General features: G+C 39.8%; 4 protein-coding genes across 14 annotated transcripts; 2 read left to right on the forward strand and 2 right to left on the reverse strand.

Moving 5' to 3' along the window:
* The first annotated feature begins 451 nt into the window (after positions 1-451).
* CDKL1 (cyclin dependent kinase like 1) lies at positions 452-21,587 on the forward strand. 3 transcript variants are annotated; one of them, XM_087952446.1, is made up of 10 exons: positions 452-689; positions 4,339-4,625; positions 11,557-11,678; positions 15,407-15,479; positions 16,364-16,454; positions 17,645-17,845; positions 18,410-18,492; positions 19,135-19,191; positions 19,947-20,102; positions 20,877-21,587. In XM_087952446.1, exons 2-10 carry the CDS (start codon positions 4,458-4,460, stop codon positions 20,982-20,984), a joined length of 1,059 nt encoding a protein of 352 aa, XP_087808572.1. In that variant the 5' UTR covers positions 452-689; positions 4,339-4,457; the 3' UTR covers positions 20,985-21,587. The 3 variants fall into 3 exon arrangements, with proteins under 3 accessions (XP_087808572.1, XP_026526645.2, XP_026526646.2); XM_026670860.2 differs by lacking the exon at positions 452-689 and adding an exon at positions 745-977; XM_026670861.2 differs by lacking the exon at positions 452-689 and adding an exon at positions 788-1,176.
* Positions 21,588-22,238: 651 nt separating this feature from the next.
* Positions 22,239-30,933, reverse strand: DMAC2L (distal membrane arm assembly component 2 like). 2 transcript variants are annotated; one of them, XM_087952455.1, is made up of 5 exons: positions 30,746-30,933; positions 29,931-30,044; positions 25,617-25,825; positions 24,160-24,331; positions 22,239-22,406 (listed from the first exon to the last, which is right to left on the reverse strand). In XM_087952455.1, exons 2-5 carry the CDS (start codon positions 30,032-30,034, stop codon positions 22,292-22,294), a joined length of 600 nt encoding a protein of 199 aa, XP_087808581.1. In that variant the 5' UTR covers positions 30,035-30,044; positions 30,746-30,933; the 3' UTR covers positions 22,239-22,291. The 2 variants fall into 2 exon arrangements, with proteins under 2 accessions (XP_087808581.1, XP_087808580.1); XM_087952454.1 differs by having other exon boundaries at positions 30,614-30,780.
* Positions 30,783-46,864, forward strand: L2HGDH (L-2-hydroxyglutarate dehydrogenase). 8 transcript variants are annotated; one of them, XM_026670858.2, is made up of 10 exons: positions 30,783-30,943; positions 31,986-32,101; positions 33,303-33,454; positions 35,118-35,249; positions 37,375-37,537; positions 40,012-40,046; positions 41,163-41,330; positions 41,845-42,002; positions 42,770-42,901; positions 45,694-46,864. In XM_026670858.2, exons 1-10 carry the CDS (start codon positions 30,834-30,836, stop codon positions 45,887-45,889), a joined length of 1,362 nt encoding a protein of 453 aa, XP_026526643.2. In that variant the 5' UTR covers positions 30,783-30,833; the 3' UTR covers positions 45,890-46,864. The 8 variants fall into 8 exon arrangements, with proteins under 8 accessions (XP_026526643.2, XP_087808573.1, XP_087808577.1 ...); XM_087952447.1 differs by having other exon boundaries at positions 30,804-30,943; positions 33,303-33,459; XM_087952451.1 differs by having other exon boundaries at positions 30,833-30,943; positions 37,346-37,537.
* A 6,999-nt stretch (positions 46,865-53,863) lies between these two features.
* LOC148133501 (uncharacterized) lies at positions 53,864-57,271 on the reverse strand. Its single transcript, XM_087954328.1, has one exon. It carries the CDS (start codon positions 57,269-57,271, stop codon positions 53,864-53,866), a length of 3,408 nt encoding a protein of 1,135 aa, XP_087810454.1.
* Between the last annotated feature and the right edge of the window lie 3,483 nt (positions 57,272-60,754).

The raw sequence follows: 60,754 nt of genomic DNA on the forward strand, positions 1-60,754 counted from the left end.
TTTGTGGTTTACTCAACCTAATTTTCTGGGTTCACATGGCACTGGCTGATAAATTACATGGGCTGGATTCACACTGGAAGCTATGTAAAATCATTGTTGGCTTGTTTCTTGGTAAGTGGGTGGTAAAAGTCAATTTTACTCATGTCTTCCATAGCAAAGCTCTTTATTAATAGGTTTGAAGCTAATCTCACTTTGTTTTCCATTAGGTTTTCAAGACACCTGAAACCACAGACTACCTGATCCTAGTTTAGTCAACTATATTGTGTGATTTCATCCCTGTGGTTAGTTGATGGATGTGTGCGAAAGCGGACAGAGAAAATACATTAACCGCGGGGAGGCTTGTGAACTCACTGCGATCGTGTTTGCGCAGTGGAGTATCTTTTAAGTTTGAGACCAAGTAGTTTTGCAGTGGAAGGAACGCAAATGAATGCATTTTTTTTTAACCACACAGTATTTTGGCCTTCTCTGGATAACAAAGAGAAAAAGTTCAGCACGTTTTACTAGAAATGGGAGAAAATGCGTCACTCCGCAGCAAAATGTTATCCGACGTTACAGGCTTCGAAATGGAGCAAATCCCTGTTTCTGCGTGGACCTGTAAGCGCCTCTACGAAGCAATGCCGCCCTTCTGCGTTGTCCTCTCTCCTGACAGACGGACCCATGACAGACCGTCCAGCTTGCTGTTCGGATAGGTGGGTTGTAGCCTTCGGCCTCCTCCTGCCCATGGCCCACCTCCAGGAGGCGGGCAGTGGCGAGAGACCGTCGCCTCCCCTCACCGCCTTGCCCCCCCGCCCCCCTCTCGCCCGACTGGCAGGCAGTTCAGCGTCTGCGGCCGACGGCCCAGAGTGGCGCATGAAGGTGTTGCGTCTGCGGCCACATTTGCCCGCCCGCGCAGCAGGCGAGAGAAGCAGGCAGCAGGTGCCGGGAGCCATCGCCAGTCGGTTGGCCGGCCGGAATGAAAGCGAAGTTTCGCAACGAGGGTGAGAACTGCTGGAGTGGGAGTCCTATCGCTCCCGGCCGGCGCAGGGCAAAGGTCTCTGAGCACAGACAAAGTGCGCCTTGGTCGAGCAGAGCTGCGCGACGGCGGAGTTCCTTCTGGCTGCGAATTGAGGGGAACGCGCGCTTTTCTGTGAAGAATTAAATAAGTCCTGCAGGCTTGCATGGCTAATGGAAGGGAAGGTTCGTCTGAGGATGTGAGGAGGGCACTTTAAGGAGGGTGGGGGAAGGAGGGGACGTACTTGGTCTCTCAAGTGGGCTTCTTCCTGCTGTGAAAAGAAAAACGTATGAATTGCCTCTGAGACAGCAACATTCGCCTCTGCAGCTGCCCCCCTCACAATTCCTGTCAGTAGGTCCTGAGTGTGCTGGAACCTGTCGTTTCTCCTTTTATCCCAAAGGGGCTGCTTGCAGGCCCGAGGGAAACACTGCCACGAGGCTATTGGGCTGGTGAGGGTGGAGGGGACATCCCCAAGTCCTCTTTAGGACCCTCTCTGGGATCATCCCTGCTGTGCCCTTCTCACACACCTGCTGGCACCATTATTCTCGGGAGTTTTCTTTTGCAGGCAGGTGTGTGTTTCGCTGCTGATGGGCTTGCCCAGTTGGCTGCACCTCACTGGCAACCTGCCTTTGCTTAAAGGTGCTGAATTAAAATTTAATTTACAGATGGGCCTTTTGCATGGGGAAAGTGGTCTGAAGACGCAGAGGCCACTGGAGCCTTCCAGCAACCGGGTTTCAGATTGCACTAGAGGCGCTAGTATCCATCACTTTGGTGCAGAGAGCGCCTTACAATCCTTGCCCTCCTTTTTTCTCCGTGTTTCTAAATCCACAGAGTAATGCTACCACTGTGCAGATACTACACTGTGTAGATTTTGCTCCTTTTTTTTTTTTTTAGACAAGGGGGCCCTTTCAGTATAGGGCATTCATACAACTTGTTGTTAGGGTTGCATGCTGGCAGTACCACAGTGGTGTCCAAATCATCACAAAATGTCAATTTGCCATGGAGGAAGCTAAGGAACTTGGTCCCACTCAACCCCCTCTTATCCTTCAGAATGATCCCCCTTCAGCCTATCTTTGTCCTGGGGATGGGGTGGGGGATAGTCATGCAAATAGTAGCCTGCAGCCCCCAACCGTTTTCATTTTTTAAAAGTGTCTCTGTGCGGCCCAGAGATATATTAGTGAAGGAAGAAATCACTGGGCTTGTGCTTTACTTTGCAACATGCTCACCTGTCTGCTTGAGTTAAAAGTCTTCATAATAAAAATTGTTTGGTAGGGCAGGGAGCCTGGCAGGCATCCAGGAGCACCTGAGAGCCTCGGGCATCATGTTGGAGACCCAGAAGCCTTAAAGAACATAAACTTGAAAATAACCTTTTTTTTGTTCTAAGGCGCTTAAAGTTTAAATTCGACTGAATGCAGAGATGATCAGATCTGAATAGAGGAGTGGAGGTAAAGAGAACATGGGGAAGTAGGAAGTAGGATGGGGAGAGTATGCATAAATACAATCAGATAGCCTTATGTGGCTGCTGTGATAGAAATCCAAAAGGCTAAGCAATAGATTTAAAAAAAAAAAAAAGCTGAAAAACCCTGGCTTTTGAGGTGAAATGTGATTAAGAGGAAAGAAAAGGGCTGAGCAGAAGTTCCAGGAGTTCTGACAGTGTGAAAGAACAAATTGAGCCAAAGATTGCAGGAATTACAAACAGAAAAGTATGGTGTTAAGAAAGATAGTCTTGACTTTCCCATGGCTACGGCTACTTCTTGACTTATGACCGCAGCTGAAATTTCTGCAGCTAAGTGGGGCAGCTGTTAAGTGAGTCAGGCTCAATTTTATAACCTTGTTGCTGTAGTCATTAAGTGAATGGCCACAGTTGTTAAATGAATACACAGTTAAGTGAATCTGGCTTCCTTATTGATTTTGCTTCTTGGAAGCCAATTAGGAAAGTCACCAATGGTGAACATGGGACCCCGGGACACTGCAACCCATATAAATACATACCAGTTGCCAAGTGCCCACATTTTGAACCTGCTGTATCAGTTGTAAGTGGAAGGACTGGTTGTAAGTCACTTTTTTCACATTGTAACTTCAAATAGTCACTAAATGAAAGGTTGTAAGTCAAGGACTATCTGTATTTGATATGTTTTTGGCGGATCTAGGAAGCTTTATCCTGACATTTATCCTTACATTTCTACCCCACCATTTTAATTATTAAAAAGAATCTCAAAATGGATTATACATCATTGCAAACAATTAAAGTATCATCTTAAAAAAATAAATGTAAATAACTTTTAATCACTATTAAATATGGAACAGAAAAGTACTGTGGTTCCAATTTAACTGAAAGTCTGAAAATGAGCATCTTTAAAAGAAGTTCAGTTTCAGCTATTAACTAAACCTGAACAGATTTTGCAATGGAGGTTTTTGTCCTGGAAATGCCTTAGTTCAAGTCATTGTATTATGAATTGAGCAACTTCAAGAAGACATCTTTTGTAGATCTTTTGTAGTTGATGGACACTTGCAAAAGGAGGTATCCAGATCCCAAAGATATCCAGGTCCCAAATTTATCAGATGCTATGTGAGATTGCAAGTACTGTAGAGATAAATCTAATTAACAGAAAAGTAAAGGCTTCCTCAAAACGTATTTGGCCCATGGGGTCTACATTAATATCTCTAGGTCCTCTGCAACATCTACAGAAATAGTTTGCCACTGACTTCTCCTGGGTGGTTTCTTCAGTTTCCCAGTGCAGCTTGCTTCCCTGGGCTTTTCTGCAAGCCAAGACCTACTTCATTTTTTTCAAGGTCATCCAAGATTCAACAGCTCCTATCAAGGCAATGACTAATTAGCTGAGTGAAAAAATAAAGGTGAAGGGTCAGTTTATACATCACATTAATTCATAGTATGTTTGCTGGTTTTAGAAGTCAAATGAAATGTGGGCACTGCCTTGTTAAATAAAAACTTTTCCACAACAAACCACACTGTGATTTCAATCATTCCAGTTCATTTCAGTGGAACTGGTGGAATAAAACTTCATTAAGTTCCATTTAACTTTTTATAGCAAGGGTTTTGGGAGCTTGCCCAGTGCTGTAGGGTAAATAGCAAGGTATTTCAAGCAATAGTAATGAAGCCACTTAAAAAGAGGTCTTATTTTGTAAAAACTCCAATCTCTTCTCACCACCTGTTGGGGTATCTGGAGGGCGGAGGGGGTTATTAAAGACTAGTGCATTATTTGAAACAAAGTAAATATAGGCTCAGATTGCTGGTCCATTAAGGAATCAGTATGGTGTGGTTATGTTCCATGGATTCCATAGATGCTAAGTGTGGCTGCAATCATATTTTTACATTTGTCTTACAGATTTAAGATGATTGTGGCCTTTTGCAACTTTTGAATCATTCAGATCCTCAAGAGAACATCTTACTCACCAGGTCTCGCTTACAGTGGATAACATATTCAGAGATTCTTTTCTATTAGCAATGGAGAAATATGAAAAAATTAGTAAGATTGGGGAAGGCTCCTATGGGGTTGTTTTCAAATGCCGGAACAAAGACACAGGGCAAATTGTTGCTATCAAAAAGTTCCTGGAATCTGAGGATGATCCTGTCATTAAAAAAATTGCACTTCGAGAGATTCGGATGTTAAAGGTAATGAACTGGAATCTGCTTATCAGAAACTTATTTGATTAAAGCTGTATTTTTATTGTTTTTCTTCCTTGTAACTAATCCAATGGCCCATTTCATTGCCTTGTATCCCAAATATACTGTTGGATGCCTACCTAAGAGTAGTCCAGCTTTTGGAAACTTATCTTTCAAATGTATTTCATGGATCATTAACTATACATAAAGTACATGGACTGTGCATTTGATGATAGATAGCTATGATAAAAAGCTATGAGAAGCAGTGGAAAGAATGGATATAAATAAGATTATTTATTTCCTCTTTAAATATCACATGTGAATTGCATATTTACAATGAACATATTTTAACAATAGTGATTTTCATTGTTCTATTCCATTCTTTGAAGACTTAATCTTATAAGAAGATTGATAAATCTCTAATGTAGACATGATTCATTGTGATTAGGATAGTAGAAAGTAGTTTTATTCTTTTCTTTCAAGCTTCTTGTGGTACTTAGATTGGGTCCTCCTAAATCAATTCATGTAAATTTTTTACCTCATATACTCTCATAGGTTCAGATTAGTTTCAAATGAATTTTTATCATATTTGTCTCTAAGTGGTTCACAGCCTAATTATCTTAGAGAGTTTTTGGCTTTTGATGTAATTAAACACTTGTCCATTTGTCTCTCTTGAAAGATTTTCCGATGATATGAGGGCCAGGGAATATTTTTTAAGAAAAGCTTCTTACATAATGTCCTCCTGATACTGGGCCCAAATATATTCCATTCCAAATGAAGCAAAACAGCATGTCAAGATAACTCAAATTCTGTAAGAGGAGAAAAACTGCATTTTGTAGTTGATGTAAATCATTGTGGACAATTGATTGAAGTCTTTGTTTTCTTGTATTTATTGTGCTGGTTATATGTAATTTGTTGCCAAACTTTAGTACCAGTGGACCAGTTCAATCCTCCTGCTGCTCCTAATATTAACATTATTTATGTTTGTATGTTGGTTTATTCAATTTATGTGGCCACCCATTTTACAACGACAACTCTGGGCAACAAATACAACTTAAAGCACTAAATATAAATAATTACAGTATAAAAGCATATAATAGAAAACTTTTAACTGTCCACCATTAGTATCAATTACTATAATCATTGGTATCGTAGCTGGTATTATTTTTAGCATAGAAAGGATATACAAGAAACAAGACACTGTAAAAATGGCAGAAACTCAATTTCTGTGGTAGTTTCCTGCTGATATTTGGATGCATATTTTTGTGTTTTCCAATAGATAGTGGGCAATGTCTCCTCTGTTCTCCAGCAATTTATCACTGACTTTTGCTGGGGCAGTTCATATAGATATAGCTTATGGATTGCCTGTTGTTATCTTTCTTTGTTACCTCTGGCTTCTTTGCATTGTGCTATCTCACCAGCCATTTTCCTGATTATTTAAACTCTATTTCTGGAACAAGGAAGGGGAAGAATTTTTTTAAATGAAAACTAATATTTCTTATAGGAACTTGTGAAGGACCTTTTTTCTAGTTAGCATTTGCACAAAATAATAAGTTAGAGCTTCTAGGAATTAATGGACATGAATCACCCTTCCGAGCTGAAAAGAATTGTCCATGCATTACTTTACACAATGTAAATTATTTTACACCAGTTGTGCCAGACTGAGTCATTTGATATATGTATATTAAGAATATAATGATTATATTAGTTGAGAATGGTGGGAGCTGTAGTCTGCCACAGCTTCAGGGCTCTGGCTTGACAAAGGTTGCTCTAAAGCAGTGATGGCTAACCTTTTCAGCACCGAGTGCCCAAAGTGCACGCATCACCAAAATACAATGTGCATCCTTGTGCACGTGCTCCCCCACATGCACATGCATCTCCGTATGCGCCCCTCTGTGCATGTGCAGCAGAGACCCAAAGACCAGCTGGCCGGGAGGGGGCGCATACATGCACAGCAGAGCTGAGCTGGGGCGACGGCTCGCATGCCCTGAGAGAGGGTTCTGCGTGCCACCTCTGGCATGCAGGCCATAGGTTCAACTATCACAGCTCTAGAGCTAATCACACAATCTTTTAGGCCAGTGACTAATTTAGAATATATTTAGAATTTTGAGAATGTATTTCAGGCACACTTATAAAATACTGTTGTTGTAGGAAAGACCAACTACAAAATACTGATTTAGGAGCAAGTAACTCTAACATTGCACTACCATCACCTTTCAGGATTATTGAATCATTGGATTGGAACGGGGCTTGAAGGTCTTCTAGTTCAGACAAATAGTTGGCTGAACATTTGCTTGAAACCTCCACTGTTGGAGTGCCTACAAGTTCAGGAAGCTGTTTCTTCCATAGCTTCATAACTCACAGTCAGAAAATTCCTCCTAATGTTGAGTTTGGATATTTTTCTGTAAAGCTTCTCTCCCATGGTCCTACTCACTACAGGCACTATAGAGAGTAAATCCATGCTCTTTTCTCCTGCAATATATTGGAAGACAATTACTATGCCCACCCCGCATCCAGCCTTCTCTTCCTTCCCAGTTCTTTTAACCATGTGTAAACCTCAATTACGTTCCCTTATTTGCCTCTTTTCTAGACTAAAACACCCCAAATGTTACAATCTTTCATTGTAGAAAAGCTGCTCCAGCCCTTTGATTATCTTGGTTGTCCTCTTCTAGATCCACTATACCCTTTTGAAGTGCAGTGACCAATACTGAATACAGCATTCCACATGCTATATCCCACATATGGAATATTGAGTGCAATAATTACTTTTCCAGATCTCAACCTTATGTATTTCTGTTGATGCAACCCAAGATTCTTTTAATAGCTGTAGTATACAACTGTCTCATGCTTAATCTGTGGTCTATCAGGACACCCAGATCCTTTTCACAAGTACAGCCACTGAGCCAGTTAGCATCTATCTTGGCTCTGTGTATCTGATTATCAGGTCCATCTCAATGTATTTTTGCCTTTCTTTTCTTGATAGATATATAGTACTTCCAAAAACAGCATTTGGTGGTAGTCTGCTATTATTTTCATTTATTTGCCTCTGGGCTATATGTGGTGTATGGAAGTCTTCCTGAAAATAAAGGGCAGTATCTTTTTTTTTTCTTAAAAGCCAAAATAATATTTAAAAATAGTTGAATAAATTCAGATGAGACATGGTTCAGTAATTTTGCAGTCAATATTAAATTGGTTTGCAGTTCGTAAACCACATCAAATTGTTTACAAATTTAAATTTGAAGTGGCGTTGACTAACTGTTTTCCAAAATAAGTCCCTTAAAAGAACCATGATGTCCTAGCTTTTGTTCCACATCTGGCCATTTGTCTTCCAGGTGGAACAAGGGGAATAGAAAATGGTGTTTATCAGTCAAAAGTTTGTCCCCTGCATAATCATCCAGCAATATGGAAAAGTAAAAGGAGATAGCAGCTGTATGTTGAGAAAGTATTATTGGATTAATATTGAAGAGACTCCGATGGACTTGACTTTATAAGCATTTCACTAAGATGAAAAGATGGTTGCAACTCTAACCCTTAAACCAGGACGTAGAGTGAGCTCATTCTGGTGTTCTGTTAGTATATGTGTTGAATTCAGGGACATTGGGGTATTTCAATTGCTTTCAATTTTTCTAAATTATTATTGGTTATTCTACTATTTATTAGCCATCCAGTGTTGTTTGTTGGTTATGCTACTGTTTATTAGCCATCCAGCATTGCGTGTTGAATTGGCAGCCATATATATTTAAATAACAAGTAAATTTGGAAACTCGGTTTATTCACCTTAAGCCAGGAAATTGCACTGAATGATTTTGGATAAGAACATAGTTGCTGTGAAGATACAATTGGAGAAAGATGTGTTATATACTCAGTGATACTGAACAGGAGAAGCAAAATGTAAATCTAATAAATAGGAAAGTAAATAATGGCAATCTCTATGTGTTCTCCGTGTTTTCAGCAGAGAGTCAGATGATTGCAAGCCTGCTTTAAACAGAGGTAGTTTGGAAATGCCTTGATGTCCTTTATTGGATTTTTTTCCTCCCTATTTTCTTTAGTTTTCACCTTTCCTGACTGGGAGAAGGTATTTCTAATGACTTGAAGTGAAGTTTCTTGAGATTTCACTCACTTCTTGCCTTTCGTAGTGGGAAAAGCAAAGGACAAACAAATCCTCCTGCTCACTATATATGAAGGAACTCTGTCTGCTCATGTAAAAATTGGGTTGGGTGGTCTGAATGTCAATACTTGGCCAGTTGATAGTCCACCTCCCCCATAAGTGTATTTCATCTTTTTAAAAATAACCATCCATCCATTTTATTAGTAATGCACTCTTGAAATAAAATGAGCCTTATGTGAAAAAAAATGTCTTCTGGTCAATTCTGAGGGATAACACCCAGTTCTAACTCTCCATTCAGATAATATTGCCTGTGGTAATATAACCTATTGATCATTTTATCATTTTCTGTAAGGCCTTTGTATAACTAGCAGTAAGTCTAGGAAGATGTGGGCATTCTTGGTGGGGGTAGGAGTATCTTTGCTCAGAGTGCCTCATTCTGTTTTGATTCTGCCAGTTTAGAAGGAATAGGAAAATGGGTGAAAGTTCAAGGTACAAGATACACAGTTGTGCTTTCTCATGGGACTTTCCAAACTTTCCCATGAGACTTTCCGTGGCTGTATGATCTCACCCTAGCAAGGTAACATCTGGGACTTTCCAAGATTGTGTGTTCTCATGCTGGTGAAGTAATCTCCTGTTGAGGTCATTGTTTTCTGAATATGCATACTGTATATTTTGCTTGTGTTTTTTCTCAATAAATACTGCTACCTGAGGTCTCTCAGGGTTGGCATTTTTCTCAGAGACAGTTCCCTGTGTCTCATTTCAATGCCAAACCACCATATTGCCGTAAGCTTTTAGGCCCAGAGGAGGTAACCATGGGTCCTGTGGACATTTTCCATTACAATTCCTCAATTCCTAAACTTTGATTACGTTGCTGGCACAAGTTAATGTTGTACCACAAAGCCAATGAGGATATCAAGTTGCTTACTTCTCCTTGTGCATACTTTAAATCCATAGTAGCATTCAAATCTACCCTAGCTATCTGAAGAGATTCAGAAGTCTGATAAGCTATTGTGGAAAGATTAATGGGGATTTCTAAAGCCCAAGAAGAAATTCAATAGTGGGGGCAGCAGCTTATGTCAGGAAAACAGGTAATAAATAGCCCTTGAAGGAACCAAGAAAGAGAGACAGGGAAGCAGAGTATCTCAACAATTTTCACCATTCTTTGCCAATGAATCTGTGTGCTGAATTGTGTTGATTGAACAAGTGCGGGCCTGCTCTGCCACCAGTTCAGAAAAACACTTTCTCAGTCAATAGTAACAGATTGTTTGTTTGCTAATTGGAGAACAGTATGGGTTGAGATCTAATCCAGCGGGTGTGGGGAGACAGGATTCTTAATCCATCATTTTTCTGTGTTGTGTAAACAAAGAAAGAACAAAGGCTTCAACAATGCCATAGCCATTCAGATTTAAGAGATTAAATGGGCAGTGCCATTTACCTTGTCTGCCATTAGGGTTGAGTTTGAAATATATAAATATAAGGCTTTCAACGGGGAAAAAGGCTACTGGTGGTTATATTAACTTTTGTGTCAGAGGCGCAGGGTGCATCTGGATCTTAGTTGCTAGGAGACATGTCTAGCTTGTGAGTTTCCTTCTGTGGGAAACATGGTGCTGCCATATAGGCCTTTCATCCAATCCAGCACAACTTTTTATACATTCTTATAAACACTGAGGCCAGGAGACCCCATGGTGATATCTGGGTATTTTAAAAATCTGAAATCACCCTTTGGCTGCTATTTTGTTGTGTTGTTAAATCACTCTGTGCTGAGTTAGTATGACCTCTGAAACAGATGTAAGCAGCCCGTGACCTCATACTGCTTCCATCAACTCATTTGTTAAACATATTTGTCAAATCTCTAAAGCTGGCCAACTTCATAATGTTTTGTACACCAGGGGTCTCCAAACTTGGCAACTTTAAGACGGGTGGACTTCAACTCCCAGAATTCTCCAGCCAGCTATGCTGGCTGGAGGATTCTGGGAGTTGAAGTCTACCCGTCTTAAAGTTGCCAAGTTTGGAGACCTCTGGACTGTACACTACTAAAAGCAATTGAAAATAATCATAACCAGCAAAAGAAAAGATAAATTTCTAAGAAGAGAAGAACAGGAAAATCGTAATCCTCAGCCTTGATCCCAAAGGACCCTACCATACTCCCTAATCCAAGACATGGGGGAAGAGGCAGATCCTTCAAGATTCATTTAAAAACGAGACATGAGTAAAAGCTCTTCCTGGCTCACTTAAACAAAGACAAGACAGGGGTCCCATCTTGTCATTCAGATTATATTGCATGTTGCATGTCAATAAAATTAAAATGCAAGTATGCGATCAAAATGTAGGATTTTATTTATGATCAACCATCTGTTTTTTATGATACTTTTAAGAGGAAGTTTCATGCTTTGTGAAGTTTAGGGAAGATAGTAAAGGGAGAATGAGAATAGTATGGGGGAGACAAAAGGCAAGAAAATTGCAGCTGGGTATTAATGGCAATTATATATTTTATTTTTGTTTTGATTGAAAAGCAGAATTAAATGGTTACGCTAAAAGGTTATGGGAAGAGATTAGTAATAAATGAATAGAATAGATTGAATTGAATTGAATTGAATTACTGGTAGTCACAATGTTTAACTGAGGAGACAAGTATTTTTTAGATAACTTGAGGCACAGTGAGTCATAAGGCGAAGTGGGAGCTGAATTAGAAACATTAAATTATGAGTAGTGACTCTGACCTTTTTGCTTTATATGGTAAGTATGTTTTAGAATTAGACCATGAATGTTGATGTAACAGCTTTATTTTCTTCACCTCAAGCTGCTTCACAAATGTTATGTTATGCTTTTTAGCAACTGAAACATTCCAATTTGGTGAATCTTCTGGAGGTCTTCCGGAGGAAACGAAAGCTTCACTTGGTCTTTGAATATTGTGACCATACGGTACTTCATGAGCTTGACAAGAATCCACGTGGGTAAGTTGCCGACTCATGAAATTTGTAGAAACAGAGCAGTTATGTCATGCCCCTGCCAGAATCCGACTCGGAAGGGGAAGCCAAACAGCTGACAGAGGGTGGGAGTGTGGCTCTGTTGGCTGTGGAAGAAACTGGGGAAGGGCAAAGTCCGGCTGGGCAGAGCAGGAGAGAGGTAGAGCAAGGGAGAGGGAATTCAGAGGAAGACCCAGGCCCACCCCCTCTTTATCCTAGGGCATGCAGGGAGGAACGGAGAAGGGAGCAACATGAGTTGCATGGCTTACGGGGGAGGAAAGGGCCCTGATTCCCTTCATTAGCTGCAGCTGGGAACACAGTGTATAAAAAAGGAACAGCACAGCAAGCTGTTGGGAGCAAACATGAATTTATCTTGTATCGTCGTGGCTTATCTGTGTTCCTGGCATCTTCCCAACTGTGTGAGTTTTGCCATTCTTTCAAGTCTGAAATTCCTTCTCCTGCCTTGTCAAGCTAATTCCTTCAGCTTGGTTTTTTGGATTTTTAGTTACAGTTTGTATGTACCTTGTTTTGGACTGAATTTTCTACAGTTAAAGGCTGTTCTTGGGAGAGTTTTTCTCCAGCCGAAGGTAACCTGGACATTGGGAGCAAAGTTGGAGATAATAAAGGGACTCTTATTGCTTATTTGACTGTGTTGCCTTTGTGACATGCCCTTGGTCATCACAAGTTATAATGTCCATACCTCACTGCAGATTTTTCTTTCTAGATGTAACAGATCTGCAACCATCAATCTTGAAGGTTTAAAAAAAGGCCACTGTGTGGTTGCCATGGATTAAGGCATGCTTGCAAAAGAATGGTGTGAGAGCTTGCTGTGGACTGTTGCAAAGGAGATAATGTGCCTGAGATGGGAGCATGTGTGCTAAAGAAGGGAAATAACTCCTCTTTAGACCTCTAAATTGATCATTCCTGAAAAGATTTCTTCCGCCTGAAAGGCTATTGCAAATCGTGCAATTTTTGAGAAAGCAAGCCCATGTCAATTTATTTTAAAAGCCTGAATTTTGATATTTGTGTGGAACCTAGTACAGTAGATACTAAAATCTTGGTTTAAATGTATATTTGGATCCTGGAAAGATTGTCATTTTTCCTGCCATGGAAATTGGTTGATCTGTAAAATGCTGCTGGCAGCTTTCTGCCTTTGTAAGAGCTCTTGAAGAGGCTGGTCAGTTCTTCTTATGAATCTTAGAAGGGATAACATTAAGGCACTTCTACATGAGGTCTCTGTGCTGGATTGAAAGCAGCTCAAGATCGCTTGGTGTGTCATGAGCTATGTTTGAAAGCTGCTTTACTATATTTCTGGCTCTGCTGCAGTGGCTTTGAAATGGCAACAAAGGTATTAATTTGATTGAATTTTATTTAGAAGGCCACCATAGTCCAAAATTACTTTGGTTAGCTTCAATAATTAAAAGAGAAAAACACTTTAAAAAGTGAGATTAAAAAAAGATACTCAGATAAAAATCACTCAGGACCTAAAATATTGCCTAAAGCCTGCCAGGGACTCACATACAGCCTAACTCGAGGCCTGAGAGAAAAGCTGGATTTTAAAAAGTTGCAGATCCCTTGTAAAGTGGAGTCATGTGACTCCCCAGGTTGCCACTAGACAGCACTGTTTAATGGTGGGGACCCAGAGCACCCTCACTTGGCCCAATTTTACTGATTGGGTGAAAGCCCCTGGAGACAGATAACCAGGACCTGTGAAGAATTTTATAACTGACAGGTATGGATCCAGAAGTCAACTGGAAACCAATATGCTTACAAAGCAGTAATGACCCATGGGTGTATTGAGGTATACCCATAAATGCCCTTGCTGCTCCTTTTGGAACAGCTTTAGCTTCCAGATGGTCTTCATGGGAAGCCCGATTGCAATTGTTCAGTCATAAAATGACTAGAACATGAGTGTCAACTGTTTCAGGAATAGGCACAATGGGTGCACAAGATCAACCTGTGTGCAAAGGCCCTCCTGACCACAGCTGTCACCTGGTTGTGAACCCATGAGAAACCTTAAATTGCACACTTGTCTCAAATGGGGAAGCACCACCCGCACCCAAAGCAAAAGGCGAAAAATTCCGAGATTGAGAAGCTGATAACAGCTATAGCAACTCAAATCTGAGAATAGCCTCCAGGCAACACTAGGCTTTTTGTTACAATGCATTAGCTCTTGTAAATAGTCTGTTTCTTAAATACCAATCAGTAACTGTATAGTTTTAATTTTACTTCATGCTGGAATGGCATATTAATGCTGTTCTTATAGATAATTGTGAGCCAACTAGAGTAATTTGCACAGATGGCTAGCTATAAAAATCAATCAATCAATCAAACAAATGTTTACCCTTTGCTATAAGATTCTTGTAGAGTCTACACTAGAATAGAAAGGGCAATCAAACAATTAGAGGATTAATGTGATTCCTCTCTCGAGGAAAGCCTATATTACTATATGGAGTGTTTGGCTCAGAAAGTAGGTAAGACAACATAACAAAAGTATAAACCAGGTATGAGATAGGAAATGGGAACCTAATAGTTTTTCCTGGTTCGATAGTATGAAAACTAGAGGTCACCCATTGAATCTAAATGACAACTAATTTGATCTAGTGGTTAAGGCTCCAGGCTAGGACGGCGTGTGAACTGGGGGGGGGGGATGGGGGGGGGGGGGGTTTTTTTTTTTTTGGGGGGGGGGGTTTTTTTTTTTTTTGTTTGTTTTTTGAAAAAAAAAAGTGTGGGAGTTGGGGGGTGGGGCCAGGGGGGGGGGGGGGGGGGGGGGGGGGGGGGGGGGGGGGGGGGGGGGGGGGGGGGGGGGGGGGGGGGGGGGGGGGGGGGGGGGGGGGGGGGGGGGGGGGGGGGGGGGGGGGGGGGGGGGGGGGGGGGGGGGGCTAGGGGGGGGGGGGGGGGGGGGGGGAGACTATGGGTTCCAATCTCACCCCAACTATGAAAGCCAACAGGGTGACTTTGGGCCAGTCACTCTCTCTCAGCCCAACTCACTTCACAGGGAAAATAGGAGGAGGAAAGTGTGTTGAATATATTTGCCGCCTTGAAGGCAGATATAATAAATAAATAGATAGTATAAATGCAGGGGGGGTCAGAATATTAAAAAGGAAGTACTGATTTATTGTATATAACAGGGTATGGTTTTAAAATTGATTGCATAAATAAATCTCATTATGTAATTCATAATTATGGTTTTGAAAAGACACTGGACAAATTCATAGAGGAACAAACTACACGTTACTTTTGGAATGAAAGGTAGTATATCTGAAATACCATCCCTTAGGGAACAATAGGGGGAAATGCTCTTTGGTCTTTATCTTTGGTCCATCCCTTTCAGCAGTGGAATATATCTGGTGAGTCACTTTCATCTAGTCCTGAATCTTATTTCCTTCTATATAAATATTTTACTGCTTTATCAATGTTAGTATTAAATATTTGTGAAATATTGTAAATACTTGAAGCAGAATAAAAGTATTTAAGTAGCTGCATCTTGGAATTGTTTTCCTTCATTTCTTATTTGCACTCCAGCTTGCTTCTTGCTTGCTTTTATTTTAATCCATAAATTCATTTTAAAAAACCCACATTGAATATTCTAAATAGTTGTCCTCAATTTTAAAAAGAAAATACTGCACCATGTGTTGTGTGTATGTAGGAATAATCTAGGAAAGATGAATTCTACACACTCTGTTTTTGCTGCCTTTTCCATTTTTTCCATCCAGGGTCCCAGAACATCTTGTGAAAAGCATAACTTGGCAAACTCTCCAAGCAGTGAATTTTTGTCACAAACACAATGTAAGTCATTCCATTCCATTTCCATGTTGTACGCTGCATTTCCTTGAACCTCTATCCTCTATGTTGCAGAACAAGATCTAAATCTTCACCTCTTATGTATAATTGCTATAATTATCTCAAGAGTGATCAGCTAGATATAAAGCTGTTTTCCACATTAAAATCATTTTTAGAGAAATGTTTTTGGGAAATGGCTGAATTGTTTCCATTTTTGATGTTTTGCCAAAAGAGGTAGAAGTGTCCTGCTTCCATGGTAAAAATTTTATCCTTCAATAGAGGTTGGCAAGTTTTTCAGGTTGGCAGGTTTTTTTGGAATTTTTTTAATGCAGATAAGTTTTGGTGATTCCTAGTATTTTGGTTATTTTAATTTTTGAACATGTATTGTACTAATTTTGATTGGATTAAATGTTTTAAGGAAGTAATAGCTTCCTCTTATCCTAAAATATTTTCCCCAAGTTGGTAATTCTGGATTGTTGTTCCAGAATTACCAACTTCCAGCCATGCTGATTAAGAATATCATAGTGGCAGGTTGGGAAAATACTTTCTAATAGAATCTGGAATTTCCAGATTATGGAGAACATGCATAGCAATTCATCTATAAATAAGTTTCTTAATACAACTTTCTTTGTTATATATCAAAACTTCAAAGGAAGACAAATATGACTGACGTGTATTTCTTATGTTTCTTTATTTTCTTTACAAATGAAACAGGATTGCAGATATTTATTTCTTAGCAATCATACTTCATAAAAAAATGAGAGGACCATATTGTCTCAAATGTTAGATCTTAAGACTAGAATGCCAGGTAATCTGTGCCTGAGATTAATAAAATGAAGCATTGTGTTTTCTCCTCGATCATGTCATTATGTCTCTCTTTCTATGTCTAGTGCATACACAGAGATGTAAAACCAGAGAACATTCTCATAACGAAGCATTTTGTCATTAAGCTCTGTGATTTTGGATTTGCTCGCATCTTAAGTAAGTTTATTATATGAAGTTCAGTCCACTTTCACTAGGGCAGAACAGAAGGCAGAGGTTCTGCAACAAGACATGAATGTATGTTTTTTTCCCCTGTTTAATCCTGTTATTAATGTTCCTCTTAATGGATGAAAGGATGAAAACCGCAAAGTTGCTTTTTAAAATTTGTTAAGCAGTTAATTAATTGAAAGTAATTACCCTTTTATTATACTTTATCTTACTTCGATACTCGTTTCAGAAAGAGTAAAAATGAAAAACAGGAAAACGAGTTATTATTGAAATACCAAAACATACAGATATACAAAATCAAATGCAGCTTTGATCTCTATGTCAGAGACAGTACAGATGTTTGTTCCTAGTTCTACAGAAGTCATTTATATAAATTATATTTTTGCAACCAACCGCATGTGAACAGAAAAGCAATCCAACTGAATTACTCCAATGTTCATGCAAAGACAAAATAAGATGTTCAAAACAAGAAGTGCTACCTCTACTCTTTCTAAAAATGAATACCAGAGTTAGTAAACAAGAGCAGGTTTGCTTCTTTTGGAGCAACCGAGAATGAACCTTACAGTATAGTGTTTGTAATTTATTTATTATCTATAAATATCCTTTTATTTCCTTTGCCCTTGAAAGGAAGATCTAGACTAGAGAGAGTCTTTAGGCCCCTACCAGCAGTGGGATCCGACCTGTTCCACTACTGGTTCAGTGATCGCAAGGGCGCGGGCGCACCTAACGCATGCACGCAGTTTTCCACACACCAGCTGAGGCCTGCAGTGCCAATCAGCTGAGAGGATAAAGAAAAGTGCAGGGGAAGGTGGGAGGGCCGATCCTGTGCTTTTTTCTTCCTCAAGGCTTTTTTCCCTCCTCTCAGCTGATCATTGGAGGTTTTTTTTTTTTACTACCAATTCGACTGGTAGCAATGTTTGCTACTGGTTCAGCCAAACCGAGCCGAACCAGTAGCATACCAACACTATCCCCTACTCTAATTCAGGGGTCTCTAACCTTGGCAGCTCTGAGACCTGTGGACTTCAACTCCCAGAGTTCCTCAGCCAGCTTTGCTTTGCTGAACTTTGCTGGCTGAGGAATTCTGGGAGTTGAAGTCCATAGGTCTTAAAGCTGCCAAGGTTGGAGACCCCTGCTCTAATTGATGCTTCTGTGTCTGCAATCTTTTCTTCAACTCCTTTCAGCTGGGCCCTGTGACTACTATACAGATTATGTGGCTACCAGGTGGTATCGTTCTCCTGAGCTCCTTGTAGGTGATACTCAATATGGCCCTCCTGTAGATGTCTGGGCTATAGGCTGCGTCTTCGCTGAACTTCTTTCTGGCATCCCTCTCTGGCCTGGAAAGTCTGATGTGGATCAACTTTACTTAATCAGGAGGACATTAGGTAAGCGAAGGTTACTGAGAAACTCTTAAGTTGTCTGTTGTTTCTTACCTCCTACTCACCTCCCATCCCCAACCTCTGGGGTGTCCATGTGAAATTTGACTGTCTCCTGTGTAAACACCCTGGAGAAGCATGACATGTGTTGCATTGAGTTTGCAGGGGACTATTTTGTTAATTGAAGTCAATTTTTGTATACGTTCATCAACTTTCTTCATCATGATATTTGGGAGAGGGGGGAATAAAACAGACTATTTAAGGCATCCTTATTGCCCTCCCCCATCTAGGGTGGTTTACATTTAAGTAACCTTTAGCAACCCGAGAGAAAAGCAAAGCCAAAATCCAGCCCATTTTAAAGTGGAGTGGGGGGGGTTGTCAGCAAATTTGAAGAAAAGACTTTTTTTTTTTGCCAGTGCTAGGGACGAGTGTTTGGCTGGTTACCTAGGCACCCATGTTTCTGAGTCAAGCCATTCTTCTCTCCCATCTGCTTCTGTTGCAAACCTCACACAGGGGAAGGCCTTGGTGATGCAAATGTTTAAACTGACTGCACTCTTTGATTCTTGTTCAAAGGTGATCTCATTCCCAGGCATCAGCAAGTCTTCAGCACAAACCAGTTCTTCAGTGGGGTGAGGATACCCGATCCAGAAAGCATGGTGAGAGCTGCCCTCCTCAGTGATCTTACACAAGCACAGCACAGTATCACCACTGGACCTGACTTATCAGGGTGGCAAAAGTGTGGATGACCAACAGATGCCAGCAGACAGAGAGAGAGAAAAAAAAAACTGTAGCTGGCAGCTTGGACACAATGCCCTGAGAAAACAGAGCTAGCTTGCAAGTGTTTTTTCCTCTTTTCAGTGCAAGAAGCGGTGTTTTTTGAAGAACCAGAAAATACTGCTTTTACAGATTAGCTATTTAGGGACCCAGAACATTGCTTGGTTACCAATTGTTGCCTAAAAAGAATGGTTCACTCTTGGATGTGATTCTAGAGAGACATGTAACTAGGTGCAGTTTGGAGATCAACACCCAAATTGGTTTCAGAAGGGCGGGGGGGAAGGATTGCTATTGGAAACTGAAAAAAAAAGCTGCAGACTGCAGGACTTGTGATAAAAAGCTGCAAAGCAGGAGAGCCAATTTATTTAATTCTCTCATCTGTCCTGGGAACCATTCCCTTAAAAGAAAAATGCATTTTTGTTTTGTTATGTTTTTCTTTGTTGTTATAGGATTATGGGGTGGGGGAAATCCTCAATAACTGTGAAAAAGATTCTGCTAATATTTATTTCCCCCTTTTTAACCAGGACCCACTAGAAATGAAATTCCCCACTATTTCTTATGCTGCTCTGGCACTAATGAAGGTGAGGAAAATACCTTGATGTTTGTTGTCATTTATTGGGGCTTATAAATACAATAGCATCTCATATGAGTCCTCATCCCTTACCGTGACCTTCAAATTTACTGCAAATTACCCCCCAAAATCCCTGTTAGATGGCCAATAAGGAAGATGGTAGGAAAAAGTGCAAGGATTAAAAGCAAGGTTTCAAATGGAATATTTAGATGTGATGCACGTCTGGTCTCAGAAATATATTTGCAACCAAGCGTGTCCTCAAATTGTTGCTGAAATGCAACTCATTCTTGTTTGTGCTGAATGAAGTTTTGGCAGTTGAACTTCAGCAACAAGTACAATTAGACTTGGAGAAGTGAGACAAATCTAAACAAGCACCCATTTCTGAAGCACCTAGAAAAACGCTGGCTGGTCAGTTGCTGGTAAGAGGAGGAAGATGCAAAGAAATGAGTCTTTTCCATTTTCAAACTTAGTGCACGTGACCTTTGAGAATGGAAATCTCACATTGCCCTGAAATTTTTTTTTTTTCTAACATAGGTAAAAATGTGAAAATAAATGTTTGTTGGAATGTGTTCCTCTTTGGAAATAAATTGCCTATTTGATAGCATTCTTTATAACATGGGTTCTGTTGATGATTGTATCTGAAATTTAATCACTGTTTTACTCTCTGCCAGAGAGAAATGAATTTCGTTTTCCTGAATGCTCTTTTGAATCCATAATTACATGTTAGTCAGTATGCATTTCAGTCTCCTGCTTGTATTGTCTCAGGGCTGTCTCCATATGGATCCCACTGAAAGGTTGACCTGCGAACAGCTCCTTCAGCATCCTTATTTTGACAGCATTCGGGAGGTGGAACTTGGGAGGGAACGAGAGAGATCCATTACACGGAAACCAAACCGGCCACCTAGAAGGCATGTGCCTGGGGTAAGAGTTACTAGGCAGTGCAAACTACAGAAAATGAGCCAGGGGTGGGCTTCAATTTTTTTTAGCAAAGGGTTCTCTGCCTTGGTTGCTGGGTGGGTGTGGGCATGGCCTAGTCGGCCTCCTGCACCACAGTGGGGTGGTAGTGGTGCTTTTTTCCCACCTCAGGCTCCAGAGGCTTTCGTTGAGCCTCCAGGAGGGAGAAAATGGCCTCCCTGGGCTCCAGAGGCTCTCTGGAAGCCAGAAACGGCCCATTTCTGGCCTTCCCAAACCTCCGGGAGGCCCGTTTTTCACCCTCCCCAAGCCTCTGTGCATGCCCTGCACTTACCTGCATCCAAAACGTGTTGCGCGGGGACTCCTGGGAGGGATGGGCGGGGCCAGACAGGAGTGGGATTTGGGGGTGCTCCAAACTGCACAGAATCTTAGCTAGGGGCTCTCCCGAACCCCTGTGAACCCCGCCAGCAGCCCACCCCTGAAATGAACCCCTCCCCCCTTGTTTGTGACTGTTACCTCACCTCTTTACTCCAATGTTCAAGACAATTTGACATTAAGAAATCAAAACCAAAGTGAAAACCTGTGTTTAGAATAATTAGCATTAGTAAAAACCTTTCAGAAGCCATCTCCTATAACCTTTTTCTTGAATACAATACTTGAGGAGTAGGGAGCCTCAGGATTCCCGTGTTGAATTTTTTTTGAGAAACTTGCATTGAAATAGGCTAATATGAAGGGCACATGCATGTCCTCCAGTGAATTATAATTTATACTTTTATCTTTCAGCTACAGTATCTTCCCCAATTAACCAGCAGCAAGATTTTACCTGCTTTGGATAACAAGAAGTACTACTGTGGAACAAGAAAACTCAACTACCGTTTCCCAAACATCTAAAAAAAGACAGCTGTCACAGCTAGTCCATTCTGTGTCTTGCGTTCCTAACTATGAAAATTTGGAAGACAATCACAGTATCTACACTGGCATCAGCTAAAACAAACCACGATGTTCTGGCTGAAAAGTGACAAACCTCGGAAAGGAAATATCTGTCAAACGTACAAACAGAAACACACACGCACACAAACAAAATGTGTCAACAAAAGGTTTGAAATAATGTATCAAAGTTCAGCAGGAAAATGGTATTTGGGCCTCTTGGAAAATTGTATCTCTAATTATCAAGCACTTGTAATTTATATTTTGTGAGGCAAGATTTCTTGCCTCTGCTGCAGCGGGAATTGGTGGAGGGGATCCACACATGCCAAATATATTTCATTCATAAAATCCCCCGGTTTCAAAGCAAGAGAGAGAAACTTTGGGTCTTATACTAGAGATGTAGTTAGTTTGCTTGGCAGGCTGAACCTGCAGATTCTTTGTGCAAGGGGGTGGAGGGTTGGCTTTGGAGGTGACAGACGAGAACCAGGAATGTCTGGATTCGAACTTTTTCTTTGTCGCTGTCTTCGCAACAAAATAAATAAAATGTAAAGAAGCTCTTCAATTAAATATTTTGTTTCTTTCCATTGCAATCAATATTACTTTTTACCTAGAACAGCTAGAAATAAAATAAAATTTTAATATGTATATTTTTTTCACAGGATTCGCTTAATTGTCTGAAATGGCATAGGTTTCCTGCCAAAGCAAGGGGTTGGACTAGAAGACCTCCAAGGTCCCTTCCAACTCTTTATTCTATTCTAACTTATTAAATATGCTCGCCAACATATTTTAAAGGCCACTTTCTAGCAAAACAAGAATCAGAGAAATGATGTGGCCTCTGGTGTTCAGCTTCAGAAACCTCATCATTAGTTATGCAATATTTATTATTGTGGGTTAGCATCCTCAAATTCCCCCATTATGTATAATAGGAAAGGAATCTTCCTCCCAAAAATTAATTCACGACACTTTTAATTATGACTGTATGGGCCAGCAATATCCATATCTATCCCATAATGTCAACTTTCCCCATAAAAACATGAAAGACCCTTAAGAACAGAGACTTATTTCTCATCTTTTCCATTCATTCTGGGATTCTGTATCTCACGCGAGGGGAGCATTAGAGCTTAAGGAGCAGATTCTGTGCCCCGCAGGCTTCTGTCTGCAGCCTCCTCCTCTTAAGTTGGGCAAGGACTTCCACAATAACCATGGGCTGCTCATAGGGTCGTTTCACAGATTTAATAATGCAAATGATGCCACCTAGAATGGCCAGGATTTCATTCCAAGTCTAATTCCAGCTCAAGTGCCGGCATTGATTTCTTAAGGGACTGAATAGTTCTTTCCTTCTCTTGGATCCCTGGCAGGTCTCTCAGGAGCAAATATTCCAGGTTGCTGTTAGAAATTAAAGAACAGGAGAAGGAAAATTACCGTTAGCAAAATAGTTGCTCAGAGGCACAGAAAGCAAAAGGTACCCATTTAACAATGCTCACTAGTGTCATCAATACCTTATTTTAAATAGAATAAATGCTATGCCGCTCCCCCACCCTCCCCCAAATTTTAGAAGCATTTATACAGTTAAACTCATGTTCATGTGTAGTCCTCAACCTACGTCCATAATTGAATCCGACATTTCTATTGCTAAGCCACAGACAATTGTGAGTTTTGCCCCATTTTATGGCCTTTCTTGCCACAGTTATTAATTGAATCACTGCAGTCGCTATGTTAGTAAACACGATTGTTAAGTGAATTCCGACTTTGCTTATCAGAAAGTTGAAAAAGGTGATCGCGTGACCATGGTGCAGTGCCACGGTCATAAATATGAGTCAGTTGCCAATCATCCAAATTTTGATCCCATATTCACGGGGACACTGCAACGGTCATAAGTGGGAAAACAGCTATAGGTCACTTTTTTTAGAGCTGTTATAACTTTGAACAATCCCTAAACAAATGGTTGTAAGTTGAGGACGATCCATACATTAACTGAAGCAATTAACGTACTGTAAGCTTTCCAGCATAAACCAAGGCAAAAACATCTAGAGATGGTGGCCCCATCAGAATTCTAGACAGACACATGGATCCGTACACATGCTGTGAACAGTCTCTTAATTTCAACAGTATAGAACAGTGGTAGCTAACCTTTTTGGGCTCCCGTGCTGATAACTGCGCACGTGCTTGCCTGCTTGTGCTCACGTGCCATCACCTAGAAGGCAATGCACGCGCCCCCCCCATGCGTCCTGCGCATGTGCACGCAACCCGCGCTTCTGTGCATGCGACCCCCCCACGTGCCACATGTTGCACATGCACAAATGTGTCCTGCACTCCCCCGCACATGCATGCCAGATATCCAACAATCAGCTGTCAGGCGGGCGGTGCACGCACATGCGCAGTAGACCTTTTCTGGGTGAGTGCTTGCGTGCTGGCAGTAATGGCTCTGCGTGCCACTTCTGGCATGCATGCCATAGGTTCGCCACCATGGGTATAGAACATCTGTAGCTCAGGGTTGCACTGTGGGGCTCTTAGTTTTCTCTAAGCTGGGTTGTTTTCCTGCAAATGTAGGTTAGGTATCACCATGAGTGCACAGATCAGTGAAGACTGCTGGTTGTTTATACGTAACAAGTTTCCTACTATAGGTAGTTCTCAACTTACAACTGTTTGTTTAATAACAGTTCAAAGTTTATGGCAGCCTTGGAAAAAAATGACTTGTGACCTGTATTTGCACTTATGACCATCACACCACCCCCCGTTGTCACATCGTCATAATTCGGGCATTTGGAACAGGCTTGCGTTTACAACTGGTTGCAGCATCCCACGGTCAGGTCATTGCAAATAATGCCGATTGGGGAAGCTGGATTTGCTTAATAACTCTGTGATTTAATTAATGACCATCTGATTCACTTAATGACTGCTATGAAAATCGTAGCAATATCAGGTCCAACTGATTTTAGGACTGCAATGACGTAGGACAGAAATTCCAATTCTAATTGTGGTTGTAAGTCGAAGTCTACCTGTTATGAAGGAAAATAACCAAGCTCAGAGAACACCAAGAGCTGTCTCTAATTTGTCTAGGCTGCAGGAGGGAACACAGCCCATACAATCAACATAACTACTTTATAAATTATAGAGGTGTCCTAATTGTGTTACATACCTGAGCTTATGCAATGCAATGATGCCTTTGTCTGTAACATTCCCACAAGAAATGAGAAACAAACGCAGCAGGCTTTTCTGCAGGCTTGGAGTCTCACTAATCCGTTGTAAGCATGCATCCTCAATGTATATGCACTTGCAAAACTTTATTTCTTCAAGATGCTTTAGACCATCTGAAATAGCATAATGTCTTTTGTTAAGGGAAGAGATGATTACAAAAAGCTTATTTGAAGAGCTTTTGCTCTTAGCCATATATTGACTGGACTCACATCATTTTAAGTCACAATTTAGTTTGCTTAATTTTAGTTCAATTTGTTGCATGAACTTGGATATTAAGAATTAAAAAAACTTAATTTAAAACTATTCCATAATATGGAACATGCTAAGTCACTATTTGTTTGCAAACCCAGCAATAACAATAGTAATAGCAAAGCTTCATTAAGTACAGTAAGTGGAGCCTTTCTACTGGCATTAGATAAAATCAAATCATTCTGATCCAGCGAAGTCACATATAATTCAGGATTACAATAATGAATTTGTGCCTTATATATTACATGGGGTGCAATTAAATATGCAAAGTCCCCTTCCCTTATAGTTTTATTTTCACAACTGTGGAGAAAATAGTTTTAACTTCTTATATAAATTTTTAAAAGGTTTTTTTTAGGAACCTTTGGTGAAAGTGATATTCCTCTTCAAAGAAAGGACTATAACTCTGAGAAAATGACCCTGATCATTTTCTAGCATCTCTAGGATTTACAAGCTATTGCCAGTTAGAGACTTAGTTGGACCAATATTTTGACAAAACCAACAACTAATCAGGATTTTGTAAGTCCAGTTTCCTGATTTGTACAGAACTCTAAATATTAATGGATGTATCATTAATATCATGTATTCTACAATCCAAACAAAATCGTATTCTGTTTTGCATTACTTGTAAGGCAAATATATTCCTAAACATAATCCTTCCTAACCTGGTAAGAACCAATTGTGCTTTGCTTGTGCTGGCTGGGCATTATAAGAATTGAAACCAAACTCATTTGGAAGGTAGCAGATCAGGGTAGGTTGCCTGATGTCTCAAAATTACTCTTGGTTATCCTGTGAAATAGGTAAAGGAAATTGTAAATGAAATAGGTAAAGGAAATTGTGTTATGGGGAGAGCGGGGATTGTCTTCCTGATTTCAGTAGATACCATCAAGATAACAGTGGTGCAAATGAAATAACTGCTATGCAATATTATTGAAGTGAACTGCCCTTAGGCAGATTTCACCACATGCAAAAGCAATACACCAAATAGGCTGTAGTTTCTATGATGTCCTTTGCACAATTCTTTAAAAAGGCAAGCTTCCTGTATCGGAGCAACACAAAGGGAATGAGCTGGCAGGCAAATAACACTTTATCAAACAATTTGTCTGGGAATATTTGCAGATTGAATTAGTTATATTAGGCTCCATAACATACCAAAATATTCAAATCCCTTGTTCATGATGCAAGATTCGGTGGCATTGATGGCTTGGATCTTATATTTCTCCAGCGGCCCCATAGGCAGTGTATTATAATCTTGTTGCCATTTGTCATAGCCATGGTAGCGCACCGACGCACCACACCGAAGGAGCCACTCTGAAGCTGCTCTGTCTGGACCAACAGCCTGGATTCGTTCATGGTCAACTCTGGCAAGAAGGCATAACAATGAGTTCTTTCCACTACATGCAGTATCTTCAAATCAACATAAACGATGTAAAGGACCGCAGATTATACTAGTGTTTTGCAAATTGGCAGTTTTAACATGCTGGTTGGAGAATTCCAAGAGTTCAAGTCCACACATCTAAAAGTTGCCAAGTGTGAGAAAACTGGATTAAAGCTTCATTAAATACAGATAGTCCTCTATTTAAGACCATTCATTTAAAGATGGTTCAAAGTTATGACAGAAAAACGTGATTTATGAGCTGTCATCACACTTATGACCATTACACAACCCTCACCCTCCCATGGTCACACTGCAGTTCAGGTTCCTAGCAATTGGTTTGCATTTACAACCGGTTGTAATATCCTACGGTCATATGAATATAATTTTTGACCTACCCAGCCAGTTTCTGACAAAAGACATCAACTGGAAAAGCTGAATTTGTTTAAGAACCATATGACTGCCATAAAAATGATTGTAAAATCAAGTCTGGTCATGACTTGCTTTATGACTCTATCAACTAACAGAAATTCTTGTCCTAAGTGTGGTTGTAAGTTGAGGACTACAGTATGCATCTTTATTTAATGGACCGGCTTGAAATAAAAATTCTGGGGATATTTGATGATTAATGGGGATCGTGGCAGACAAGGAATTTATTTATTTTCCTGATGTGATCCTGAAGAAACTATCTCCCCTATATAACATTTGTTAATATCCTCTGTTGCTTAATGCTAAGAGCATTCAGATGAAATCCACTGTGCCCAAAAATAAGATTTCTCCCAATTAATACAATGCAAATTACAACTCTTTAGGGTTTTTAAACTAGTTTGACCAGTTCACTGGAATATTTATTTACTTATGTATTGCACTAATATTTCACCATAATCATAAAAAAACCCTTAGTGGCTCACAAGAGATAGCAAAAATAATTATAAAATACAAAAACATATAACCTGAAACAGCGTCTGCTGTCAATTCCCCTTCAACCCCATGGAAACACTTCATTTTCAGCAGTTTCTGGAAGGTCCCTCAAGTTGGGCCAATCAAACTTCCCACAGGAGGCTGTTCCAAAAGGTTGGCCCATAGATAAAAACTATATCTGGGCTTTGGCCCTCCTGACCTCTCAACCAGCTGCTTTTCTTAGCATGATTTTAGAAACTAGCTGTATTAGTTTATCTAATGTTAGGGTCAGCCTTACATTTGTACACTTTTGTGAAAGAAACCTACTTAAAAAATAAATGTGATGCGTTATTCATTAAGTAAATAATTGTGTAGGTCAGAGTGGAAAACAGCCTTGGGGGGAAAAAGGTTAAAGTTTTCCTATTAATAGACTCCTCTCCCAGCCAAAAGAAAGCTGAGAAGAATACTGCAGATTATATGTAACTTATAAATCATTTCCACCAGTAAGTGTGGGATTCATTCAGACAATAAAAAAGACATTTTAGTTTTTGGCTTAAAATGCTATATGAATCCAGCCCTTGTGCTTTAAAAACCTTTTGTTTCTGGATTAATGCCAGTGGTGGGATTCAAATTATTTTACTACCGGTTCTGTGGGCATGGCTTGGTGGACTTGGCAGGGGAAGGATACTGTAAAATCTCCAGTCAGAGGTGATATTTGCTGGTTCTCTGAACTACTCAAAATTTCCGCTACCGTTTCTCCAGAACTGGTCAGAACCTGCTGAATAACACCTCAGATTAATGCGTTATGAGAACCAAGTTAATTGTAGCTAAATCCAATTATAAACAAACCATGATTTACATATATATAAACTCAATCTTAATTAGCTGTCTTGAGTGCCCTTTGGTGAAAAGGTAATATATTCAATAAAAATAAAAATAACATAGAAGAGATATACCTTGGAAGTGCATGGAGGCAATTTTCAAATAAATACACATTCATTTAAGGTGATACACACACACACACACAAACATTGTTTAAGCAAACCTTAAACCATGACTTGCCTATAGTTTATTGAATAAAGACAACTGCAAAAATAAGACACTGTTTGCAAAACACGATACCTGAGTTCATAAAACACAATGGGTACAAATTATGCTCTGATTAAATTGCAACACCTGAGCCCCTTTGGCTGTGAATATTTTGGTTTAATCTTAAACTACAACCTCAATCAAGGTCAAGATGAAGTTCCTGCATTTCAAGATAAGCAATGCTTGCCAGTCTGCCCTCAGGAGCCTCTTTTCCAGACTAGGAATCCCTGCCCCTCACTTGACTTGTTGCAAAACAAAGCAACCAGCCTGTAGCATTGAATGTCATTCTGGGCCCCATTAAGTTCTCAGAACATCAAAGGAAATATCTAGTGGAGCTACTATAGTAGTCATGTTGTGAATGCACTCATCAAATGTATCCTAAACCAAAAAAAGTTGCTTAATTCTACTGTAATCAAACAGGAATATTTATTTCCACACTACCTTTCTGCGTAAACCCTCAAGGTGGTTGGTTGAAACTACTAAGAATATAAATGCAACTGAAAACAAAAAATTAAAAATGGCTTTCATCGTGGCCCTGCTCATCTTCTAAAAAGCCTCTATATCAGGGGTGTCAAACTCACGTTGTCACGGCGATGTCACGTGACATATCAGGACTCCCCCCCCTTCGTTAAACCCGGTGTGGGCGTGGCCTGTGTGTGACGCACCTGGCCCATGGGCCCGGAGTTTGACAGCCCTGCTCTATATGGTACTCCAACATTATTCAAATTCAGCTCACATTAAGGAAGCAAAACATTTCATCCCCAGAGAGTTTATACATATTAAACGCTATTAGAAGATTGCAATCTCAAGTTTGGTACACAATCTGTTTATTCAGGGATTAAAAAGCCTCTGAGATTTCAAGTTACAAATCAAAGACTGGTCATCCAGTCACTCAACCCAAAAGTTCCTGTACACAAAAAGTTATGCTAGGACTCCTGTTCCCACTTCCTAGGAAGCATCCTGCGGCCCTAAGGAGCAGTCACTCTTGTCATTTGTTTTCCCTAAGCATGCTGAGCAGTAGGATTCTGCAGCTTCAAGAATTTAAAAATGCCAGGCTCCTTTATAGCAGAGAGATGTTGCGCTGGCATGAGGTTTAAAGTACTTGTATTGAATCACGACAAGTGCACATAACCCCAATTAATTTCAATAGAGGAGAAACATCAAAGATTACTCGTACTACTATATATGAGATAGGATTACCAAGTAGATATGAGCTTACAACTCACATTTTTCTATCTGAGATACAAACAGCATCTCTCTTTCCCTTCCACAAATCTATATAAAAGCAAAATACTACTCACACATCATCACAAAACCTCCAGAACCGTAGAGCCTACAAACCCGAAACTTGGCACGTATGTTCCTCTTGGCTTCTAGGTGCTCACTAAGAAAGGATTTTTCAAAATGACCATCAGAGCATTAGTATTTTGTATATTATTATTAACACTCCGATGCTAAGGAATTCTACTCCCCCCTCCCCACCTGAAATGAAATGTGTTCCAAATGCAAAACATAAGCAGAGAAGTTTTAGTTTCACAGCAGCAACCAGATTTAGGACAGAACAGTTGAGCTAAGCCATGCCCAGGCTCCTTGCTGTCTCCTTCTTGCTCACATAGCAAATACTGTTTCAGTTTCCAGACAGCCCTCAAGTCTCTCGCACACTGACAGGATGCTAGCCAGATGAATATCAATGGATGGTGGTTGGCAGAGGCAGAATTTTTTCTCTCCTTATTTTCCTCCCCAAAAACTAAGCCTGATCACATAGTTTCGTAGTGAAGCACGGGTTATTCAGCTAGTTTTCCATGAAACCAAAAGTCAGGAGCGCAGCTTTAGGGATTCAGAAGTCTTGGGGTTCGCAACTTTCTCTAGAAAGTGCCTCCTATGGCAGCTGCCTTCCTTAACCTAATGGTCATGTCAACCTGGAAAATTGTTCATACTTTCATGAGGGAGCTGAGAAAATTCAAACCCCAGCTCACTCTTAAAGAGTGCTACAGTTCTCAAGGCTGGTTCAGAAGGCAATCATATCAGCAACTAGTTTCGGCCGGCACTGTACAAACAACTTATTATGGAAACAACTTTATTTTTCTTGCCTGCGTTCTTACTGATTGAACACTGCATTTAACCATCCCCAGAAATGCCTCCGCAGACCACCAGGCGGCTCCCTCTTCAACCATTTCGTTTGGCGTATCAGCACTTCCGTCAACATCGTGTAACTTCTGAAAAGAGATGGTAGTAATGACAGCTCAGTGGATTTCCAGAAATCAGTCACATTACTCCCATCAGTAACTTCGGACCCAGGATGACGAGCTACACATAGGTTGGATTTGCACACACAAAAAAGAGCGTTGTGGTTCAGTGCAGTCCGTTAACCTTGCCACGATCTGGGCCCGATCTCTATTACAACATTGCGGCGAATTAGCAGTTCTCTCCGTACTTGCAAACAAGGAAAGGGGCAACGGCTGATGGGGGGGAAAAGGCTCAGACGTTTGGGGCTCCTGGACTGTAGAAGGCAAAAGTCCCTTCCTCATTTCTCCTTCACCCCACCATTTAGACCTTCAGCCCCGCACGGCAATTGAACCACGATGGGAGAGTCTTCCCCAGCCCAGAATCCCGGCTGATGGCCCTGGAATTAGGACCGCCTTGGCAAAGCGAGGAGGGCTCCTGCAAAGAGGATGGAGGGAGGTTGCAAGAGCACCCAACAACGGGATAAGATTGCAAGCCGGCAAAAAGGCCGCCCCGACCTTCCCTCCCCGCATGGGAAGCCATGGGAAGTGGGGAAACGCACCCCGGGCGGGACGTTGCGGTGCTTCTGGCGTCCGCCTCTGCGGGATTCCTTCAGTCGTAGCGGGCCCGCCCTGCGCGGCCTCCGATCTGCTTCTAACTCCCACCCTCCCCACAGACACACGGACATACACACCCGCAGGGGCCGATCTGTAGTGGGCGGAGGAGGAGGAGGAGGAGGAGTCGGGCAGACTGGCTCGTTCGCCCTCCCGCCAGAGCTCGCAATGATCCCGGCGTGGATTCGGGCCGTTGGCGGGGCCTGGCGCCCTTGTCGGGCCGGGGGTCGGGCGATGCCCTCGCGGCCTCTCAGCGCCGACAACGGCCGACGGAGGAGGTGAGGCGTCTGTCGAGAGCTCCGCGGAGGCGCAGCTCGGGGCGTCGGTCCTGGCCCGCGAGGCCCGTACTCTGCGCCGCCACCCTCCCACTTCCCCAGGGCAGCAGCCTGCAGCACCGAGCGCGGGGGCTCTGCCGTCATAACTTTAGCAGCCGCTGAAAGTCTGTGGAGATTCTCAGTCACCCAGGTCATGGTTGTCTGAAAGGTGCTTTTTCAGGAGGCAACTGGAGATTCTTGTGTTTTTTTTTCTTTTGAAGACGTTTCACTTCTCATCCAAGAAGCTTCTTCAGCTCTGATAGGATAGTGGGGAATGGAAAGATTTATATTCCTTGCTGACAGCTGGTTATTGGGGTCGTTGAAACACTTAGGGATTTATCTGTGTCCTCAGGGTCACCTGAGTAGTGCTCCTGGTTCTGTAGACAGTAATTGTTTTTTCCTCTGGAAATCCATTCCTACTCCCACACTTTCCAAAGGGTGTTCATCCCAAGTTGTACAGCTAAAAGTCTGTAGCCACCCAGGTTCATGAGCAGCCCCTGCAGACATTCAACAGAGGAAGTTCAAGTTTTGAACTTGGAGGGGGGGAAGGCCTCAAAGGGAAAGAGAAGCAGCACAATTTAAAGTAATTCCCCCAGCTTAAGTATCTCCCTTTATTGGAATCTGAGATGAAACTGCACCAGCTCTTAGACACCTCTCTGTTTCCGTGCCAGGATCAACAATTTGCACAATACAGTACTACTAAATAAAAAGTCAGAAATTGGCTGATTTTACAGATTACACTTAAACCCTAATGAGCTTTGTCTGGCTGACATGTGTAGCATGTTGGGTGGATCCTGCTATTTTAAGCCACAGGTTTAGCTTGCATGACCCCAGGCAGTTGTGATTATGCAGCAGACCATGATTATTCAATATGTGGCTTAATATAATACGGGGAATCATTCCCTAATAACCATAAGCCATTATAGTTCATAATAAAAAAAAAGTTGTAAAGTTGAATTTTTAAAATTTCTGGTTTTGCAAATGATCTTTTCAATTTTTTTGACAGTACCTTTGATGTGGTCGTCATTGGTGGTGGAATTGTGGGTCTAGCATCGGCCAGGGAGCTTAGCTTGCGCCATCCGTCTCTTGTTTTTGCAGTACTTGAAAAAGAAAAGGAATTAGGTATGATATCTGAAATTGATAAAATAGTTGACAGACTTCTGTATTGTTTCCACTGATATGTTTAACTTATAGGTACAGTATTCCTTTAGTATTAAATGTTGTTTAGTGATTCCTTGTTTAACCACAGTTTGCAGTTACGATGGTTCGTGACCAGTCCTTGGATTTACAATCTTCACAGGTCTAAAAAGCAAAGGAAATCTGAAGTAAAAGCATAAGCACAAGTTATGGTTTCATTTAATGACTACTTAGCTTAATAACCAAGTTGCTGGTCTCAATTGTGGCTGCTGAATGTGGACTACCTCTATTTCAGGTAGATATACAATCCATTAAAAATCTTTTTGATGGGCCAATTTTACAACTCATTCGTCATAAGACAACAATAAAATTCCTACTACCGTGTTTCTCATATAATAAGGCCGGGTCTTATTTTTTTTTGAGCCCCGAAAAAATGGCTAGGCCATCTTTTCGGGGGTGACTTAATTCCCCCCCTTGCATCTTCGGGCGGGTGGCGACAGCTTGGATGTTGACCTCGGCGTTGGTGGGGCACTTCGTATCGGGGTCAACGCAGGCAGCACCATATCCGGGTGTGCAACAAAAGTATTTCCTAACGGCAAGCCCCCCCACCATTCCCCTCATTTCGCATGTTTTAATATAGGCCTTAATATGGGGGGAGGGGCTTAATTTCATTTCATGCCTATAAAACATGCTGGGACTTCCTATTGGGGGAGGCTGTATTGTTGGAGAAACAGGGTAATGTTATAATTTCTTGGGGCCCCTCAATGGAAAATTGATGATTTCTAGGATATAGATTTTGTTGCCTACATAGTTTCTATAAGTTTCTGACAAATGGAAGCCCATCATATCTATATAGTTTCCTGTATATCATAGTTTTGCATAGGACATTCATAGCTGTCTCAGAAAAAAAATCAGGAACAGATCATGAAAATAAATGTCTATTTTTTATTTGCTTGATATTTTAGTTTGCGTTTCTTAAATCTTATTGCTTAACATAAATGTTTATATTTTGATATTATGCATGCTTATGTGGCTCTTGTGCTTGTGTCTATTTTACCTTGCTATCTTTTCCAGAACTAAAAATGAAATTACATAAAATAAATATTTATTTTAATAATATTTTGATTAACAAAATATTCTGTGTATTAGATGATCAATCAAACAATAGACGTATCTTTCTATTTAGCTCTCCATCAAAGTGGGCATAACAGTGGTGTTATTCACAGTGGAATCTACTATACACCTGGATCCCTAAAAGCTAAGTTGTGTGTAGAAGGAGCTGTTCTCTGCTATGAATATTGTGACCAAAAAAGAATCCCATATAAACAATGTGGCAAGGTACGGTAAGTGCCAAAATTTTTCCTGTTAATCTTATACAGCTTCAAATACAGTTGATTAAGTTACTTAATTTTCTTGGGGTGGCTATACTAGGGTGTTCTAAATGATTCTAAAGAGAAGCAGACTTAATCATACTATAACTCTAATGCACTTGATTTATTATTATTGTTATTATTCAAACAGGAGAATTGGCCCAAGAATCATATGATAGATACCCATCAATTTGGGATTGTTGGATTTTCTTCCCTATTCTGATTTTTTTTCATTACTATTTTATAATCACTGAAACAGCGTTCCAGTCATTATATAATTTGTAGTCTTCAGAGTTACACAGAATGAAATGTTACTGATTAGTCTTTTCCATAATTGTTATATAGTAACATCAGAAACCAATATATATATATGCTTGTATGTGTATATTTCTTATGAGTATGATTGTGTTAACTCCATTTCCCTTGTTCCATTGCTTTATTGCTATTTTTACATTTGCAATTGCAGTATATATGAACACAAATCAGCAGATCTATCTTAGAATAATTGTGTCCTTTGAAAAAACAAAATTATATGTCAGTTGATTTTGATGGTAGGGATGAGTGACTAATGTGACATCTCCCTAAAACTGCAGCTGTTTACAATCAAATCTAATGGGGAGCAATATGAGTGCTGTTTAAATTGGCAGAAAGAAAGTACAGATAGTTTTACTCAAAGGAAGGCATTCAAGATTATGCATGTTTATGTGATTGCCTGAATAACACTATGCTTTAAAAAGAAATTTCAACCATAACATACAGTACCAGGTTGTTTGCACTAGTTCATATACGGTAGCTAAATTCTTCCAACTGTCCCCAAAATAAATTCTAAATTCAATGTCTGTTTTTTTGTACCTTTGAGTCAGTTTCTGACACTTGGCAAGTCCTTGCAGTTTTCTTGGCATGATTCTTTTTCATAAATGGTTTACCACTGCCTTCTTCCCAGGGCTGAAGGAATGATGGGCCCAAGGTGACCCAGCTGGCTTCGTGCCTAAGGCAGGACTAGAACTAGATTTTTTTTCAACATGGCCATGCAACTGGTAGATTCCTCAAATTTCATGGTGAGCTCTGATCCAAATTCTAACTAAGCCTCACCTTGCTTAGCTTTGAAGCCTAAACAAGCTAGTTGCTGCCACCTGCTGAGTCAACAAAGGTATTTAGTGGTGGCCTAATGGTGAACAAGATAAGATAAAACTGTTCTGTTTTCCCTAAGTGTTTGGAGTGGATACTGAAAAAACACTTGGTATAATGCAGCTCGTTTTCTTTTGTGATAAGAGAAAAATCAGTCTAATACTTACATCATCCAGAGGAGGAGCAAGTATATAATACTTGTAGCCAGTTCAGCTCTAGCTGACAATTACTTTAAAGAGCAAGAGACTGACTTCTTCTATGGTTATTTGATTCAAAGAAATCAAGAGTCAGTAGTTTTTTTTTATCAAGAAAGAATATCAGCAAGGAAAGATCCCTCTGGCTAAATAAAGTTATAAAGCGCAATTAATTTATATTGCAATCTTAATTGAAGTCTAATCAAACATTAATTCTGTTTCACACTTCACAATGTGGTTATCTCGTGTTGTTCCTCTGTGGTATTTTTTTTGTTCTGTGGTTGCTCTAGTTTCTTATTTCCTTGGCAGCTGATTGTTGCAGTTGAACACGAAGAAATTCCAAGACTCAAGGCACTTTATGAAAGGGGGACACAGAATAATGTCCGGGGGCTGAAACTAATCTCTCCCAAAGAAATACAAGCCAAGGAACCCTATTGTCGGGTAAGCTGCTGTCTAATCTTTTATCTAAGATTTATCTAATCTTTTCTGTGTAAATAACTTGTTAAATGTTAGATGGTACTGGGCAAAGTCTAAAATCACTATCTCTATGCAGTTTAGCCATAGTAGTATATTCAATTAAAGTTTATATAGAAAATTAAATAGAGGATTTCTGATTTCCAGGATCCTGCTTTCTCTTTGTGGAAGAGATGACAAGTACACTACTTGCATTTCCCAATTTTTCAATTTCCAACATCATTTTCCTCCATGTCTCTGGAGAAATCTTTTGAGGTCTTTTCTGGCATTTTTTGTTCACTTTCACCTGAATAGATGGCTCAACTGTTGTTTATAGACTTGAAGAGTTTTGGCAGCCCATTGAACAGGAAGATAATACATATTCTCTCACATCATATCAAATCTGCATGTTCTAACCTTAGTTTTTCACATTTGGGAATGACACATCACTAGAGTGCACCTCTTCTTCTTCAAAGTGGATCCTACGTTTTTTTTACTTATCAGGGCCTGAGTATCTTCCATCCTGTTCCATGAAGCTGGGGTTGGAAGGTGGAAGCCATGCACTGTCTTCTAGAGTTCCTCTTGCTTCTCTGGGTCATAAGCTTTTGTTCCTTCTTGTTGTTCTTTGGCATTCCTATCATTTCTCTGCCTCTGCTGAGTTGCTTTACCCATCATAGTAAACAGAATTTTACCTTCCCTCATGTCTGACGATACAGTATATAAACTACTAGCTGGATACCTGTGCTTCGCTACGAAACTATGTGATCGGGCTTAGTTTTTGGGGAGGAAAATAAGGAGAAAAAAATTCTGCCTCTGCCTACCAGCATCCATTGATATTCATTTGGCTAGCATCCTGTCAGTGTGCGAGAGACTTGAGGGCTGTTTGCAAACTGAAGCAGTATTTGCTATGTGAGCAAGAAGGAGACGAGGAGCCTGGGCATGGCTTAGCTCAACTGTTCTGTACTAAAGCTGGTTGTTGCTGTGAAACTGAAACTAAAACTGAAACTCCTCTGCTTGTGTTTTGCATTTGGAACAGATTTCTTTTCAGGTGGGGAAGGGGAGTAGAATGCCTTAGCATCAGAATGCGTTAATAATAATATACAAAATACTAATGCTCTAATGGTCATTCTGAAAAATCTTTTCTTAGTGAGCACCTAGAAGCCAATGTGCCAAATTTCAAGTTTGTAGGCTTTACAGTTCTAGAGATTTTGTGAGGATGTGTGAGTGGTATTTCGCTTTTATATATATATATATATAGATTCATTCCTTTATGTTCTCTTCTAATGACACAAGCTTTCACTTCCAGCAGGCATGGTTTGAGTTTTCTGTTAGAATGATAAACCTTCACACCTTACAGATCACCATGAAGTTTTCTTCACTGTTCATGTTGCTTGGAGTTTCTCACGTAAAACTAACATGCTCACTTATTTTGGTTATATGTATCCAGGTGTTATTTCTCTGGAAGAGCTCTAGCTGAGGCCATATTCTCTTCTCAGTCGGGTCTGTGGCTGTTCTGGAGTCAGTAACTCATAGCAGTTTTAATCAAGCCCCAGCATGTCCTTAACTTTTACCTCAAAAAGAAAAGCAGGTCCGCTCTTCAAAGTCTCCAACCACCATACCCAGTCAAAAACAAGAGCCCATCTTCTTTTCTTCTTTGTATCTTCTCCTTTGGTATTCTAGGCAAAATCCTCCAGTTTGCTCTCTCAGACTGCAAATGCCTACTAATCAATGCTTGATTTCCAAAAATAAGTGTCAATCCATACATGTCACCCTTCAGTATTTTACCTCATCAAATATCTTTACCGATTGTTGGTTACAAAGATAGGAATGGTATAGATAATTGCACTGGGGATGTCAGATGGTCCTTTTCTAAAGATTTCTTGAACAACCCATTTTGGCAAACATTAGTCAAGTGCCACTTTCACGTGCTTTTAAATTGTCCTGTCATTCCTTGCCAATAAGCAGCACAATCTGAGTAAGCACGTAGACCTAATAAGCATGTAGGCTGCCTTGCTGAAAGTTGCATTGATTCAAATGGCCCCTTTGTGTCTTCTTTGTTCTTTCAATATTGATCCTGTGAACAGATGTGTTGTCCCTGCGTCCACCTTTTCAGGGGTTGATGGCTCTGGATTCCCCATACACCGGCATTGTGAACTACAGGCAGGTGGCCCTAGCCTATGCTGAAGATTTTCAGACAGCTGGAGGTACTATATTGACAGAGTTTGAGGTGGAACACATGGATATGGCAAAGGAAAGTGCTGAAGGAAGTAAAGAAGGTAATTTGTAGTAAATCATTTGTTTCTGACACCTCTAGAGTTATACACTTCCCAAATGTTCTTTGGAATTTTCCTCTCAGGATTCACTGTAATATGCAGACCTTGAGCTCAACATGTATTAATTTAGTTTAGTTTACTTGATTGTCATTTCACCTCGTATAATGAAATTAAATACCATCTTCAGTGTACATGATGACTATGAAAATAAACACAAACAGACATCCTTCACATTCTATACATTGAATTGAAAACCCCTGATATTGCATTAATATTGCACTATACAGTAGAATTCAATAGAGCCACTGCCCTGGGATAGAAGCTGTTTTTCAGCCTATTTGTCCTTGTTTTTATTATCCTGTACTGTTTGCCAGATGGTAATAGTTCAAAAAAAGGGTGCCCAGGATGACATGGATCTTGAAGGATGTTTTGGACTTTCTTAAGGCAGCAGGAGCTATAAATCTCTTCCAAAAGAATAGAATTAGAATTAGAATTAGAATTAGAATTAGAATTAGAATACAAATACAAATACAAATACAATACAATACAATACAATACTTTATTGGCCAAGTGTGATTGGACACACAAGGAATTTGTCTTGGTGCAAATGTTCTTAGTGTACATAAAAGAAAAGATACATTTGTCAAGAGTCAAGAATCATCAGGTACAACACTTAATAATAGTCATAGGGTACAATAAGCAATTGAATCATACTAGGAAACAGTCAATATAAATCATAGGGATACAAGCAACAAGCAGAGAGGGCAATTAAGATGGTGTTCCCAAGAGTGTGTCCACCAGCATTCCCCTTGCAGCCCCAAGGTACAATGCCTAAGGGACCTATTTCATCTCCTAAAACTCTTCAAAAAACAAACGTTGGTCCCTTCAGTTTTTAGAATACATTTTTTTTGATGTGCCATGCAAAATCCAGAGTAGCCTTTAGGCGGACACAAATTTAAGCTACAACAAAGTTTATTTCATTTGACCTTAGTATGTATGAACCAGCCCAATATACCATGTGCAATAAACCAAGGTTAAAAAAATTCCTGACTTTGCACAGTCCATGCCTGAAATGGCTTTCAGATAGAAGGTCCATATAGAGAGTGGGGAGCTGGGGAGATTATTGCTTCCCATTATTCAGTACTGCTTATAAGCACTATGTGCTTAGAGCTCGAAGCATTGTTAGAGACCCCACACACCCACTTCACAATCTGTTTCTGTTGCTCCCCCTCCGGGAGGAATTTTTGAAGTATTTCTAGCAGTACTACCAGATTCTGTAATGGTTTTGTTCCCTATGCCATCTATCTGGTAAACTCGCAAGATTAGTTTTTCTCGCCATGTACATGAATACATCCGAACTAGACTGTGTTGTATCTCTCTCTCTGTCTGTGTGGGTGTGTCTATATGTGTCTATATGTCTAGGTTTTTTTGTCATGCTTATTTAAGATAAATTTAAGATAAATTTATTGTCATTGTACTCAGAACCTGAGAACAACGAAATAAGGTGCTCTTTCACAACATACAACTGAACAACACCAAAAGACATATACAAATAACAATGTAAAACAAATTGAAACAATTAACAGTTAAAAACTATACAACCAGGATATATATATGTTAAGACCACCAGATTCATAACTCTGCATTTAACCTGATCACAGCACTTGGGTAAAAGCTATGTTTAAATCTACTTGTCCTGGCTTTCAGCACTCTATATCTTCTTCCTGATGGTAGGATCTCAAACAACGAGTGGCCTGGATGTGAAGGGTCTCTCAAGATCTTTTGTATCTTCCTTCTACATCCCATGTTATACAAATCCTCCAATGAGGGAAGAGAACATCCGCTGATCTTTTGTGCCCTTTTTATCACTCTTTGGAGTGCCCTTTCCTCCGCCTCTGTACAACTCCTAAACCACACACAGAGGCAATAGGATAAAATGCTCTCTATAGAGCTTCGATAAAAGGCAAGCAACAGACTCTCTGGCAGTTGTTGTGATCTTAAAAGTCTTAAAAAATACAATCGTTGATGAGCCTTTTTTTCTAGGGCTAAAGTATTTGCCCCCCATGTTAGATCTTGTTTCAGGGTGATACCTAGAAAGTTACATTCTGCCACCTGTTCTACCAAAACACCATCGATGTACAACGGCTGGATATCCAAACTGCTCTTCCTGTAATCCACTATGAATTCCTTCGTCTTATTTATATTAAAAATAAGATTGTTTACTTTGCACCAGAGGGACAATGTAGTGTATATTGGAGGTATAGTGTATATATAGTGTATACAACTTTGAGAGCTGTAAGCAATGAAATTTCATTTTAATGTACACCAATTAGTATACATTTAAAGTGACAATAAAGTTATTCTAAGTCTAAGATGAGCCCACTTTCTCTTCAGAAACTATCATTTGGGCTTTCATTTTGCACAAGGGATAAAACAATTGCTCCATAACCCATTTAAATTCATCTTATTATTTGTAGGGATGAAATATCCAGTTGTTGTTAGAAATTCAAAGGTAAGATAATCATTCAATTCAATTTTTTAAATACATATATTTGACCTTCTGGTTTTTTTTTAACTTACTAAACATAAAAAAAGATTTTACCTTAATTGCTGCTTTAGTAAGTTAATACTTTAGTTATTTTTATATTATACTCAGTTTAGAATGCCAGTTTGTATATCAATTTAAATCACAGAGTTTTTGCAGCGATCAAATAGAAAGATGTAGAATATTATAGTAAAAATGACATCTATAGAGTGATGCATGTATGGAATTTATTATTAATTTATTAGCAAAGCACCATCAGCACCTGCTTTTTATAATAACAGAAATACATTCCAAAGTCTTTAAACATATCTTTGATATCAAAAATGAAGGTTATTATACCTGTGTATGTTTTTTTCAGCCATCTTTAATACATCTTAGAGATGAGTTCATCTCTAAGGAAATCTGCAAACTGAATTAATATACAAAACAGCATTCAAGGTTGAGGGAAAAGAAGAGTGTAAACTTCACTGAAAGGATAGATATATACTAAAATTATTTGATGGAGATTTTCCTTAGTCCTCTACATAGAAAAGCAAACATAATTCTTAATATCTGAAAATATTTGATAAAGATAATAACCACATTATGAAGCATTACAAAGGCACGGTTCTAGCAATTTTTACAAAAATATAAAGTTCTAACTGCGCCTATTCATTAATTGCTTAAGGCTTCTCATTTCCCAAGAAGCTCTGACTTCAAATGCAGGTAATCCTGTCATGTGGAGTTGCTGGACTTCTGGCCTTTTCCATTAGCTAAGGCAGGGGTCCCCAAACTTGGCAACTTTTAAGACTTATGGAGTTGAAGTCCACAAGTCTTAAAGTTGCCAAGTTTGGAGATCTCTGGGCTGAGGTATCACTTGTTTGGCCAGACTAGCTTTCTCCAGAAGTTCTCTCTCTTCCTAAAAGACTTACCTTTGATTTGAGCTTCTATTTCAGAGTAAAAAGTTCATGTCCTGGTATGAGGTCAGTTCAGACATAAGGAGCAGATGGAGCATAGAGGAAAAACCTTCAGAGGAATTGTTTGCTTTTGAAATTGTGTTAGGTATGTTATAGTTGAGGTAAACTTGTGCTGCTTTTGTCACAGGGGAAGGAAGTCCGATGCCGCCATCTTGTGTCCTGTGCAGGACTTTACTCGGATAGACTCTCCCAGATCAGTGGTTGTGACCCAGAGCCCCGCATTGTGCCTTTCCGGGGAGATTATTTGGTGCTGAAGCCAGAGAAGTGCTATTTAGTTAGAGGAAACATTTATCCGGTATATAATTTCTCACTACTTCCATTTATTGGGCAGAAGAAGTAAAGCCTTGAGGGGTTTAAGGCACTATCGGTATTGCAAAAAGTTCTTTAAACTTTAATAGCCCTTAAACTTAATAGAAAGTGTCTCAATTCCATTTCCAAATCACTGCCACTTATTTTCCTTTACTCTGCCTTTCTTTTTTAAAAAATTCCTCTTTTCTTATTTTGTTATGTGTAATTGAAATGGGCCATTTAGGCCTTGATTCCAACACCTTGATTCATGCAGGAATTCAAATTAAAGCATCTCTGGTAGGTGGCCATCTCACTTCTACTTAAAACATATCCAAAGAAAAAGAGCCACTATCTCTTTGGTAAAATTGGCTCCATTTATTCTCTGTATCACTTTACAGTTAAATGGGAACTTTTTTAAAAACTGTTTTATAGTTTGTACATATGCGATTCAGACATTCAGTACTTTTCTACGTCAAATGAATTTTTATTTAGGACTTGTTCTGTCTGTTTTGGTATGACAGGTACCTGATCCCCGTTTCCCCTTTCTGGGCATTCATTTTACCCCGCGGATGGATGGTAATGTCTGGCTTGGGCCAAATGCAGTCCTTGCATTTAAACGAGAGGGCTACAAGTTTTATGACTTCAGCATTCAAGATTTTATAGATGCAGCTGCTTACAGGTAATCTTTTCCAGTTGGTGTGCCTTCCCTTGTTTTTCTGTTACTTGAGTATTACCTGTGAGCATTGCAAGAAGACTTATACTGTTTGTGGTGGGAAATGTGGGAGAGGACTGAGAGTGTGGTTCAATTCAGGTTGTATGGTAAGTAATATTGTGTTTAGGAATGTTGGAAGAAAAAACAAATACAAATATTGACCCTATAAAAACCGATAGTTCCATAGAACCATTTGTATCATCTGAAGAAACGTAAGCAGCAGGAGAAAAACAAAAAAATGGACAAGATTGCTTATGTATTTAACAAAAATATAAATGTTTTACTAGATAAAAATGAACTAAAATAATATTTTTATTCAGAACAATTACAAAAACAGCATCACAAAAATGTAAAAATGTGGCATAAACATTTTAGGTAAATCCTCTTAATCAGATATGTAAAGTAAAAACCAGCAGAATAATTAAAGGCTTAAATCAAGATGATAGATATTAATCCCAGTGCAGTATTTCTTAGCTTCAGGCTGCAGCACTAAAATGACTTCGTTACTACTGATTTAATTCCTTCAGTGTAATTAGGATGAGATTATTAGTTTGTACTTTTAGTAGTTTGCATCTAATCTATGAACGCACAGAGACACATCCACATTTATTTACTATATTTCTATACTGATGTTTTCCAAGGTCTCCTTAGAGTTTATAGAATTATGGATGATGAGAGAATTTAACCTTCGCCAACCAGTTTGCAATAAACTGCTCTCTTTTTTTTCCTCCCAGTGGCTTATGGAAACTAGTGCTGAAGAATTTTTCATATGGGGTGGGTGAAATGTACAGAGCATGTTTTCTAAATGCCCAATTGAAGCAGCTGCAAAGAATCATCCCTGAAGTTACCATCAATGATATTCAGAGGTAAAACAAATTTAAAATTGCTGAGATAACAAGAGTGGGTTTTCCCCCCACCTTGGTTGAATATGTTTAAGAATTTTGAAGAAGCAGCTCCATGATAAACAGGTCACACCAGAAAAAGCATTTGATGAAAACTAGTCCAACATAGCTGCTACTTTTCTGCTACTGCCATGAGGTTCAAAATTACGATACACATTTTCCTTCTGTTTCTTAGTCAAATACAGGTACTCCATGAGTTATAACTATTTGTTCAGCAACTGTTTGAAGTTATGATGGCACAGAATGAGTGGTTCTTATTCCCTGAAGTTACGGCTGTTCAACTAATCCTGCAGTCATGTGATCAAAGATTGGTTGCTTGGTATCCCACCTGCCCGTATGACCACAGGGATGACTCATTTCCCTCCTACTTACCTCCCCCTCTCCCCAGTCTGTGTCCTGGTGCCCTGCACTCCACATTTCTTGCCACTCTGCTCCATCATTGTAAGAGAGAAACTGGCAGAACCGGGGAAGAAGTCAGATGAGGAATCAGTATAGACTCTCTAGGCAGTCACAAGAGAACAAAGTCCAACCTCCCCCTTTGAATATTGTTGAAACTTACATAGCTTTACTCAGGTGCAAACCATTCGTTGAGAAGATTCCTGTGCTTAGGCTTGAGCAATAAATCAGCAAATTTGAACCCTTCGCATTTGAAATTGGTTCTTTGTGCCTGACAGTTTTCCCCAGTTGACTTTCACCATTTTCTTGCTCCTGCTGACCAAGCACACTGGTTTCTTTGCAAGACTTGTGGAAGAAAGCCTCACATGGCCGCAGCCACTTTGTGAAGGGTCCAGGCCAGGTATACTTTGTCAGCAGGGGGAGCAAAAAATTGAGAAATACAGCTGGGGTAACGGAGTGTGGGCTGTAGGGCAGCAAAGGTGACTGGCAGGGCCAGGCTGAGCTGTGGCTTCATATCTCTCTGAAGTAGGGAAACTGCAGTTCGGTGGAGTGGCTGAGGCTGCACACTGTGGCTGTAGCTTAGGGATTTCTTGCAGCCCAGAACCACGGTATGCCAAGGAACCCTTGAGCCACAGTATAGCAAGCAGTCCCACAAGACAGGATGTAGGGCAGCTAAAAGGGCGCTAATAATGGGGACTAGGCAGTTGAAGGGAGTTGAAGAGGAGGCAATCCCTTACCTTGAAAGAACTGAGGTTGGAAGCTGGGAGGGACAAGCCAAGAATGCCTTGGGTCTGTGACTTAATGACCAGATACAGAAATATACCTACATATGCCAGAGCCATTTTTTAAAAAGTATGCATCTAAACCACAAATTAGATTTTAAAGCATCCTAAAGCAGGGGTGTCAAACTCGATTTCATTGAGGGCTGCATCAGGATTGTGTTTGACCTCATGGAGGGCTGGGGGGCATGGCCAGCTCAGCGACACTCAAAGAGGCTCTGTTTTTGTCATAACGGCCTCCTGCAGCCTTCTGCCAGCAAAAACAGAGCCCGTAAAGGTACACGGCCCATCCAGGCTCTGTTTTTGCTGGCAGAGGCATCGCAGGCCAGTCCTTCACTGTTTCCAGGGTGGGCCCACAGGCCAGATCTAAGCACCCTGCAGGCTGGATCCAGCCCTCAGGCCTTGAGCTTGACATCCCTGTCCTAAAGCAATAAAACATATTGCTAACAGTGTGTGGCAATAAATCCTGGATTTGGCCATGTTGAGTTTGTTTGTAATTTAAACTAAGTGTGCACCTTGAAACAGGATACACAATCTGTACTGTACTGCACTGTACAGTATCTGTACTGTACTGCACAGCTGCTACAATCTTTCCAAAAGGTTGCTAAGCAGTAATTTTTAATATGATAAAGGGAGGGTGTTAAATAAAGGATGCTGCAACGGTCATATGAAAAAAAAGATAATTCACTTTTTTTAGTGTCTTAATTTTGAACAGTCACTAAATGAATGGTTGTAAATTGAAGACTACCTGTATTAGGATTGAAATTTTATTTCAAAGATCCAGTTGCAACAATTACTGAATTTCCAGATCAATTCAATGCATCAAATCAAATAAATTGCTTGATTCAAACATTCTGCACACATGTATATTTTATTATTTTAATTGAATTGATCCTTTGAACTGAATCTTTGAATTAACCTGATTTATTAGTAATAACCTATTAAACTTGTAGATTTAATACATTTTGTCTAATCAAACTTGAATGATTCACAAACCCACAGTGATTATATTTTATTTTATTTATATTTTATGTTTCTGGACCACCCATCTCCCTCAAGAAAGGTCTTTATGTCTTTAATATGATGCAGTTATCAAAATCAGTTTTTGTCCTGACCCAATTTTCTTTTTTTTTAATCTGACACCATCCAATTTTTGGAGTACAGTCCTTTGCTTGCAATTTAAATCCCAAATGCAAACCCTGAGCCCTTGTGCAATTGAATTTAAAGAAACAAATCTTGTAAGGGCTTCTCTTGATTAGCCTCTCAGTTGTTAGCTAAAATCAAGTGTGTTTAATTAATCATCTGTAAACAATCAGGATAAACTTATTTCTCTAAAAGTAGCAAAATTGTGCTACTTGTAAGTTTTGCCCACAAATGATTGCCAGAGTTATGGATGTCAGGGGATTCTTCTGTTTCATTTGTTTTACAAATATGTTATTGGTCTATGAGTCAGAAGTTTGATTCTGTTCTATAATTAACCATATGACAATGCAGTAATTGTCTTGTCTCATATTAAGTCACATTGGTGAGGGGGCAATTACCAAATTAAATATTGAATTTTTAATGCCTTTCTTTTTGCAGAGGACCTGCTGGGGTCAGAGCTCAAGCCTTGGACAGTGGTGGGAACTTGATTGATGATTTTGTGTTTGATAGTGGAACTGGAGACATTGCTGCTCGAATACTCCATGTCAGGAACGCCCCTTCACCTGCTGCCACCTCCTCCCTTGCCATTGCAAAAATGATAGCCAATGAGGTGGAGCAGAGATTCAAATTGTGACTGGACAGTGAAGACTTGGGCCTCTTTGCTCCTCCTCCTCCTCCTAGCTACTGTGACAGTCAAAGAAAAAAAGGGCTGCTGCTTGTTTGGAAGCAGAGGATTAAAAAAAAAAAGAATCACCTATTAGTTTGCCATAAAAAACCATCAAACTTGACCACAATCAGTATCACAGTACTGAAACTATTTAAAAGGATAGGAAGATCCATTAACTGTTAGATTAACTTTGTTAAAGGAAAATTGTGTTTATATATTAGAGCAATTAGCAAACCAGAATCTTCCTCCTTTTCCTTAAGAGACCGCTTGTGTCTGAATGAAGTTGTTTCCAAATAGAGTAATAGGAAGACTAGACCAAGAGAGCCAGTTTTGTCTAGGTTTCTGTTTCTTATTTGCACAAAGAATCAATGATGGGCTTAAGTATTTTAAAAAATACTTGAGCAAGCAAGAGATGTAGACTTTTCTTCAATCTTAGAATCATCTGAAAAAAGTGGAATCAATAAACTGTCCATCAATCATGGTATCAATAGGAAAGAATATTTGTGCACTGATGATGATACCTGATTGGGTAATGATATGAATGAATTTTTTATTGGCCAAGTGTGATTGGACACACAAGGAACTTGTCTTGGTGCAAATGCTCTCAGTGTGCAAATGCTCTTAGTGTACATAAAAAGAAAAGATACGTTCGTCAAGAATCATAAGGTACAACACTTAATATAGTCATAGGGTACAAATAGGCAAACTATATATAACTGGTGTCATCTTTAGCAGAAGTTATGCTATGAAGTTCCAGAAAAAAGATATCAGTCAAGCATCTTTGGTCTCCAGTTTTTATTTTTAGCAAAGGAATGCCGACAAAAATACAAGCAACTGTTGGCCAGAAGTAAAGTATTGCATTATCCTTACCAAACTCATTGAGGAAAAGGACCAGGTTGCAAATACTGCTAGTAAAACATGGCTTTTGTCTTTCCATGTAAATATTGCCTCTATGGTTTGTTTCAGGGTGTTTTTTCTTTTGCTTTCTCATTGCTAGAAATTAGGCCATTCTCTAAATTGCTAGCTAATGAATCAGAGATCATTTCCTGATTTTATTTGCATACAGTCTTCCTTTTCTAGATGGCCCAAACATGTAAGTATTGTATGTGATTGAATTTGGAACATTCTTTTAAAATAAAAGTTAATGGAATATGATGAAATAAAAGCATTGATCCAAACCATAATTAGAAGTCATATAGAACTTTATATTTTAGTCAATAATAAAATATAAAAAGCAGTGCATAAATGTGGAGGTGATGAACAGGGAAATTTTAAATTAGTTTCTTTTTAACTGAGTTGTAGTGCACTGTACATTATAATGTACATTATTTTCTGTTCATCTTCAAATAGAATACTGGAAGTTCCAAATGTCTTTTTTCTGAAACACCATCATTTCCATACAGATAGTATTTGATTTATGACAATTGAGCCCAAAATTTCCATTGCCAAGCAAGAGAGTTGTTAAATGAGTTTTGCCCTGTTTTAGGACCTTTCTTGCCAGAATTGTTAAGTGAATCACTGCAGTTAAATTAGGAACATGGTTTTTAAGTGAACATTGGCTTTGCTTGTCAAAAGGCCGCAAAAAGTGATCACATGACCCGAGGACACTGCAACCATCATAAATACGAACCAGTTGCCAAGTGCCTGAATTCGGAACATGTGACCATGGAGATGCTGCATTAGTGTCAAGTGTGGAAAAACTGTCCTAAATCACTTTTTTCAGTTCCATTGTGACTTTGAACTGTCACTAAATGAACTGTTGTAAGCAATGGTGGGGTTCAAATTTTTTTACTAGCGGTTTTGTGGCCGTGGCTTAGTGGCCGTGGCTCGGTGGTCATGTGAGTGGGTGGGTGTGGCCAATTCCACATCACTCACGTTGAGGCGCCTTGCCTGGCTTCCGAGGTCTTCCGGTCTTTGTCTATTAATTTGTCTACTACTACAGTGTCTGCTTGATTATCTAACGCCTGCCTGTCCTTTTGGATCCACTCTATTATTCTCCACAATCTTCTGTGGAAACTCCCTGATGGCTGGCTGGAGAATTCTGGGAGTTAGTCCATACATCTTTCAGCTGCAAGACACTGATCTACCCCTTGGGTTCTACCTAGTGTGGTAAATCCCTGCTTCTATGGATCTGGTGTCTAGTGCCTGTTCTTGTGCTGTTATGATCAGTGATCAGTGTTGCCTTTTACACACACACCACTTCAGGAGTAATTATAAAAATGATGATTTCTCACTCATTTCTTTACTCATAGTAGAAACAAAATAAGCAGCCATAAATGTAACCTAAAGTTGGAACCCAAAGTCAGATGTACATTAAATGTAGACTGATTTTTACACATCTTCCCAGCAAACAGAAAAATTTGAAGCTCCAGGTAAAGAGGAATCATTTTAGGATGACTAACCAGAGTTTGCATGTTGGAGATGCCTAAAGGAATGCTGAGACACTGTTTTAAAGAACATTTGAAGGAAGGGTGCAGAATAGCCTTTGTCTGCCTGAGGCTATAGAGACATAGCACCAATCAAAACACTGTTTGTGAAGCAACTGATCAACACTGACAGGGTAAGCCACTAGTATATGAAAATAAGAGCAAATTCCACTCCCTTCTAGTACTGATGAAATTACCTAGTTTAGTAATGAAACATCTGCAAGAAAACCATCAAGCTCAGAGTACCAAGGACCCCACAATTCAACCCTGAGCTACAAATATTTTCTTCTATTGATACTTTTTGGTTAGAGGGACTCAGAGCCTGCCTTATATGAGATGGCTCCTGGTGGATTTCATTCTAAATTTTGATACAATTTCTGTAAATAAGGAATGTAGAATTATAATGGCTTGGTATTTGATCCTGCATACATAAAAAAAAATACAAAGCTAATGGATAAACAAAAAACAAATTTGAAAAAAGAAAAGGCTCAGGAAAGAAAAAGAGTGAAAGTGTAAGAAAGGAAAGAAAGGAAAGAAGGAAAATCGAAAAAGAATGACTTCCAAATTTTTTGGTACAGATATAAGTAAAAAAAATCAAACTTACTCTAAAATTAACATTTGTCTACATTATTTTCATAATCCCATATTTAGTCATCAAAGCCCAGATCAACTTTTAATTTCAGTTTCTCACCAAAAGTCCAGTTATAGTTCATATCGCTTTAATCATTATCTGTTAAGGAAACCACAACTGATTTATTTAATTGCACCAAACTCTAAACCAGGAATGCAAAATCCTAAACTGTAGTGTAGATCCATGCTTCTCAACTTTGGCAATTTTAAGGTACATAGACTTCAATTCCCAGAATTCCCAAGGCAGCATGTAGTATGCCAAAACAGAAAAATGCTGATCTACAGAGATATTTTTCCATTCCTCTTTTACTGGTTCTTACTTATAAGCAATCATGCAAAATCCTCACTTCTACCCCATCCAAGAACAAAGATAATGCAAAATTCTCATTTCCATTCCATGCCAGAGCAAAGATAATGCAAAATCCTCACTTCCACCCCATTCCAAAACACTCACCATTCCCTCACTAACCTGCTTTCCAGCTCCATTCTCCTGTGTGCAGAACAACAAGACTACCAGTTTAAAAAAAGTTCAGTCAGACCTTCCAGTTTCGGGGGGGGGGAGGGGGGAATCTTGCGAAGTTGTAAGGTCTGACTGAACTGACTGGTTAGCATCCCAGCTGATCTTTTGCCACCTCCCAGCTGATCACTGCAGCTCGCAGTCATGCAGCTTCCCCATCCTGAATGGCAACCTCGGTGGGCAGGGTGAGGTGAGGGGGTGGGGGTGGAGCCAGCCAGAGATGGTATTTGCTGGTTCTCTGAACTACTCAAAATTTCCGCTAGTCGCCAGAACTGGTCCAAACCAGCTGAATACCACCTCTGGTTGTAAGTCAAGTACCTGTGTGTGTAATAAACATGAGACTTGACTTCCCTTTTCTAATCATTCCACTCCCATCCCAATGATTGAGAAGCTGTGTGTTATTAAACAAGAATGTTTAACCTAAGAAAGCAAAATACCTGCTACACAGAAGTAGCAAATGTTCTAAAAACATTTTCATGTAGTACATTTTTTTTCCCAATAGGTTTTTGGCCTGGTCTTGATCCCATCAGACTGCAAAACAAATAAAAATTATAAGTTGTCAAAAGTCACATTTGATGGAGTTTAAAGAAAAAATTATCAATATTTTCAATAGTGGAATTCTTAATGAGATAGTAATTTTTATTCTGGCAGGAACTGTGGAATCATCTGTTGGGATACTTTAATTAGGCTTTCTGCATTGAGCAGCCCTGAGCAGGCTTCTTTGATTTAGATTTGGATTTACATGAACAGAAAACTACTTTGCTTATTTGCAAAAACTAGTCATGTTATCTTGGTAGGCAGCAAATAGAAGTTTTCTACTGCCCATATAAAACCACATAAAAGGAGACAGGGAGAAGATATTCTGAATATGATGTTTGTCTCAGTGTAATTGGAGCAAATATTTATATTCTTCGTGTTATTTTATTTTCATATTTCATATTTCACTATTATCTGAAATTATGCTAGATATTTCCATTTTAAGTATGGAACATGTAAGACAAATTAATGTCCACATAAAATATATTTAGGAATCAGTGGAACAATATCCCTTTTCATCGTACAGTTTTAAATTAAAATGGAGCTACAATGTTTTGAGAGCCTATGGTACAAAACAAGCCACAAACCTCATTGCGTCTTTGGTTTTGATTCCAATGAAGAGAGAAAAAATAGTTACACAGATCAAAAATATGTCAGAATACAGAAATTTTTCTATACACAGATTTTGAATTCTTACCCAGCATTTTCTATTCTAAGCAGTGGTTCCCTAGGATCCTTTTTCTAATTGTTGACTGAGTCAACAGTTTTTACAAGCAAAATCTACAATCTACCACCAATATACATCTCAGATGGAAAAAAGCTTGTATTAAGTTTCAGAGACCTATATAATCACTGCTTCTTAAACCAAAGGGTGTATATATGTTGTGTATTTATTGGGTATTTTTATTTTAAAACAAGCAGAAGTATTTCTACTGAGATTAGTTAAGAAATTTTGTGTACAATTCATCTGCATAACTTACGCATATACCCATGATTTTTCTTCATTTTGAAAACTAAAGGTAATCTTAGTGGATTAAATCATTTCATAAAATTCTTACCACAAAGACTACAAGGATACATGACTTCCTAAATTTAGTGAAAAATAACTCTGAGAAAACCTGCACTTCCATTTATGCATGATGATTAGAGTTAATTATCAAACATACAAACTCTGGGTTATACATCACTATTCCACAGTAAACTTTGGGATGTCTCTCAAGTATTCCTCCATGATATGACAAATACATCTAGTCCAAGATGTCCTTTACGTGCAAGGCATGCTTCTATGCATTAATAGTAAAGTGGAGCAAGTCAAATATTCAACATTCAAGAGAATTTAGTGTAAGATGGCATTGAACTGTGCTTCTGTTCAAAATTTTGTCTGGATTCTGGATGTAGCTGCTCGAGAAGCAGCCCTTAATGAGTTTGGCCCATTACAAAAGGAATGTTATTTTTAAATATATATTTGGGATGTGATCAGGGGCGGGATTCTACCAGTTCGGACAGATTTGGGCAAACCGGATGTTAAATTTGCATCTGGTTCACTGAACCAGTATTTGAATTGACTGGCTGGGCCCTCCCACCCCACCCTCACCCCACCTTGCCCCTCCCAGGAGTCTCCATGTGGTCCATTTTCAATGCAGGTAAGTGCAGGGTCTGTACAGAGACTCTGGGAGGGGAAAATGGGCCTTCCGGAAACGGGGCTGTTTCTGGCTTCTGGAGGGCCTCCAGAGCCTGGGGGAGGCCATTTTCATCCTCCCAGAGGCCCAAGGGAAGCCTCTGGACCCTTAGGAAGGCGAAAAACGACCCTCACAGAAGTTCCGGTAGGCCATGCCCACCCAGCAACTGGGCAGCAAACTAGTTGCTGGGATTTTTGAATCCCACCCCTGGATGTGATGGTTTTTTATTTTGGGATTGTTTCTTTTGCACTTGGCCCATATCTAAAGCAAAAAGAACAGGGCAGTTTAATCTGTAATGTACATTAGCTTGTATCAGATCAATTACTGGATCCAAAGACAATGTTATTTAGCAAATTACACTGAATTAACTTTGGGCCAAAGCTTTATTTTGAGTAGTTCACATGCCATACATTGCCAAAATATATAGAAGATAATTGAAATCCCCTGGCTGTTGGTTCTGCCTGATGGTAACATTTGATGATTTCTCAATTTTCTTCAGTTGTCCTAGTTTTGCACTTTTGTCCCAGTCGCTTTACAGTTGAATGCCCTGGTTCCCCAGCAGTAGCAACTGAGCCCTATAGCCCATTTTTCAACAGATGTTCAGGAGCCATAGCATCTGATGCGGTTCTTGTTGACCCAGGCAACGACCAATCAGGTATGGAATTTTGTTGATTTCTTCTCATTATTGGTGATGGTAGATGCCTGGGTTGGTTCATGATGACGAAGCCACTACCGATCTGAAAACTAGCAATCCCATAACCATAGGGACCGCATCCGATAGCCATCCAGGCCCAGCCAGTCAAAGAAAAAGAACTGGAAAAAAATCATGAAATATCGCAACCTGGCCATCGAAACTACACGATTATGGATGAAACATATAACAGTGATACCCATTGTCATTGGGGTACTTGGTACCATGTCCAAGAATTTTATAAAATACATTAAGAAATTGCAGCTTCCTGCAATAACACCAGCGGAACTGCAAAAAACTGCGCTACTCAGAACATTGTACATTTTAAGAAGATACTTGGTTGATACCTAGGATGCTGGCAGCAACCCATATCAACCATCAGCACTAGTCAATGATATTTGTGATACATTTTTAAATGTTCAGTTGACTGAGGTTCATGTGTAATGAATAAAAGAAATAACAACAAGAACAACAATAATAATAATGCAGACTCTGCAAAGAAGCGGACAAAACCATCAATCACATACTGAGCTGTTGCAAGACAATCGCTCAGACTGTCCACTGGAACTTGTGTTACAACTACCATCTGCCTGTAGCAAAGAACTGGTGGGATCATAAGCCTGAAAAAGTGGTCGAAAATGAGCATGCAAAATTACTGTGGGACTTCCATATACAGACTGACAAAGTTTTGGAACACAGTACCCTAGATATCACAATTGTGGAGAAGAAAAAAGTGTGAATCGTTGACATTGACATACCTGGTGAAAGCAGAATCAACGAGAAACAACTTGAAAAAAATCACCAGATATCAGGACATGAAAATCGAACTGCAGAGTCTCTGGCATAAACCAGTGCAGGTGGTTCCAGTGGTACTCAGCACACTGGGTGCTGTGCCTAAAGACCTAGGCAAGCACTTAAAAACAATTGGCGCTGACAAAATCATCCCTGGTCAGCTGCAGAAGGCCACCTTACTTGGATCTGCTCGCATAATCCGCCGATATATTATGCAGTCCTAAACGCTTGGGAAGTGTTTGACTAGTGATTTGTGATACAAAACCCAGCATGGTTATCTTGTTTGCTGTGTATACTGTCATTTTTGTGTACAATAATAATAATAATAACAACAACTCTATCATGGTATTTGACTAAAGGCTCATTCAAATATGCCAGTCACCCTTTGCAACTAGGAAGTGATGAATGCATATTTGTTAACAGAGCTGAACTTCAGTCTACCATGTTTCCTGTAATGTACTGTAATAAGGAAGAGGTGTGAAGCCATAAAAAATATTGTTTATCCCAGAATCAGATGAACCACAACATAGGAAATTTTTCCCCAATTTTTATTTTATTTCACTATCATCCTTTCTTGTGTGCTCCGACCACCATCCACCAAAATTCCAGGTTTCTTTTTCATAGCACAAGTGTCTGTCTCTCAGTCTTAATTACTTCAAAACAATAATCTTATCCACCAGGCATTTTGGATTCCATATCTGCATCACTACAGTTTTTTTGTGAACCTTCATTTACCGGTATATCACTCAGAGCATAATAATTCAGCTCAGGTGTATAACTAGGATGCCGAACTGGTTGAATGTCTTCCTTACTTTTCTGAAAGGACGATTTATCTGTTTGTTGATATTGAGATACTAGCACTTTGCCAGTTTTAAGATTTATCCAGCTTCCTTTTGGCATGGATAATGAATCATAAGTGACTGAGGCTTCATATTGCATCTCTATATAAGCTAAGGATTGTGCACTCAAAATATCTGTACTTACATGAGAAACTAGCACTTTCTCAACTTCATCAATACTCTGCATGTCATCCCAAGATTGTTGAGTGCTGAGATTTGATACAGTAATTTCAGATGATTTGTTGCTACTACAGGTTTGCTGATCAAATTTTGCTTCATTCAATTTCACATCAGATATGGGTGGTTTGGGACAACCTGCAGAATTTCCATTGTTCTCCAAAGCTGTTTTATTAAGCAAGTTCATACTTGTCTGCTGACTATGATTTATCAGTACTTTTCCAGTTTTTCTGTTTAGCCAGACACCATTTTCTAGAGAAATTCTGCTATATGTCTGTAGAGCTTCATCTTCTCCTTCTACATATGATGATGAACTGTCAAGAGAACTCCTACTTGCAGACTCATAAGGCTGCTGTGCACCATTTGAGGGTGTGCTCCAAAGGATGTCATTATAGTGAAATTCATGTTTCACAGACTGCTTACTTCCTTGATGGAATTCCTGCTGCACATCCAATTTGCTGCTTATTTGGAGAGCCATCCCTTCTTCCTGTTCAGAGGCCATTATTTCTTGCTGTTGGCTGGTTTGCTGGGATGATATATCTTCTGCCTGTCTAGATGTTTCCAACTGCTGGTTAGCTTGTTGGAATGCCGGTATCTCTATCTGTTTGCTAGCTTGTTGAGATGTTTCTATCTTCTGACTGGCTTGTTGGGATTCTGGTACTTCTGCCTCTTTGAAGGCCTGTTGAGATACTATTAACACTGCCTGCTGGCTAACCTGCTTGGATGTTGCTATTTCTGTCTGCTGGCTATCTGGTTGAGATGTTGTCACCTCCGGCTGTTGGCTGGTATATTGGAATGGCAAATCTGCATGCTGGTTGGGTTGGCAGTATTCCACAACCTCGCCCACTTTGGATACCACCATCTCTTGTCCAGATAGCTGTGAAGCTAATACCTCAGGCTTTGGAACTCCATCTATTAAAGCATCCTCCTGTAGATGTCCTCTTTGGGACTGCAGCAACTTCTCTTGTTGGTTTCCCACAATAGGTTCATCTTTGCATGACTCCTGCAGTCTTTTTTCTGCTTCATTACTTTCTAAAGATATTAGATCTTTCTTTTTAATCAATGCTGCTGCTGCCATTTGAGAGTCATCCTTACAAATATCTTGCTGGGCTATCATTTCCTTTCTGTCATCCTCAACATGATGTATTTTATCAAATTCCATCTTTTTTTCTTCAGGTGTGGAATTCCTAGCAAAACTTCCCTTAGGTGTGAGATCTTCTTTTCTCGCTCTATGCTCCTGAAGCCAACTTCTTTCAGTTTGTTGACTACTACATGTCATTAATTTACCAGTTCTTCTGTTTTTCCAGGTATTCATTCCAACTGAAATAATGCTATAAGTTTGCTGAGCCTTTGAAGCACATGAAGGCGTTTGTTTTGAATCATTTATATCACTTTCAAGGATATTATCCCCAGCTACTTTGTTCACTTTATCTGCAACCAGCTGATGTTCTGCCTCTACAACAGGTTGTTTACTTCCCCATTGAGGCAGTAATGTAGTGGATTGTTGGCTAACACTCCAAGACTCAAGCATGATGGCTTGTTCACTATCTCTCTGGGATTTGGGCATGATGAGTGATTCACTACACCTTTGAGTTTCTGATATATCAGGCATCACACTGGATTCACACACACTGCGTCTGGATTCAGTCAGTGGTTCAGTGCTCCTTTGGGGTTCAGGCTGTTTGCTCTCCCTTTTGGACTCAGATACAGTAAGTTGTTCACTGTCCTTTGGGGGTTCAAGTTCATATGGGTGACCACTGTCTCTTTGGAATTCAGGAATAGTGGGCCATTCACTATTATTTTGGGCTTCAGATACAGCAGGTTCATCAAACTTCTTGGACTCAGGGCAGAAGGGCTGTTCATTGCATTCTAATGATTCAGGAATAGCAGGCTGTCCGCTGCCTTTCCGAAAGTCAAGCAAAAGGGGATATTCACTGCCCATTTCAGACTCTGAAGAAATGGGTTGTTCACTGTCCTTCGGGGACTCAAAAATGAGGGGAAGATCTGCCTTCTGGGACCCAGATACAAAATGTGATTCAGGAATCCTCTGGGACTTGAGTGTTTCACTAGCTCTCCTGGGCTGGGGCAAGTTGGGTAGTTCACTAGACTTCTGGGATTGGAACACGTTGGGGGGTGCACTAACCCTGCGGGAATGGGATATGTCAGAAAATTCCATGGCCCCCTGGGATTTAAACAAGGATGGTTCATTGGCCTCCCATTTTTCACGAAATAATTCATTATTTTTTGATTCACTTGCAAGAGGCTGTTCACTAGTCCTGTCAAGCTGCATGATGTTAGGTGACTCACTGGTCATCTGGGACTCAGGTTCTTCAATAGCCCTCAAGGATTCAGACAATGTATCTTTTTCACTACATCTTTCAGACACAGCGAAAAGAGTTTCTTCATTGCTCCTTTGGGAGTTAGGAGGAGTTGAGTATTCAGTGGCCTTTGGGGATTCAGATAAAGTGGGCTCTTCATTGCCTTTTTGGAAGTCTGTGGTAGCAGACACCTCTCTACTTTTCCCAAACTTTGAGACCATGGATTCATTGCTATCCCTTTGATATTCTGGAATAGTGACCTGGCCACCATCCTTCTGGGAATAAAGCATGGCAAACTGTTCACCATTTGTTTGAAATTCTGGAACAAAAGATTGTTTAGCTTTCCAAGAGTCTGATATAGCAGGCAGTTCACTTGCTTTCTCAGTTTCAAGGGATAAAGGCTGTTTGCTGCTTCTTTGGGATTCTAAACTTGGGGAGTGCTTACTGTCCTCATGGGACTCAAGCACAGCAGCCTGTTCTCTGCTTCTTCTGCTCTCAAGTGCAGTATACTGTTCATTAGTCCCTGACTCTGAACTAATTCTTTGAGATTTTTGAACCCCAGGCTCATTACTCTTTGATAGTGCTTCTTTACTGGCAAGTTTCTCTTTTTTCTCTCTATAATTCTGAAGCCAACTATCATTAGTCTGTTGACTCTGGTTTTGCATTAGTTTCCCAGTTCTTCGGTTTAACCAAATAGTTTCCTCCAGTGAAATGATGCTATATGTCTGTTGACCAAATGACATCTTTTGTTTCAGTGGCATTGTTCTATTCTCAGAAGAGATAGTCCCATGTGGCTCCTTCGCATAATCAATCTTGTTTTCTGTTCCTAGGCTACCATGCTGTGATTTTTGCTTTAGTTCATATAACTTATCACTCTGATTATCTTTTTTTTTAAATTGATGACTATCATGTTCAAACTCTTTTAACCCAACTGATGGTCTTTTGTGATGAACTTGCCGATCTTCAAGAGGGAGACTACGAAATTCATGCACTTCAATTTGCTGGCTATCATGGAGACTATCTGACAAATTGGCTGGTAGACTGCAAGAGCGAAGTTCTGGAATGTCAATTGGCTTGCTTCCTCGGCGAAAATCCTGCTGTTTTTGTGGCAGACTATCAATACAGATGTCTGAAATAACAGGCTTACCTGTTTTTTGCAAGTCATCCTGATAACTACCATGATGAGATTCTAGCATTCCTAATTGTGCTCTAATTTTTGTAATGCTAACCATATCAGTCTGTAAACTTTTTTCAAGCAACTCTCTTTTCAGACTCTGAGTACTATCTGTCTGCTGAGCTTGGTCAATTTTAATTTTACGTATTTTTCTACGTCGTTTTGAGTTTTTTTCCTCTGATTTTATTTTTTCTGTTTCTACTTGTTGGCCTCTTAGTTGGGTCTCCTGCTGTACTCCAAATATTTTTTGCTCTTGAATATTATATTGGGACTCTGATACTGCAGGCTGTTGACTATCTTGCTTTGATTTTTGTCCCTCTGACTGTTTATTAATGTCCTGAGGTTCTTGTTCTGTAGCTTGTTGACTAGCTTGCTTTGATTCTTGCCCCTGTCGCTTTTGAATACTGTGCTGAGAGTCTTGTACTGCAACAGATCGACTACCTCGCCTGGATTCTTCCCCCTCTGGCTGTTGAATACCATGCCAAGATTCTTGTACTGCAACAGATCGACTATCTTGCCTGGATTCTTGCTCCTCTAGCTGTTGAATACCAGGCCAAGATTCCTGTACTGCAACAGATCTACTACCTTGTTTTGATTCTTGCCCCTCTGGCTGCTGAATACTGTGCTGAGATTCTTGTACTACAGCAGAACAACTACCTCGTCTTGATTCTTGCTCTTCTGGCAGTTGGATACTGTACTGAGAGTCTTGTACACCCACAGACTGACTATCACAGCCTGATTCTTGTCCTTCTGACTGCTGAATACAGTGGCAAGATTCTTGTACTATATGCCTTTGAGAAATTTGTTCTAATTCTTGTCCCTGTAGCTGTTGTGTACTATGATGAGATTCTTGTAACAGAGGTTTCATTTCAGAATCCCCAGAAAATGTTAATGTTTCAGTGTTTGATGTTTCTTTTTCTGAATTGTTTCTTATCATGGATTGATGAAAAGGAAGTAAAAGTTCTGCAAGTGTTTCTGATACAATACTGGTTTGCTGATAGCTAGATGTCCTCTGACCTGTTCTTTCGCAAACACAAGTCCTTTCTTTGTTCAAAGCCTGTCCCTGAGAACACGTTTTGTTTGGTAGTTTTTGAACACAAATGCCTTGCTCACTGCTGTGCTGAGATTCCACTCTATTTGTATCTTGGCTACCATGGTGCATGACTTGTGTCTTTATTTGCTGACTATCATACTTTTCTACTTGTTTAGTTCCATAGCCAGATTCTTGCACACAAGCCTTTTTTATTTCTGTCTCTTCAGGGGTTTGTAAAGGCTGGTAAGCAACAGGCTGCCGATTATTACAATAGGATTCTTGGTCTTGGAGTTGAGGGCTGTTGGACTGTAATTGTTTCTTAAGAGGTGTTACACTACTTGTCCTTGCAGAAATATTTGTCTGCTCACTTTCATCCATTATTTCTTTTCGTCTAAAAATGCTCACTTTGCTATCCGTTTGCAGAGACTTGTCCACCACATTTTTTTCAGAAATCTTCTTTTTAGGTTTTTGTTCCATTACTTGCACAGAATATCCACTTTTCTGATAGTGACTGATCTGAGTATAATCCTCATTTGTGTTAGAAGTATGTTCCAGGTTCTCAAAATTGAGTATTTCCTCATTCCCAGGATTTATCTGGGTGAGTACAATTTCAAATTCACTCAGCTTTTCTTTTAGCAAAATTGCTAAATTAATTCTGAGGCCCTGAGGTACCAGTTTTTGCAGCATCAGCAAGCCAAATCTCCCTTCTGAACCAAGCTGTTTTCCTTTTAAAAGCTACACATAAAAGAAACATAAGTGCTACCTTTTCTGATCCCACTTCATAACGATTAATTCTTTTCATTAGGACTGTGACTTGGATGTAAATGGAACCATTTTCTAGGTGGTGATAAATCTGTGTTGGGTGCGTATTTCTTATCTACAGCCAGTTGGAATCATGGCCTTTTATGTCAAAAAACTAGATTAAGGAGTTAGCAAGTAATTTGTCAGATGATGGTTTCCTATTCTTACTCCAACTGCCTTTTTCTACAAGCATCAGAAAATGGTCTGTGACATCACTGCACACTGTGCTCCAATCATTTATCTTATAGTTAAGCAAGATTCTAAATCCAAGCCTTTAGAACTAGGAATAGAATTCATTTTTTGCCATTCAAGGGCAGCAGCTGAAGCCTTGACTATTCTTACTGCCTTCTAAAGAAAGTGATTTTACAAAAAGGCAAGTAATAATAATTTCCCTTAACCAATTCTTAAGTGGTGCCTTACTGTTAGGAAATATTTTAGAAAATTGTTGAAAACAACGGGTTTGTAGACTGCAAAACTGATTGTTTAATAATTTCCTTTCACCAGATTTTCTGGCAGCCTTCAACTTAATTTCTTGGCTAAGAATTATGAGTTGCAGTTCAGCATGTTTATACAGGACAGAAGAAAAATAAGTTTTGATTTTAGACCACAGTTTGGTTGGCATGAGGAAAATTTTCTCCAGATCAGTTGGCTTTATGAATGGGCTGAAAACATGAAACAGGTCAGTATGTATGTATTTATCTATTTATTTATTTGATTGGTTGAATTTATTTGCTGCCTATCTTATAGCAAATGGCTCTGGATGGTTGTAGGGAAAGTGGTCATGCACGTTAGTGGACTCTGGATGAAGCAGATTAGCTGGACTCCTTTCAGTCAAGATTCAGACCTAGACATGGGATAGAAACAAGCGTTGGGTACAATTTTGGATCATGTCTGGCAGGAGCAGGATGGGGGATGATGTGCCCATCCTGGCTCAACCTCTCGCCATTTTCTGATATTTGGGAATGACCTTGGAAGCACCAGCAAGGGGATTAAAAGACAGTTTAGCCAATAGCAGGCATGTGATTGGGACAAGAGGCTCAGAAGAGTTCCTCCTTTGTTTTGAGGCTGCAAAGGATTAGATGGGGAAAGAGAAGTACTTTCAGCCATACAGGATAGAGTAATCAGGAAACACAACCTGATGAATTAATTCTGATTATTGTAAGGTTACATTAACAGAATCTTTTAAGTCTGGAAGTACTCCTCTCCTTGACTTGAAAT

Source organism: Notechis scutatus, chromosome 1 (assembly GCF_049901735.1).
Source record: "Notechis scutatus isolate UNSWTSFEM ecotype Mainland chromosome 1, rNotScu1.2, whole genome shotgun sequence".
In the NCBI taxonomy this organism is placed as follows: domain Eukaryota; kingdom Metazoa; phylum Chordata; class Lepidosauria; order Squamata; family Elapidae; genus Notechis; species Notechis scutatus.

What these genes read in the sequence shown, in the direction of transcription:
- CDKL1 (XM_087952446.1), top strand. Translation starts at nt 4,458, where the DNA reads ATGGAGAAATATGAAAAAATTAGTAAGATTGGGGAAGGCTCCTATGGG. An exon ending in TGGATTTGCTCGCATCTTAA is followed by an intron (nt 16,455 to 17,644) that starts GTAAGTTTATTA and finishes AACTCCTTTCAG; the next exon opens with CTGGGCCCTGTGACTACTAT. An exon ending in TACCCGATCCAGAAAGCATG is followed by an intron (nt 18,493 to 19,134) that starts GTGAGAGCTGCC and finishes CTTTTTAACCAG; the next exon opens with GACCCACTAGAAATGAAATT.
- L2HGDH (XM_026670858.2), top strand. Translation starts at nt 30,834, where the DNA reads ATGATCCCGGCGTGGATTCGGGCCGTTGGCGGGGCCTGGCGCCCTTGT. An exon ending in GACAACGGCCGACGGAGGAG is followed by an intron (nt 30,944 to 31,985) that starts GTGAGGCGTCTG and finishes TTTTTTTGACAG; the next exon opens with TACCTTTGATGTGGTCGTCA. An exon ending in TGCTGAAGGAAGTAAAGAAG is followed by an intron (nt 37,538 to 40,011) that starts GTAATTTGTAGT and finishes TATTATTTGTAG; the next exon opens with GGATGAAATATCCAGTTGTT.
- LOC148133501 (XM_087954328.1), bottom strand. Translation starts at nt 57,271, where the DNA reads ATGTCATTTGGTCAACAGACATATAGCATCATTTCACTGGAGGAAACT.
- DMAC2L (XM_087952455.1), bottom strand. Translation starts at nt 30,034, where the DNA reads ATGTTGACGGAAGTGCTGATACGCCAAACGAAATGGTTGAAGAGGGAG. An exon ending in CAAGGGATTTGAATATTTTG is followed by an intron (nt 24,332 to 25,616) that starts GTATGTTATGGA and finishes ATGCTATTTCAG; the next exon opens with ATGGTCTAAAGCATCTTGAA. An exon ending in ATTGCATTGCATAAGCTCAG is followed by an intron (nt 22,407 to 24,159) that starts GTATGTAACACA and finishes AATTTCTAACAG; the next exon opens with CAACCTGGAATATTTGCTCC.